The sequence below is a fragment of the Scomber japonicus genome, chromosome 20 (assembly GCF_027409825.1).
Source record: "Scomber japonicus isolate fScoJap1 chromosome 20, fScoJap1.pri, whole genome shotgun sequence".
Lineage (NCBI taxonomy): Eukaryota > Metazoa > Chordata > Actinopteri > Scombriformes > Scombridae > Scomber > Scomber japonicus.
The window spans coordinates 20,450,061-20,507,208 of NC_070597.1; the positions used below are offsets into that span (position 1 = coordinate 20,450,061).

General features: G+C 39.2%; 2 protein-coding genes across 3 annotated transcripts; one reads left to right on the forward strand and one right to left on the reverse strand.

The window, feature by feature from the left end:
* Positions 1–8,897: 8,897 nt before the first annotated feature.
* frmpd2 (FERM and PDZ domain containing 2) lies at positions 8,898–23,521 on the reverse strand. The gene is made up of 25 exons (XM_053341616.1): positions 23,401–23,521; positions 23,043–23,206; positions 22,832–22,897; positions 22,550–22,729; positions 22,345–22,420; positions 22,167–22,254; positions 21,767–21,923; positions 21,431–21,502; positions 19,772–19,946; positions 19,517–19,652; positions 19,269–19,407; positions 18,370–18,522; positions 18,107–18,292; positions 17,764–17,923; positions 16,344–16,424; positions 15,836–15,943; positions 14,985–15,101; positions 14,639–14,826; positions 14,237–14,335; positions 13,235–13,328; positions 12,385–12,470; positions 11,994–12,171; positions 9,895–10,109; positions 9,027–9,093; positions 8,898–8,944 (listed from the first exon to the last, which is right to left on the reverse strand). Exons 1-25 carry the CDS (start codon positions 23,519–23,521, stop codon positions 8,907–8,909), a joined length of 3,144 nt encoding a protein of 1,047 aa, XP_053197591.1. The 3' UTR covers positions 8,898–8,906.
* Positions 23,522–28,697: 5,176 nt separating this feature from the next.
* On the forward strand, positions 28,698–53,061 carry mapk8b (mitogen-activated protein kinase 8b). Of its 2 annotated transcripts, none has more exons than XM_053340771.1 (12): positions 28,698–28,969; positions 35,751–35,931; positions 38,369–38,498; positions 39,148–39,206; positions 40,747–40,885; positions 42,284–42,449; positions 44,655–44,726; positions 47,015–47,197; positions 48,726–48,850; positions 50,164–50,227; positions 50,812–50,889; positions 51,926–53,061. In XM_053340771.1, the coding sequence occupies exons 2-12, from the start codon at positions 35,810–35,812 to the stop codon at positions 51,940–51,942; spliced, it is 1,155 nt and encodes a 384-aa protein (XP_053196746.1). In that variant the 5' UTR covers positions 28,698–28,969; positions 35,751–35,809; the 3' UTR covers positions 51,943–53,061. The 2 variants fall into 2 exon arrangements, with proteins under 2 accessions (XP_053196746.1, XP_053196747.1); XM_053340772.1 differs by having other exon boundaries at positions 51,931–53,061.
* The last annotated feature ends 4,087 nt before the right edge of the window (positions 53,062–57,148 follow it).

Sequence of the window (57,148 nt, forward strand, 5' to 3'; positions counted from 1 at the left end):
ATGCTTGTGTTTCTCTGTGTGTTTTTATTTAATAAAATAAATGTTCAGGAAAAAGTTGACTGTAGATTTGTCTTACATCATCTGCATAAGATTCACATCTCATGTGTAGACTCATGACCATAAGATATTGAAAAAGGTTTCGTTTTGACATGAAAAAAAGTAGTATTGTATTAGCAGTAGTATTGAGAATCAAAAAGTCAACAAATACCTAACCCTAGATGGTTAAAGGAAAGTTTAACTGATTTTATTAACCACTTAAGGTCAGTGGAACAAGCTGTAAACACGAAACTGCATATTATTACCCAATAAAGTTGTTTTGCTAAGTGTGTCAGTAAACAGTTGCATCCGCTATGTTCACCAGCTGGTCACTATCTTTTCATTTGGAGCTGTTGATCAGCTTTCTTGTTGAAAACAGCTGCCTACTGCAGCTGGAAATGAATGTCGTGAGAGTTAACCAAAACAGTAAATTCGCTACCACAATGTACCATAGGGGTGAGGGGAACTGTAGGTTTGTGTAATAATATTCGGTGGGATTTTCACATTACAAATCATGTCATTCATTGTTATTATGATTACTGATTAGTGCAGCTTCAAGATAATTGTAGGTTTGTATTCAAATAAGAAGTCATCGCATTTACTATTTTTAGAAGCTTTAGTAAAAAAAATAGTGTTTTGAAATGAAACTATTCCAATGTAAGATAATAGCAGGATGCCTGTGAGATGCTAGTCTTTGGTAACATTAAGCTCCTTCCCCTTATGTAAGCCTCATTAAGGCTTTTAGAAGAATGAGTTAATTTGCTGCACAATACCTCATCTTTCTGGTCTTATCATCACTGTAAAAAGATTCTTGGAAATTGAAGTCCCATCACTCCTCTGTCCATGCCTGGTACAAGTACTGTTCCTCCCACATTAAGTCCATAACCAAAATTCTTGGCCTTGAACTATACAGAACATCGGGCCCTGGACTAACCTCTACTGCTGGGAGACTGAGCCTCTTTCCTTTTGGTTGTTTGATCCTTTGAACAGATGGTTTTCTTCAGGAAAAGGTGCTGAGTGAGAGCTGAAAAACCAGGTTTAAGGTATCAAAAGAACTCAAATACTGACCATTTGCGCAGCCCTGCCAAGAGCGACTCAAGCTAACGGTAGAATGAGCAAACCAAAAGGTGAGGATAATCGCTCTTTATTGAAAGATCTGAACCATATACGTGTATAACATGGGTTTTTTTGGAAGTCGGATGATGAATTCATAAATATTGAGCTATTACTTTACATCTTCATTATAAAAAGCTAAATGTTTATGAGTGAGTGGGATCAAATATCATAGTTAAAGCAATGGTATATCCTGGTCTAAATGAGGAGATTGGCATTCAAAGCTAAAAAAACAGTAATTCTCAAATACTATAAGACAGAGGGCCACACACACAGGCATATATTTCTGTATTGATGCATTTAATCCATGAAACTGAATATTGTTTAGAAATGTGTTGATGATGTGTTATGATTGTAATGTTTTTGGTAATGTCCATGAAATATTTTTGTAAGTGTGGTTGTATAATGTAGTTTTGATGTTGGTTTGATGATTTTTTCTCACTGTGCAGGATGCCTTTTGAGTATTTGGGGAGACTTGCCATCTTTAACATGACTTCTCATCATAATCAATTGCTACTCACCCACCTGCATTCACTCATGAATCAGGATTGGGAGACACCCACTACCAAGTTTATAAAATGTTTCCTTGAGGTTTGTTCGCCATTTGAACCCTGATGAAAATTTTTAAACCGGGTGTTTTTTAAAAGCTATGTTTTTGAATGAAGTCTTTTTGACCTTATCCAAAAGTTGTTGTTTTTATATGTTAAGACAGTCCTCGAGCACACCACTCAATCTTTTTCTTAAATAACATAGTTTGTTGGACTAAAATTTTGTTTAATTATTTTCTTTTATACATGAATGTGACATTTACCATACCGGCTGGTCAACAGGCACGCTAACTAGCTTAGAACATATTATTTATTGAAACTCCTTCACATAACTTTTCATAATTCTAATGTCCTAACCACTCTCAAATTTTCTCTTCCTCCCTCTGGATCACATCTGGACTGCCGGTATGCCTGGCAGGTTATTGCCTCTTGACAGACAGAATGACCTTTTGAAGCTCAATCGAGCCAAGAGGTGCTCTTTATCCCATCATTCAAAAGACTGTACCGTTGATGTTATGGTTTTATCCTCCAGGACTTCATGAAACATTGGTGTGGTCATTTAGGATCCCCTGATGATCTTAGCTTATATTTGGCCTTGTTATGCATGCAGTCCCCCTCCAACTCATCAAGAAAGCAGCAGCCTATGTTGTCTTAAATCTGTCCAAACATTGTCCTGTACACTGGCTCCCTGAGAGCATAAGATGCTGATGTTGGCCTATTAGATGTATCTCCAGTCTGTGCTGTAATAAAACCGCTTACTTACTTGGAGGCTCATTATCAAAGAACCACACAAACATGTGTCAAGGATTCTTGAACCACAGTGGTGGTATAAATTCCAAGTTCTTTTTTAATCTAGCAGATTTGCTCCTTAACACTGTGTCCTAACAGCGAGCATCTGACTTTAACATCAGATGCTTTTTGTCCACACTGAAACCATTAAATATCCTCTTCTGTTCACATATCTATGAGCTGTGCACACAAGAAACCACTCAAGTAAAAGATGGTGAGTACTTGCTAACTTCAAGCTCCCTGGTGATTTCCCTCCGGCCAGCTGTTGCCTTATTTAGGTTGTTGTAGGAAAGTGAGGAGAAATGGAGACAACTCCTCATTTCAACTCACTTAATCAGCTGTTCCTCATCCATGACGTGCTCTCAACGTGAGAAAGGAAGTAGATAGAAACAGTGCTTCTGACAAAAGTTCAGCTGAAAATATGCCACATTGCACTGCATCACGTTGCGTTGTGTCTTTTGCGCCAGTTGGGACATTCCAATAGCAAACAAAGCAATGAAACATATTTTGTCAACTCTTACTTGTGTCACATTCAATTAGGACACAGTGTAACTTGTCAAATAGTTCAATTGCTAAACAACCAATAACCTGCAAATTCACAACAGAAGTCAATGGAAACAGGCTACCACAGGAATGGTACACGTGATAATAAATACATTTGTGGCCAACATGTTCAGTTGAACAACTTTTAATGTTTGCTATCAAGATGAGAATTTTGTAGTTTGACAGAGAGAAGACTGCCTTGCATTCATGACATGTCCTCAGTCATGGCACTTTAGCTTTAATTTGGAGGTTACAACAGCTGAAGAGTGTTGCTGTAGTATGTGTCTCTCAGATTTAAATGGGTGTTAAGTGTGAAGAAGGGTCTTGATAAGAAAGACACATTACAGTCACCTTTCCCTAGACAAGTCAATACCTTAAAATTCCAACAGGTGGAGAATATTTTTCCCAAAGAAAGCAGTAAAGCTGTAAATGTCATCAATGGAAGTAATTACTGAACCTTTTGCATGAATCAGTAACCCTATCAGCCTTTAGCAGACACATTATGGTGATTTTGTGCCACTGAGAAGTAAACATACGCTTAACTAACCATATAATAATGTTTAAATACTAATCTCTTTTTTCTTAGTTTTGACACACGAAGTACTAGATTCCTGTCGTCAAAATGAGTAAATCTTTCACTCTCGTTTCCACCTCATGGACTGAGACAACCACAGCTCCATGGTCCTCTCGCCAGGTTGTTTTACTTTCCTAAAGCAGTGGAGATGTATGATGAGGATTTCCGCTGAAAGAGCTGTTGAATTTCTCCCTTGTGCGTTAGTCAGCGTCCCCTGGGGCGACCTCCCACACTGAACAATGTTGATATATGATGAGCAAGCTGTATAACTCTTCAATTTCCTTTGATTCTCTCACTTAATGTATGTATGTGTGTGTACTCTTATGAATGCCAACTCACTTACACCCTCATCCTCTATCCATCTATTTCGACGTATTGAATTTTTCTCTTTTGACTGCTTCCTTTTCATTGACGTCTCCTCAATTAACTTTTCAATCTCCTCTGCCTTTTTGACTCTTTCAGAAATGTGAAATTCTTTGGCCGACTGCTCCCTTAAAATGTGCAATTACCATTGTTTTCATTTTTAAATATCGACTCATTCTGGCCAGGATATAATTATAATTAGGATATCCTTTTCCACTCGCCAGTAATAAGTCACATTTGATGATTTCCCCTTCACGTTTCAAACAGAGCTGGAGGCCTTTTTCCAAGCCCAGAGTTGTGTCGCTGGATGCTTGGCGTTGCAGCCATGGTGATGGATTTGAGGCCCTTCTCAAGAACAACACGGCTTACCTTTAATCGTGGCACTCCACTTTACACATTAGCACAATCAGTTTAATTGGGGGAAATAGCTGAGTGAGAGGTGGCATCAACGCATGCAATCACCCAGCATCCATTGCTGCCTCTGGACAGGACTGTGCGTCACAGTGGCTGCAGTGGAAAATGTGAATCTTTGTGAATGCCTTGTAATGTAGAGAAATATCTTTGAGGCCTGCCAAACTGTATCACTGTGCCCATTTGTCTGGGTGGTGTTTTTATGTTACTTTGGGGGGGTCACAGAGCTCTAGCATTTGACTCCACCACAGAGATGTTTATCCATATCCATGTGTTGGAGACAGTCTATAATATCACCAACCTTTATGGTTTTAGGAGCCAGATTCTCATATGTCACGTCCTCCTTGAGTACGTCATGGTAGGGACAAAGCCAAACCAGACTGGTTTGAGTTCAAACAACTGTATAAATGCTGTTCTTTGTAAATGTGCACAATAAACAGGGCCATGTAACAGTCTGTGGGTGGGAAATTGTCACAATCTGTAGTACTTTGTGAGGGGGAGTACTCCCCCCCCCCCCCCCCCCAGTTTATTTATTTTAACAAAAAGTAAAGCTGATCTGGATTTAGAAATAAGTGGTTTGGTTTAACCATAAAACAGTATTAAGTACAGGTTTTTTAGCCACTTGGAGGCAGCAGAACCAGCTGTAAACACAACACTGGCATATCATCAGCTGCTTGAGTTGATATGACTAACATGCTAGCAAACACCTACCTATTTACACGCCCAGAAGGAACACATCAACGTTAGCATTTATTTGGAGTCATGTTCCTGAACTTGGGTTAATGCTTCCTCCATAATGGCATGTTACCTGACCACAACCCCAAACCTTAACCATACCCCTCCTCGTGCCTAAATCTAACCAAGTGGGTGTTACATGTAGTAAAATGGGTCTGTCGTGTAGATACTGCATATTTATGCTGTTGCTACAGCTGGATATACTTGCCTGACCTACCTACAAACAGGTTGTGATGACCCCAGATGGGTTTCATTATCAGTCAGCTAACTTCCAGTTTAGCCCTCCAGTAACTTGAATGGGATAAAATGTTTCAGCTCTTCTAGACAAATGCTTTCAGACCAAATGGATCAAATTGCGATGTGAAAATGTTTCGTAGAGCTGTGTGGAGCTGCTGAGTTGTGTAATTCCTGGCAGGTTTGTCAATAAGAGAGACATCTTTCACTTTCCATATTGTCCTTCTATTAATATTAATGCATAGAACAATTGTGCAAGTTGGATTACTGGCAAATACTAAGACGTATGATAAGAAATGATTTCAACAGGTACTATGCATTCATTAAATAAGCATGAGCCTGAAGGTGTCTGAAGACAGTGTATCATCTAAGCTAGCCAGAGCTCTGTTTTAGTACATTAATGGAAATGTTGAGATTTGTTGAGTGATTAGATTACTTTAAATCTTTAAGTAGACATCTGATTGGTTAGCAACTCTTCTTACTACAACAGTGAACCAGCAAACAGATGAGGACTGATAACTGGAGGTCACTGCTATGTCTTTGTTCTTTCCTCCACTTCAGTTGCTTGTTTAAAAAAAAAGAAATATCATGCTTTTTGTTGCTCTTCATTATAGCCTCACACAACACTTGGCACAGTCAACAGTGGCTTGAGTCCAGCATATTCATCTATGGTGAAGTACCAGAGAAAAAGTCTACCATAATTCTGTTGGCAGCTCATGAAATGTTCCCTGTTGTGTGCAGTCACGTACTTACAAAGTTTTAACAACACCGTCCAAGTGCAAACAATCACATTTGCAGTTTGTATGCTAAATCTACAGTGAACAGGGTCATCCACACCCTTCTATTCAAACCATTTACATATTAAACACAATGCTCAGCTTAAAATATGTAAATTACATTGACCCAAGTGTGATCAAGTATTAACAGATACTATCAGCTCTCACTGCAGACTCCCTATGTGGTTGTATCATTTTATATTTTTACATTTTTTGCACATTCTAAAACTCGTCTTGCAACCTCGGCCGCCTGTAATATCTCATCTGCCACCCTCCCAGGCTTGAAATCACTTGAGAACAGCATTGGAGACATCGGCGTCAGCAGGGAAGACGGGTGGAGAAAATCCATCTCCACCCCATCTTTCACTCATCAGTCAGCACCACGTGCAGTGACCTAAGCAGAGGCTGCAGAGGTCAAGACCACGCTGTCCATCTCTGTTACTCTGTGCATGAATAAACAGAGGCTAGTGTATGGGTGTGCGTGTCCGTCAGGGTGAACGCACGCACATGAAAACACACACACACACACACACACACACACACACACACACACACAGCCTCGTGCCGACTCCACTGGCATAATTAGAAACATTTGGGATCATTTGCAAAGGGAACACAAGCTCTGATGGGATCCAGATGCACTACTGGGTTTCAGCGAAATACAGGAACCCTTATTTACGAGGGGCCATTACTGGCTCCTCACCCAGGGAGGTGTGTATGTGAGTGTGTGTGTGTGTGAGTGAGTGTGTATACTGGCCAGTTTGTCCAGATACTAAATGAGTGTTTGGGGGTGGATCATCCATATTCAGGTCAGACTCAGTTTAATGACATTTATTTTGGTGAGAAACTGAGGGTTTGTTTTCACTGTATTTCTGAGACTCAAACAGAACACTTTAAATTGTATACACAGAAAAGTTTTGTACTGGTTCAATTCCTTTTTAATGATATAGAAATCCACATTTTCATCAATAAAAACAATAAGTTTTCATTACTGTCTTGGTGGCTTCTATGTAGTATTTTGTGTCCTTTCTGAACTTCACACCAAAAAACAAAAACAGTTCAGTTCAGTCTTCGTCTGTTGGTGCCAAAAAAAAAGCTTTTTTCCTATGGAGGAGAAAAAACCCCACATGATTAGTTTCCTTGTTGTTTTCATATGAAATACTGTTAGCTGAGGAGTGAGAAACAGCACTAATGATTACTGTTTATAGCACAGAGGGGGAGTGTTGTTACTTGTAGCACTGCTGACACCTTGTGGCTAATGGATGAACAGCTAATGCAGTAAAAGTTGTTTAGGGTTCCCTTTTGACCAGCAGGTAGTGTGAAATCATGAATCTCATAAAAGTTATGGGCAGAATCTTTCAAAGTAAAAGGTTATAAACCTCAAGATGCTCATGTTGAAAAGAAAAATCTGTGTCTGCTCATAAATACAGTAAGTCTGTGTGATCCATTTCCAAGAGCAAACAATACATGCTGTTCTTTTAACAAATGGAAGAGCCAATCTCATTGACTTGCATAATTTTATCTATAAAAAATGAAATAAAAATCAGCTGCAGCTTGGTTTTATTTACTGATAATAAAACATCTTTAAATAGAACTCTTCAAAAACTCAAGATAAGAAATCCTTCATTTCACTCAAGGCAGCAAATCAAAATCATTATACTTTATAATAAAACAGATAAAATCCATTTCTGTAAAGTAGAAAAAAGACATAAAAGGAAGAAATGGGAGAAAAATGCCTGCTGAGTATGAACTCTAAAGTCTGTATGATTTCAGTTTTATAATCAAACGCAATTCAAAGAAGACAAGAAATATCATGGATCCAGAATATAAAAACTGTGGGTATGACACATGTTTAACCAGGCTTCATTTTAACGTACATTTAATATTCTTTCATTATCCAGTCATTCACCTTTGCATCCTGTCATTCTCTTCACAAATCTTGAAGGTTTCACACACTGAAGCCCACATTCAGCCTCCAACCCGTCCGCTGTTATCTCTTTCTTCAGTATGCTACTGTAAGAAAACAGGTATAATTCCTGGTGAAAACCTCATATAACATGACTGATATTCAATCTTCAGCCTATAGAACATTTTCTGTTTGAGAAAAAAGAAGATATAACAAATAAAAAGCACATCTTCTCTTCTATAATTGTCCTTAAGAGTATATTCAAGATGATTGTGTGTCCTGTTAGTCACACTAGCACTAACATGACAGAGGATCTGATTCACTTAGTAATATTTATTATGTTTCGTATCATGTTGCATCATGTGTCATATCACACTTAGCTACATTACGTTGTGTCACAGCATGTTGTGTAATATTATATCACAATATGCTGCATGATGTGAAAGGGTGATATGTTATGTCATGGCTTGTTATGCAGCATGACTGACTCATTGCGTGTTTGATGTGACTGCAAAGATCATATTATCCCTCTGGACTGCTGAACTCTATTAAACAGACTCGCCTGTGTCATCTGTTTCAATGACAAAAGAAGGTGAAAATACAATCAGATATGACAACACACAATGAATAAAACTCCCACTGGCTGGTTATCAAGACATCTGGTGTCAAATCAAGTCACATCATGTCACACTGAGGAATGTCACTGACCTTTCAGCAGTGTTGGAGTCTGTTGATAAGATCAGCTTAGTGCTCCTGTTTGTTTATCGGAGGGCTTGAATCGCCCATGCTGCCCTCCGTCTCCATCACCAGCGCCTGATTGATCAGGAAGCATAGTGTTGCTTCTGAGTGTCCGCTGCTGTTGGCGCTGTGTAACTCACTCACGTGACAGTAAACTGATCAATGGAAGGAAGGATCCCTACAGAAAACACAAACAGGTGAGTTAATGAAATGTGTGTGAATATGTACACACGTGTATACGCAAACAAGTATGTGTGTACCTGGAGCAAGCCGACAGAGGGTCAGTCGAACATCTGGAGGAGAAGTCTTGAACAGCCTCAGCACCTTCTACAGAAAGATTACACAACTATGATCAAGGTTTATTCAGATAACATTATATTTTTGGGCTGATGAAGCTTCAAATGGCTGATATTTTGTGCCAGAGTTTTAAATATTTTGACTTTCTGTGGCAAGTAAAGGCAAAAAAGTAAAAAGATCAGCATTTTCTCAATAATCTGATGTTACTGTCAGAGAGTATAAACCTATGAAACTAAATTTAGAACATCACTTCAAAGAAAACCACTCCTAAAAAGTTAAAATGTGGGTAGAACTGGTACATTTTTATGCATAACTGATCAGTTATGCAATACTTATGCATACAACTACATCATATCCATAATATCAGGTACAGAGCTGTAACAATTAGTCAATAGCCATAGATTAATGTTCATGTCATCCTCTTAAATGTGATATTTTCTAGTTTCTTTGACAGTAAACTGAATGTCTTTGAGTCATGGACTGTTGGTGAGGACAAAACAAGACATCTTAGATTGCATCTTAGACGGCAATCAGTAACTGACATTTTTTGACATTTTATGAAATTTTATAGACCAAACAGTTATTCAACATATGAATCAATAATGGAAGTAATAGTTAGTTGCAGCCCTGATCAGATGTAACTCATTTTAATATATGGGTATATAAGTTCAACTCTTTTCGTGTACCAAACTGATACACCAACATGAAATAAAAAGAAAAAAATTCTCAAAGTGAATTAAGTTCACATGTTAACTAATTTGAAACAAATCAAGTATAAGTACATATGGATGAGTCAGAGATAAACTTTTAAAATTTAAATTGTGCACATACTGGATAAGACAGGTCCTTAAGTGACTGGCCATTGATGGCCAATAGTACGTCTCCCTCTTGGATCCTGCCACTCTGCTCGGCTGGTTGGCCAGGGAAAAGCTGCTTTATCCGTATCAGACTGCCAAAGTCCCGCGTGGGCGGATCCAGCTCACACATGAGGAAGCTGAAGCCTAGGCCGTTGGCACTCTTGGTCAAAGTCACTTCCTGGGTGTTGTCTGAAGGTTTCAGAAGTGGAAGGATGGAGGATGGAGGACGTAACAGGACAATGTAGGGAGGTCGGGATTTGAATAGAATGGAAAAAATGAGGTGGATGGGGACAAATGGAAGAAAGAGGAAGTTTTGTGAGGAAGCAAAGAGATGGCACAGCAGCAGTTTTATTTTTCTTAGCTTCAAACTTACGAGACTGAGAAAGTAAAACATAAAATACAAAACTAAAAGTGACAGTTTACGGCTCAGTCAGCCAAATCACATGCAATGTATTATTATGTGAATACAAAAATTACACAAACTTAGACTTGATCTCATCACTCCCCAAAAGGACAAAAACAAAATTAACACAACTGGAATTGAGGAGTGACAATAACTTTATCCCTGAGGAAATGAGACTCGTATTCTACAGGTGGATGCTAGAGTGGGGGCGGGGCTAATAAAACACAATATAAACAGAAGCATAAGAGGCAGCAAGTGACCACTCAGGTACACAGGTCAGTTTTCAGGTGTGCAATTGTTACAACCCAGAGTACTGGTAAACTCAGGCCTGTGAACAGACTAGTGATGGGTTTACACCAACATATAGAACATGGTGTGTTGGTTATATAGGTTGCAATGAGAAGAGTAGCAGAGTTACACAAGAGTAGCAGCAGACTTGAGTTATCTACCTGAACTACAGTAGCTTGCAGACTTTGCTTCATTTAGCTGTAATAGACCTAAATGCACTTATTCTTTTTTTTGTACATTTTTGTCACTATAGTCAACATTACAACAACAATTACAATATCTCTTCAGTCCGCCCCTAAGCCCCTAAAATCTAAATTTGTTTAAAAAAATTAAAAAAATAAAAAATTCTAACATTTGTGAAAAGATGAATAAGTTATTACACGTTAGGTAGTGAGCTTTAGAGATGCTGGTATGTAGGTTTTGTTTCCTTTGGACAGAGCCGGACTCACTGTTTCCCTGTTTCTGTTCTTTATGCAAAGTTAAGCTAATCAGTTTCTAGCTGTAGCTACCATAAACATGAAAGTGATGTCACTCTTCTCATCTAACTCACAGAAAGAAAGCAAATTTCACAAAATTTGAAAATATTCCTTATGTGCAGAAAACAATTGGCCTCATTTTACAGTGAGAGATTAGAGTCCAGTCGCTGCTGACTCCCCATAAGGAATGATTTGAAATGTTTTTCTTTTGATTATAGCATTTGCAGATCCAAAATATGAGCAAACCAGATTCTTTTATTCACAATATAGTCATTTTGTCATTACTGTAAAGTGTTTTTCATGTCAAGAGAAAAAAGAAATCATCATCTTAATTTTGAAATAAAGAAATCATTACTTGCATGTTCTCCTCAGCCTTTTGTAGACATAATGAAAGGTAAGATAAAAATCAATTATTACACCATTTTGAAAAAAATCTCATTGGTCGTCATGGATTGGAATAAGTGATCTTCAGAGAGAGGAGAGAGGGCATACAGTATGACAGATATAGACGAACCAACCAGAGGGATAAGGTAGGCCAGAGGGTTAAGAAGAAGAAGGAGGTCAGGTTAAGCAAAGGAAGATCAGGATGAAAAGGAAGAAGTGTGTGAAAGTTCACCTTCATGCAGTCAGACTAGCCTGACTGCATGCTTAAAACAGCTTAGACACGGCAGGTTCTTTCACGCAGGCTTTCCCTCAGCACTGTGGTGTTGTGTGTCTCTGAAGGAATTACAGACCAATCTACTGACAACATTTCAAGAATGCTTTCATACTTACAAAGCCACAAATACTTCTGAGATGTCCCCAGAAAGAGAACCTAGGCTTTGTGCTGTTGTTTTTTGTTGCGACAATCATATGCATCGTGTGTGCTTGATTCAAAAGGTCAAAATCTAAGCTGAGGTTTCCTACCGTAAGTAGAAAAGCTGTAGTCCGTGGGCCGGTCAGGGACTGTTTGTGGAGGAGTACTATTGGACGAGGACCTGTTAGACCTCAGTTGGCTGGTAGGTGGACTGATACTACCAGTGTCTGCACTTAGAGAAACCCTGGGCAGGTGCACCGCTTCTCTCTCAACCACCAAGGTTACAACCTGGAGGAGAGGAAAATGGGGAAAGAGAAGAAAGGGTAATAAAGCACAGAAAAGATGTGAGTCATGGTGAGTAGAGGACAAGAAAGGAATGAAGAAAAAACAGAAGGGGTATTGGAGGGGTGTGGTTGGCAAGTTAGGAGTTGCAAAGAAGGTCACCACTAGTAGAAACAGGTCATCTATTGTCTCTAATCATCAGTCAAAGTTGTTTTTTACCTCCCCGGTTTTCGACAGACACTCCACAGCCTGCTGGTAGGTGAAACCCTGAAAACTAATCCCATCCACCTCCAACACTCTGTCATCTGTAATGGGACAAACAGATAAAAGACATTTTACTTTCATATTTTCTTCCTCTACTTTTAGCATCTTTGTGCTGTGGTTGAGCTTCGGCTAAAATCCAAAACGTCAAATCAAATGTTCCAGTCTTGATAAGTGTTGAATTGTAGTGACAGAGTTTTAAATGCGTTGTTTGTTGACATTATTGGATATGTTTTGGCTTTGGGGAAGCTGTTGAAAACAATGAATTACCGCTTTGTTTCTGCTGATGCACTCTGACACGCATGAAATGTGTTTATGCTCTTTGGATGGATGCTATAATTCAATTCAATTGTTCTGTGTGCATGTATGTGAACTTTAGACGTAGGCCTCAATAGATTCAATGTTAAGGGTGATATGTGATGTGCCTACTGACCAACAGAATGTAATGTGTAATATTGTTGTCATAATTCATACTGAATGCTTGTCAGTTGGTTGTGTTTCTCAGGGTCTCTTCAGGGAATAACTGAGACTTTATGGTAATAGAGCTTCTCCACAAGGACACATAGAATAGAATAGTATAGAATAGAATAGAACAGAATACAATAGTCTTTATTGTCATTGTACATGTATAACGAAATTGAAAGCAATCTTTATGGTGTCGTAAGTAAAAAAGAAAGAAGATGCTTGTAAAAGAATAAAATTAATAAGTAATTAGTACTAAAACCAAGTACTAAACTAACTGAACACGCCCGCAAGACATTCCACTCGCTAATATTGTAATACTGTGTCTGATATTAAGCTGTGATACCTGTATGAAGTTGTCCATCTCTTTCGGCAGCACCTCCTGCAACAAGGCTCTTGATGTAGATTCCTCCGTTACGAAGGCTTGTGTTGACGCCTCCCTGAACATTTAATGACAAAGTATTTTTAATTAAACTTTACTTTAGAATGTATAAATGGAAGACTGAAAATGACGGGGGGAGGGGGGGGGGGGATTAATACATTTGGCTTAAGATGGTCAAGTTTAATACAGTATTTCCTGCTCTCAGAAGGTGGAAAGTAACCAAGTGCTTGGGTGTTTCCATTTCCTTCTACTTGACACTTCTATTCCACTACATTCCAGAGCCAAATATTGTACTTTTTACTCCATTACATTCACCTGACATCTAGAATTACTAGTTACTTTGCCCATTACAAAATATATATTAATATTGTAAAACATAATGCATTGTTATACATTAAACTACCGAACAGAATACAAAGTGGTTCCACCCGAACAAGCTTCAACATTAAAATGCTTGGAACCATTTCAAGCCAAGTTCTAAGTAATGACTTTAGATACTGTATTAAGTCTTTATAGATACAGAATCCAAAATTTGGGGCATGTTTTTACTTTTATTCAAGTAAATGAATACTGGTTGAATAGCAACTCATAATGCAGCAGTGACCAGTGAAAGAAAAAAACCTGGATCAACTTTTCTGTCTCTCTGTGTCTAATCTCATCAGACCACAGACATTAATGAGATGGGGTGAAACAGATGAGATGGGTGAAACAGACTTTCTGACTCACTGCTGGAGATGAGTTGCAGAACTAATTATCCTCCCTGACAGCTCATTCTAAAAGTTTTTAATCAAACTCTTACATGAAGGTTTGACTAACATATCAGTTAGACGGATACAGGGTTTTGCAAAGCTATTGTTTTTGGATTAAAACAATATGTTGTATGTCGATTTTTCATTGTTTTTAACTCCAGTTGAATATTTGACCTAGTAGTCAGACTGATAACATTCATTTGTGTGGGTTGCTCACCGAGATGCTGAGGCCCAGACTTCCTGATATCTTCCTGAGCGTCACAGTGATCTCGTCCGGCCTCACATTGTTTATAGGTGGATACTGTGAGTAACTATCCTGAAACCAATGAACAGTAATAACATTCAATTTCCAACTGCATACACACCCACACCCTAAGCCATCCATGTATCCAGATTATTGGCAGTACTAAAGAGGCAACAGATCAGATATTTGCTGTCCCAAAGTACAAAATGAACATAGTAGTGACTAAAATTGTAGCTTAATAATGTTTGACAGACTAAAGACAAAGACTGATAATACAATATAGCTGTTTGCATTGTTGATATACATGTGGCTACCTATATAGGGTCTTAAACATCCTTTAAATAATTAGAAATAAAGATTGTTTTATTAAACTACCTGCGCACTGACGCGTACTTCTGAGGGCACATGTAGCCTGTTCGGTGTAGTCTTCGGTGTCATCATGACCGAGACGATGTCATCCGGGTTGCTGTCTCCTGAACGTCCGTCTGACATCGATGTGGATGTGGTGTGTGACTCGTGATTCCTCAACACAGGAGACTGGACACTGGTGGGACTGAGGGAAACTGGGGAGGGGAGGGGGGGGGGGGGATGACAGAATTAAGTGTGTGATTTAGTTACTTTTTTAATTGTCTTACATGTTACTGATGTGTAACAGGTGTATCTGTAGAGAAGCAGGAGTTCTAGGGTCACAGCTGCATTATTCTTTTGGTTGTGAGAGCACCTTTTGGCTGTGAGATAATGAGCTGCACCTCCTCGGGGCTGTTCTGCATCACCTCTGCCGCCTCGCTGAAGGTGACGCCCTCCAGGCTGATGTGGTTCAGAGAGATCAGACGACCACCTGAAGGCAAAGGTCACAGTGAAATGGCGCTGGTGTCCAGTTACAGTGTAATGGTGAAGACCTACACCCCCACCTCTCAACCTCACACGTGACCTTAAAGACCTGGTGTTGAATACCTAAACGCCTGCCATACTCCCCTCTATCTTCCCAATGTCTAGTTTATACCTATCCTTTACATTCATGTTTTTAAATGGAAGAAGATGCTGGATGACAAAACTAAATTACTAATCTTCAGATAATTTAACATACATGATGATAGTAGTAAAAATGACTCAAGTCAACTTTACAAACCTTTCTAAATGTCAAAAATAGAAAAAAATGACCTAAACATTATCCTCCATCTTCACGCAAAGTAATCTCTCTCAGCTCACTACTACATTTACTAGATTAGTAGCTGACGAGGACAGTTTGATTTCTCTTTGGCCAAGGAAAATATAGAAAAAATGGAAGTTAAGTCAGGTTTCTAGACTTATGAGACTGTTACTGATATTTGAAAGTTTAAAAAAATCCAATAAAAGTGTATCAGTCAATAATATTTTTTTAAAACATAAATAATGTTGATATAGATACATATTAACACATTTCATAGCTGATCAAACTGTAATGGAGATACTGTCCTCAGTCCTAGTTGTGCATTTCCATACTACAACGTCTTACTTGTCAACCAGCATATACACAGCTACCTTTATATTCGTGAGCTAATAAATGCTGATTATAAAGTTGTGATTCATTACCTGGCCGTATTCGTCCATCCTTGTCAGCAGGTCCACCGGGCACAATGGAGGCCACAAAAATCCCTAAGTCATAACGTGCTACTGTGTCCTCTCCCACTATCACTATACCTGGATAGATACAAACCACAGAGAAGTCAGGTCAAAAACTTTTCAAATGGAGGAAGAACCTTCTTAAAGGCGCTGGTTTCCTTCCGTACCCCTTCCTGTTTGTTAATACCGTCTTTTTACTCAAAGGAAAGGAAGCCATTAACAACCATTTCCATTCTGTCAAACCATAAACATCCATCTAAAGTGATGAGATTTCCTTAAATATGTCATTATGGTTTTCCACCAGGAAATACCACTCAAATGCAAACAGTTGTATGAAAGTGCGCTTGACCGTGCTGCAGAACAAGTCATTAGAAACAACAGTCAGTGCAAACCAGTCAGTGAGAAAGTCTGAAAACTCATCAAACATCTGCATCACAACAGCTGTCTTAGTGTGTGTGATAAAGTGGCATCAGCTTACCCAGGCCAAATTTGGGGTCTTTCTTCAAAGAAACACATAAGACTTCTCTCTCTGGTGATGACCCCTGTTTAGGCGGAGTATCTGTGAGACAAAGGAGAACAATAACCCTTAATCATTAACTGACATGAAATGTAGTCTTGCCTTTTTTCTCAAATGATGCAGCCAAAATGTACTAAATATTAAATCTAATGACTGCTAAAATCATCTTTGCTATGCATCGCTACAGTGGAGCAAAGCACTAAAATACTTAAGGAAAGCCATTTGTTAAATAGTGGACAGGCAGTTTTACAGTCACATGCAGGGCTTCAGGCAAGGAATGTGTGCAGAATACTTGGTTATACCTCTGGCTGCTGGGGAGTAGGAGCGCGCTTCAGATCCACTCTTTTGAGAGCAGGCTGGGGAACGCATACCAGTGCTGCTACGCTGACTGCTGGAGCAGGTACTGTAGAAGAGACACATAAAGTCACACATGAAGTCAATAACAAAATAGTGATGTTACACAGTTTTGTCTACCATTACCGGTGCTTTTGTTTTGAAGAAAGTTTTTTTGAATAACCAGAGGAAATACTGGGCGAGATTAGCACGAGCTAGCCTTGGAAGTTCAACTTTAACTCATGAAAAGCCACATTATTAGAGAAGCTGATGCTTTTTGAATGAGAGTCAATCATCAAGTGACCATCAGTTTGACGCATTGCACTTTAAAGCTACCCTTACCTTTGTTACATTTTTACATTTTTTTGTTTAGGTTAAAATGCTATTAATAAAGCAATGGCACTCTGACATGGGGGTAGGACAGGGAGTGCGGGGGTGGGAGAGGGAGTTGCTGTTTAAGTTTTTTCAAAGTGCTGTGTGAAATTCGGTAAGAGTCGCTTTAAGGTACTTCTGCTCTGGTTTTAGCCTTAAGCCATGGTAGCTACCACATGCAATGAAGTAAAATAAGACTAGATGCTCATTCACCTTTACTGTACTTTAATTGTGCTGAAAAACAACAGATTTTATGTGAATATGAGAACTGGGGACTAATGCACCTTTGTTCATTGAGGCTTTGGCGTTGCTGTTTGATGCGGCCCTCAATCCTGGCTGTGACATCGTCACACAGCTTGTTCAAAGGCTCATCCTGAGGTGTGGTCAGTCCACTGTCATCCTGTGGCGTCTCAGAACATGACACGGACTTGAGCCGGCTCCTCTGAGCGCGGCAGACTGCTGCATACTGCACAATGTTCTCCTCTGGAAGCAGAAGAAAAGTCTCGTCAGTGAATGGAAATTGTGAGGCCACTAAAATGTAGAACAATACATTTCGATTTTGTTGTTTCTTCTCAAAGGCATGAAGAGATAAAAAGGCAGCAGAAAGCTGTAACTTCCTGTAAAGTTAAACATCTCAAAGATAGCTTTTTATAGTGGTAATGGTGCAATAACTGACCTGAGACCAGGCTGTGGCTGAGCTGACGAGAGCTCATCTCATTGTTAAACTTGTGCTGGGATGAACAGAAGTTACACAGGTATTTTGCTATCTTCGACCTCTCTGTGATAAAGGTGTACTTCTTCTTGCTGCCCCGGGTTTCTATTACAAATTTACGCCTCTGTAAGAACATCAAAGATAGAATTTTAGGGGATAAGAAGGAACACATAGAAATATCCAATGTCATTGCAAATCAGTAGTTTCAGATTTTAGCTTTGGCATCAATTTGATTTGAATTTCTTGGTATGTATTTCATCCAGCACTACCTGTGAAACGACAAAGCCTGTCCTATTGTTCCACTTACATTGGAGGAAATGGTGGCTGTGTCCCTCCAGTAGAAAACCTGATTGGTGGATCTGCAGCCTCCTTTCACCTCATAGACAGTAACTCCTTTGGCACAAACCCCGAGGATAAACTCCCCTTCTAAAGGCTTTTTCTCACGTGTCACACGGTGGAACAACACACCATATTCGGGCAACTGCTGACACACCTACAGAGAGAGAACCATCAAGTCTGTGGCATATCACTAGATATTGATTTTTAAATCAAATCGGACTATATTGCTACCTTGAGGAATTCAAGCTCCGATTCATCGATGAGCATCTGAGCATTGTTGGTGTGGAGCCGTAGCAGCTCCCCCTGAATGTAAGGTAAGGCACGTTTTTCCATCACACTCTTGGAGACATACTGGTCAGGGCGGTAGTAGTTCCTACCGTACACCTAAAAACAATAAAGTAGATTTAAGAGAATAGATCAATTTCATAGAACGCAACAGCAAGTTTTTACACATGCAATATTTTAACAGAGAATCTTAATTTTGCTTTAAGAGAAAAAAGCAAATGCTAAAGGAGGAGGTGGTAACATCTTTTTTGTGGCAAAAAGCAACAGGACTTATGGGAAATGTAGTCTTAATAATACAGTAGCATTTAAATTGGCAATAATAAGATATAGTGGCTGCAGTTAAAGCTACAATATGGACACATTTGTTTCCAGTGATGATACAACTACATTCTACTCAACAACAACAACAGTTGTTTGTGTTGTTGCCTTTAAAAGGGAACTAATAATGATAATGACATTTGTGGCTGTCAAATGTGAGAAAATAAAACTGATGATATTACAGTGATGTCATCAGGGTTAAATTGGGATTGGAGAGTACACATTCATAACAGACAGACTTACTAAAAGACTGTGGATAAGAACTTTGAAAGATGTCAGGCAGGGGCGGTCCAATGAAATGTGCTAGTTGGATGCGTTATGGGAAATGTAGGATTCAGTGTTTGACCCATACATTGTACAAAACGTCTCTGTTTCTGTTACATTGTTTTAGACTATCCTTTTTGAAGATCTTTCTCTTGTGAGTCACCCAACTTCATTGAAGTGCAATGTTAAATTACCCTCTCAACTCATGTAGTGACTAATCTTTAAAATTGTACATTTAGTTAAATTAGCTTCAGGTACACCACCTCAGGCATGCAGTCTCCATACTCCGTCTGCAGGGCCAGAGCTCCCAGGTAGAGAGCAGTCTCTTCATGGCAGGATAGCCTGTCCTCCAAAAGGTCCCTCCTGAGCTGGAGGTAATACTGGTGACGGGTCTGTTTGTGCCTGATAGAGAGAGAAGCAAACATTCAAAGGTTTCCAGATGAATTCTGCTGAATGATTTTGTAACCGAGGACTTGTTTTTTGGTAATCAAAAAAGAATGCAGAAACTTACAAAAGAAGAGAAATGTCATTGACAAAGAATTTAACCCTGAAGTAAAGGACGAAGGAGGTTGTAGGCACTTTCTTCCAGCTGTCAGGAGCAACTTTGGAAATCTTGGTATCGTTGTCCACAAAGAAAAACTCATTATCTAACCAGAGAAGAGAGAAGATGTGAGTTGACACATTACATTTTGTATGAATTATTAACCACACAACATCCACTGGCCTGCTCACTGGCACGCCATTTGCAACCTCTCTGCTTCTTTACCATCAGTATAAGCCAGGCCGAAGTAGAAATGTTCCATGAGGTTGGAGTGAGCCACTATCATGTCAAAGACGTCTCCTCCTCTGGATTTCACCTCACATTTCACCAGGATGTTCTGACCGTTTGGCATCACCACACTCAGCTCTCTCTGGATATTAGGAGATTTCACTTTCTTTGACTGAAACACAGAGAACAATAGAAGACAGAATGACAATACTGTGGTAAATTAATAAAAAATGAGAGGGAAATGTGGGGATTAATAAGCATAGTAAGGTTGGGAACCTTGTAAGGTGGGTCATAATGATGTAAACGACCATTTTTATTTGTGTTCTATTTGTAGTATGGCACAACTCGACAAACAGGACAGGTGTTACTTCAAGGTTCAAGGTTCAGGTTGTACAAAAGATGAATGGAAACTGCTATCCTTCAATGAAACATCAAGATTAGAAGCAATGATGACTGTGAGCAGAGGGATGTCACAGTGTACTGACACACCTTTACATCATTGTGGTACAGTGAAAAGTTAAACCACAAGACATCAGTAAAAACTAGATGTTATCTGTATGTCCAGTCACTGTTTGATTACATTTGTGTAGCTGGAAAAATATGACCACTGTTCTTAAAATGTCAGATTTTCCCATAATTGTCAATGGAAAATGGTTTATAATCACAGTATATATGTTGCATTGTGAGGACCTCTGAGGTCTAACAAAGCATATTAAATGTGGGGCTGCAATGATTAGTTGATTAATCAATCAGTCATTTTTGTTGTACAGATGGCTTTATTTAATTTACTTAGGTATTTTAAATCTAATTTTATTGTTTATCTGTTTTTACCATAGACTGTATATAAGAAAGGTTTTTACATTTACTTATTTATTTTTATTAACGTCATCCACCCTGTTTTTGTCTCGTGTACTTGTATCATTTCTATTTTTACTTCCAGGTGAGAGAAGGCACAGTATGTGTATAGAGTGACTAATGTGACAGTTGGGGGTGGCAGTGGGACTCCTCTTCTTTTTTTTTTTTTTTTTTGCTGCCCTTTTCACTTTTTGGGGTGAGGATAGTCGTGAACTACCTGAAGTCATTTTGGTTTGGATGGTGGTTTATTTTCCTTCCTGTTGTGACATCTTTGTGACACAGAGAACTCTTGTATGTTGTTTATGTTTTGTTTTGATAAAAAAATCTATAAAATCTATTTGAATCATTATCATTTGAGTCATTATTCAAGCAAAACATGCTCTGGTTATTGCTGCTTTTCTTTTTTTCATATCTGAGTAAATCTTTATCATTTGGACAAAACAAGCACATGGAGGACATAATCATGGACTCTGAGAATTTTTGAATTCTTTAAAAAAAATGTGATAAAACTTACAAGACTAAATGATTAATAAAGAAAATAATTTGCAAATGAATCAATAATGAAAATAATGATTTGTAAACCTATTTTAATGGATTAACCTCCCAATAAAACACTTACAGAGCTATGTTACTGTCGCCAACTTTCATATTACATGTCTGTCCACCTGTATGTGTGTGATACAAACAAATCCGGGAACCCTTTATAAATACATTGCTCTATAAAAATCCCACAGCGTAACTTAAAGCCTCAAAGACAAGACTTAGACCGTCCCTTTCAACTACTGCAAAGCAACAACTCACCACAATGGATCCAGGCAGCTCCAAGACCACTAGTGGTTCATCTGCCATTCTGATGAACTCAGGACCCATGTCCTGTAACAGAAGACAAGGTAAATGAAAATATATCATCAACTGCATCCATCACAAGATTTTGATGAAAACTGCGATGAGGAATTTGCTTTGAAACTTGCTTTAAAATACACCAATTTGCCACTAGTATAGCATGCTCATAGAGGAACTGTACAACTGGAGACAATGGCTACCGCTCAAGGAAATATCAAATTTCATCTAACCACTAGCATATAATCTGACATACCACAACAACATACCATGCTTTATAACATTTATCTGCCTCACCTTGATTTTCTTCTCATTCAGACTCATATTGGAGTCAAACTGTGTGATGGATCTAGAGTTGCCATGTCGATTGCCATCCATGTACGGACTACAGGGGTTGCGGTTCAGATGCTGCCAGCTGCTGTAACTCTCCCTGTGTCGACCTCCTGGGGACATTCTGGGGGAAAAAAAGAGTTTGCAGTACTCAGTATTGATGGGAAGAGTGATCTGTCACTTATGAGATGATGGCTTTCCAATCAGACAGGAAGCGTTTGATGGCTCTTTTCGTGGTTTTGTCTTCCCTGCACAAGTGCTGTCTCTTTTCTTGCCCCCCCTCCAACTTCTTTGATCATTTAACCAAATATATGTACTTAACTATGATTTGAATTTCATTGATTGTAAAGTAAACAACATTTCATACCCCATGGGCTCAGGTGGATAGGATGCTCCTGAGAAGGTCCTGGAAATCTTCTTCTTCAGTGCCCATGTTGAGTTGCTAAAAGAGCCTCCTGAAAAACATGTAACACATTCATATTTGTTTTGATATGGTGTCTAAATGTTTCTGTCTGTTTTTTGAACCTGACCAAAAGGAATCTTACTGTGTAATCTGTCTCTGACCATCTGACTGCGATCTGTCAAATGGGATCCATTTTCCGCCATGGACACATGATCGACCTGTAAAGAGATCACTGTCCAGCTCAAGGAAACAAGCAGGAAGTCATCAGTTGAAGCAAAAAAAAAAATCACTAAACCTAACCAGCTGAAACCACGCCCCCACACACTACCTATCCAGTGCCCACTCACTGAGTTTCTATAGACGTCCTCCACCAGCTGCCTGATGAGCCGCTCCGCCGGAGGCAGCACCATAGTCTTGTGGTGCAGTTCACAGGTGTCCAGGATTGTCAGCAGGTCGGTCCGCCTCACCACCAGTTCCTCACACATGCTTAGTAGCAAACCCTCCAGCTCTGTGCTTAGCTGGACTGGCTGTCAAGAACAAGAAGATGGCAAAACAAATGAAGAGCAAGCACTGAGAATGAGTTTGAGAGATTTGAACGTAAGGTAGCAGACAGAGAGGGAGCAAAATACCTGATTTTGAGGTAGCTGATAATCAACACACCAGTAAAGAGTCATCCCCAAGGAGTACACAAGCATCTGATGGACAGTGGACACAGAAAATGATTCAGATATTAGCATTGTAGGTGAAGCTAGATTGCCTTTGGGAAGGTGATATCGGGGCACATACACACATAATCTCCATATTCTGTTGATGATATACAGATGTTTATGTTTTAACAACCTTTTCAGCTGCAGCCCTGGTGGAGTTTGCATGGCCCTGCTGGACCTCAGGAGCCGTGAAGGAGGCCACATCTTCATATCGGGCACAGTTCTTAAAGGCCAGACCCCCATTGGCTGACAGTAGCACCGAGCACGGGCTCAGCACACTGTACATGTTACCTGAACCTAAACAGAGAGCAGAACGGAAACCGGTGACATTTACCAACCAAGGATTTGATAACTTTGCCATTTAGAAACAGCATCTTTTGGTGAAAGGCATTAGAGATATCAGGCAGGCAGCATGTTTTCTTGAATTAAGTTCTCCTAAGAGCAAAGGGGAGGCGGAAAAGGGAGGCAGGAGTGGCTGAGTGGTCGGTTACCTTTTTTGGAAATGCCCAGTAAGGCCTCAGTGGTGGCGAGCAGCAGACACCAGACCTCATCCTCATCCAGTGGTGAACCCCGGGCCTCCAGCACCTCCGCCAGGGTCACAAACGTACCCATCCTGCTGGGAAACACACACATGTAACACAAACACACACACACAGAAACCTGTAGATCTTTCTAATAAAGGGACACCAATAACCGGATAAATGTAACCTAATGCTCTATAATTTGTCCTGTCAGATGATGGGTAATATGGTAAAAATTTTAAATATAATAATAAACTACAAAGTAAAGAAATTGAGGATGTTGTCTGATCCAGAAAAACAACTTTATTCTTTGATTGTCATTTGATTCGTTTGACACCAACACTTTATTTAACTTAAACAATAGAGTTTTCTTATGACAAGAACATTTGTTAAGGGACATAATAGGTTTGGTGGCTGCTGGGCAGATGCCTTTATTGTTCTTTGTCATTTGACATTGTCTGAGAAGTCACAGTGTTCAAAGGGTCAGAGGTCAGAGTTTCAGACAGACAAGCTTAGAGTTTAGTGGCATTAGACCTAATTGGAAACAAATCCAACACATAGGTTAATTGCCTCTCATACGCCAGCTATCCAGATGATGTAATTGTCGTGCCCTGTTGTATAGAGAGTTTCTAGGTAAGGACTGTCCAGGTTTTCGTTTTCAATTGATTAACCGGATTAATGAAAGATGCCAAGATGGCACAGTTTTAGTTTTCAAAGACTGCTGAAAGGGAAACCATGAGACACTTCTGAATTATACTGTGAATATAGGCACACTTATACACTTTTGCTTGATGAGTAGTTTTTGAGGGTTTGCTGAATCTTTAGAGTCTATTTGGTTTGGCCTGGTGTTGAGTAGTATTAAAGCACTTATGTGCTTACGTTGAGGGATTTCTGAAATGGTAAATTAGCTTGAGAGGTTTCCGGTAATTGATAGTATCCGGTATACTGGTGACAATACATCAGTAGCTCAGGTGAAACAAAGGACTGCAGTTCATGTGCATTGGATACTAAAATATATGATTAGTATTAGATACTCTCAAATTAGTTGGATCTTCAATAAACCCTTATTTCTGTCTATTTCTAGTAGAGAGCATTGTAAAGAGCATTAGACATATTGAAGTATGACTTGTTAAATAAAGAGAATGGATTTGATATGATAGGATATTTGATATACCACATACATACATATGTGGCATATGTGGTATGTGGTAATACACCCTTGATGCATTACCCAACTATTTCCCCCCCAAAATTTTTGGTTGAGTTGGGGACTTTCTAGCTTTTGTATAAAGCCAAATATATTTTTTAAGCACGGCAAGACTGCACACTTTCTACATTTAGTCTTCAGTCAGTTGCTTTAGCCATTGCTGCTTCTCACTGATCCTTTTCTGTGTAATCATCTGACAGAAGATGAAAAATAGCAGGCATTATAAACTATTAGGAGGTAAAGAGATGTATGTCAGTAGTCTCAGTAAGCTGTACTGACACAGCTACAAGCAAACGTTTAGTATGCTTTTTTAATGGTTCGTGCAAGAATTAGCATAAATCAGTAGACATAAACACTGCCACTGAGAAAACACTGCACCATGTCCACACACCTACATATCCCTCCACTACATTTTGAAACTGGGTCAAATTTGAAAAAAACCATAGGGTTGCTTTATGGCACAAAGCAGAAGGAAATTGCTGTACTTCTAGAGCAAATTGATGATGTTGGACAAATGCTAACTTCCATGTAGCTGACTACAGATATTTTTGTAACATCAGGACACTGCAGCTAGCAATGCCACTGGTATTATATGAAGGCTACTGAGAACAAGCAGATTAACATGAAGTGTTTACATTGCTCTCATTAATCTGAGTTTTCATTATTTGTTGATAATGAGATTAACGTCTGAATGCTGATGCGGTCGCCTCTAGGAAGCATCTCATCAACTGTCTTATTGCTTCTCTTATGAAAGAATAAATGGAAGTGTTTAGAAGAAAACATTTTTTGCACAGATGATTACATTTCTTGAAATTAACTATTTTAATTACGACTTTCTGCTCTAATGTTTAGACTCAATATAGACACGCTGCTTTGCATCCAGTTCATTATGAAACATGAACTGAGTTGAAGCACTGACATGAAGAAATTAGACATGACGCAGTTGTTGGCTAGATTGCCAGGTAACCCAGCTCTGGTAATCAGGTTATGTGTACCATAGGCTGACCTATTGACATAGTACTTACTCTAGTCACATACAATCATATTAGTGATCATATCCATATAAATGATTACACCAAAATTGTAACAGCTCATTTAACAAAGATTGTCCACTGATATCCATATCTAGTTCTGGCTTTAACACCCTGAATCATAGCAGAAAAAATAGCAAAACTGATAAAGAAACATGATTTAAAAGGCGTTTGTTGGCTTATGAATTTCCCTGAAACCCCAACCCACGCACACATGCACACACACACACACACACACTATATAATAACATAAGTCATTCCACACACCATGTTTCTATGTTTGTATTACAATGACAAATGCCACTGCCACTCCCTTCACACAGGACATCTAATAATTCATTTCAGTTGGGAGCTGAGCAACCAAACACATGATTGACTTGATAAAAATGTTAATTTATCAAGATAAAGATAGAAAAAACCCACATCTCTTTTTTCTTGTCATTCAGTGTGTGTGTGTGTGTTTGTGTGAGAGAGAGAAAGATGGCTTCGAAGCCTTGCACAATGGCTCCCTCTAAGAGATGTCAGATCAATCCCTATATTGTAAATATATAGTACCCAGTTGATATATATATATATGTATGTATATAGGAGAAATAATACAGGAGAAAAAGCCATACTTACTCTTGTCTGACTAGGTAAGTTCTAATAGCTCATTCTGTCCCTGCATGGAGTCATACGACAGCCAGCACTGTGTCTGTATGCAACTACCTCAAGGCCTACAGGTGGTTTGATGACTAATGGTCACACAAAAAACATCATAACTTATTTTTTTGTTCTTGTTTTTTTTTAACATGAAATGTGGCCTACCTTATTTCATCCGGTGCCTGAAGAGATTCCTCCTAAGTTCCTTCAGACATCCGCCTCTCTCAATCTAATCCTTTCTCTTATGCATCCCTTGCTGCTGCCATTCCACCCACCTCTCCCTCGTCCGGGTGTTTCTGTCTGTCATGGCAGCCTGTCACACATCGTCATTTCCTCATGACAGATCAATCATCTCCACAGAAAAGACACATCAGCTCCATAACATAATTTCCTCTGGTCTCGCAACTAATGACGTGCTCTTTCTGTGTTTTCCGTCATTTTCAACTATATTTAGACTAGGGACATAAGAACATAATTGGATTTGCAGGGCAAGCTAGCGGCAGATGGGGCGGCAAAGGACCAATCCATTGTAGGCAGCACTGTGTTAATCTGATGTTTCAACCACAAGTGACACATTCACTGTCCCACTTTCTATTAGTACCTTACATAGATAACCACACAGGTGATTTTTTAATACATGTGTCTGTGGAAATTAACAGATATTATAGAACTTGCAACAGGCTTATAGCGCTCTGTCATGAAGATTTTGACTTGAGTAAAGGTTTAAAAAAGTGTCATATTTAATGTCAATGTAATTAAAACTCATAGATAGATCATCTCAAGAATTGATATCAATATTATGCAATATTTAACATTAATGGTGTATGTTTCCACAAACAAAAACATGCAAAGTAAAAAGTGCAATAATGAAGGGGAGTAAAAAGTGACATTTGATCTCTGAAATGTTAAAGAATGAAGAAGAATGTATAAAATGTAAAATCTCCAAATTACACTTTTACACACTATTTTGTTCATAAAAAGGTTTCAAACTACTGTATATTCCAATTATCTGTTATTTACTAGGTTTTCTGGTCCACATTCCCACACACCAGGGTCTTAGCTTAATTAACTTAGTCCAGATTTACGCCTTTGACCTGTCTAGTCAAATACCAAGGATCCCCCCTGTAGAAGAACAGTTTAAAGCTGGCCTGTCTAGCTTTTTCTCAAACAAGCTCAAACGTTCTTCACACAGTCTATGGTTCTTCATGGTCAAATTTGACACCTATAATTATCGAAACAAACACAACTACATATGGTCTAAAACCTCAAAAACCAGTGCAAAAATATCTGTGGGAGTGAAGTCACTCTTAATGAAACATTAGTGGCAGAAGAAGTAGTGAAATTCTTTACTTAACTAAAAGTACCAGTTACATAACAGTAACTAGATTAGCAGTTCTAGATTAGAATTAAAAATCCCTCAGTTTTACTTAAGTATAAGTCCAGAAGTATTATCAATAAAATGTGCTTAAAGCATCAAAAGTAAAGGTGCTTACTCAGGTAAAAATGTGGCGCCATGTGACTGATATAGTATTATATTGTTGTGGCTGGTAAAGGTGGAGCTAGTTTTACTTTATAGAGTTGTAAAATGCTCTCAGCCTAAGGGTTGGGCCCCCACCAGAGGGTCATAAGATAAATGTGGGTAGGAAACACACAAATAAAAACAAAGTTCTGCTTCATGAATTTCTATTTATTTATTAGAATTATATTAAACTCTTTGCTATTTTTTAGTGAACATATCTGAGCCTGGAACGGTTATTGAAATCATCATCTGAGAAGTTTACGGGGTAAATATCTCTTGGTAGAAATGTGGAGAACTCATAGGCTTATTAAAAAGGCATAAGGGCATGTATAAAATGTTTTAAGGGGCCACAAGCCACTGGTTTAATATTTAATAATACATAGCCTATTGTTTAATAAGCATATGTTTTTGGTTAACATTAATCTGCAACCAGTACAGCTGCCAATCAAATGCAGTGTTTGTGCTAATTATTGTGTTTTAAATATGCTAACCCAGGTTTATTAATGTAGCTGGCACTGTAGTGGGACAATATTTTATATCATATGTTAGCAAAGCAGCCAATTTGGGCACTAAAAATCTGCTATAGACTACACTCATTTGAATCATTTACAGGCTAAATGTGTTTAAAACGTTCATATCATGATTGTATTCATTTATGTTTTTCGTTGTGAATGTATTTTAAGTAAATTGGGAAGGAATATACGTCAAATATATATGAAATATGCCGTTTTCTCCCACTGTGTACGGCGTCATTGCAAAACGTTGCGAAACCGTCGCTTCCGCTTTCCCGGCTCAGCTTCCGGGAACGCGCAGGCGGTCTTGAACGCCCCCCTGGTCCTCATTGTGCAGCCGAGGAAACATCGCAAGGTTGGTTTCGACGACGTCGGTATGAAATGGCAGAAACTGCGTGTGTCACGGAAGCACAAAGATTAGGTTACGAAGGAGCTACACATGTATTTTGCGGCGACCCCGGTCTGCTAGTGTGAGAGAAACGGGAGTGTATCCGGAGGAGAAAAAAAGGGATTAAAGTGCTGTTTTTTCTCCAGAAAAAAAATCCCCCAAACGTCCAGGTTGTGTTGTGTTGTCCGAGCAGCGAGCGGCGACTGCGGGGTCGACACTGCTGGAATTAACCGGAGAGGGGTGAGCTCCACATACGGGTTTTCTTTCCTCTCTTTAAGACGTGTTTGTTGTCAGTCGTTGGGGGATGGTAACAGCCAAATTTGTGTCACACACGTTACTGTAAATAGGTGTTACTATAATGTACATGGTGGCAGGACAGGTCTGGCCTAACTGGTGGAAGGCAACCAGACTGAGTGACTACACTACTGTAACCTACACAGTCAGAGCTACACACACACACACACACACACACACACACACATTAGCGCTGCTTACACTGTAAACTGTGAACCGGTTGGTGTTGCCGGTCTTAAAACTAGTGAAAATGCTCCACTAAAACACCGTGACCTCCAGCGTGTGTTCGCCGAAGAACAATAACATCCTCCGTGTGAGCAGAAATCACATATTGATGCCTTTGAATACACCCTGTTTCCATGCGGCTCACATCAGCTCGCTGATATTTACTGCCGCGAAATGATCTCATAAATATTTCTGTCCGCTTTGAAAGGTCTTCCTATGGCTTTACCCTGATATATCCACGGTTATTATACTGTAGCAACATCTCTGTGCATTCAAAAACCAATACCAAGCAGTTAGGACATGAATATTTAGGCTTACTGTCTTTTTTTTCTGTCATTCTTCTGGTGCCCACTGACCTGCACATTGTAAGGTGAGTATGAATATGCAAGTCCTTGGCAAATTGCATAATGTTGCAGTTTGGTTTATCTTTGTTGCAGCAATGAAATGGCGTACAATGCCAACAGTAATGTAAGATAGCTTATCATGCCACGGGATCAAATGTTAAGTTTCACAATCCATCAAATCATCTGCAGTGTCCATAACTTCAATGGGAATCAGTTCGATCAAAGGTGGGTTGTCACAGGTCGTAGCTATTCTTTGTGTGTGTGTGTATCTGTGGTCTGCAGCTCCCACACTGCACTGCACATTGCTATCGAGGGTTTTTTTTTTTTTTTAAACAAGCTGCCAAGAGAACCCTGACGGTCAGCCAAAAAAGCACCAAGAAATCTGATTCCTGCACCAAATGCAAAAGGTAGCCTGCAGAGAAGGGATTATGAGGCCTGGCTAACACACGAGAAGCCCACTGTCATACCTGGAGGTCCTATTGGTTGAGCTGACAGTCATTTTGGGGCCTGTTGACTTGTGAATATTTAGATGATTTGTATTTATTTTTCGATGGTTGAAATACAGTGCCAACGAATGTCACGGTTGGGTGTCGATTTTTCCGTGCTTAAAATCATAGGACCGTTTGGCTCTAATGTCCAAAAGTGTATACTGAAATTTGCCAGGGTAGGTGAAGTCAATATTACCCGTATAAAGAAAAGGTGACATGCTATTCTAGCTTGGCAGGCAAGAACATCCCTGACACAAATAAAACAAAACAAACAGCACGGGACATTGCAAACAGTCATGGATGAGGACAAAGTCAGTTTCCGTGAGAAAGAAACACCAGCCTCTCTCATGTCTGTCCACACCTTTTGGGACGAGTTCAAATTCCCTCCAGCAAGATGTGATGTTGCTGTTCTGTCTGTGAAATGAGCAATGTTGTACAAATTTACAAGCACGTTGGTAGGCCTGTCACAATAATTACATTATTGACTCATCGTACACTAACGTTATTATCACCGTCATCATGTCTATATATGGACTTATCATATGACACATGGACATGACCTTGATCATTTGTTTTGACCTCACTATTGCCACACTTTACATTAGCAGCTAAGAGGCTAAAAGGCACAGCTTATACAGAATTAAAGGTAAATAACTCTGTCCTGGCCCATATTGGAAGTCTGTGTTTTTACAGAAGTGTAGCACTCATTCTCCAATCCCACCCCCCACCCCTCCTTTGCATTATTATGCTTAATTATATTATCATTATATCAGTGGTATAAAATGATCTTCAAATGACAATAATATCATTTATCGCGATTATTTCTGAGACAATATATCGTCCAACAAAAGTAGTTATGGTGACAGGCCTATACAGTAGAATGTCTGTGGTTGGTATGAATGACTTGGTTGTGAATTCAGAACTGGAAAAATGACAAAGTTGGCAGAGGGTAGGACAAAAAATATGCAGTCACTTGAGGAAACTTTTTTTCGATCGCAATAGTTGTAGTTGTAGAAATCTTATGAATATCTGAGAAAATTTGCGATTTCACTAAATAACCAGATTAATATATTGTTTTGTGATTTGGACCAATTGTCGCATTTCGAGTTGGAGTGAGTTGCGTGATCGTAGCATACAGCTGGTTTTTATTTAGTTAGTCATAAGTTGGAAAAGGTAGACATAATGTACCTGAAATGTCAAAATGGGCACTATATTTTTATGACACTATATTTATGTCATTTCAGTGGCATTATTGACTGTTTTGTTTGGTGCTAATGTTGAGGTGAAAGTTGATCTTAGAAAGTCTTATAAATGGAACTCAAGTATTTTTTTCTTTTTTTATAGCTTTGAGACAAAAATGAACAAGTCTTCTCGTGAGTATAAGTCTGTGTAAATCGCACTGTGTGAAATGTTTAAAGCCTGTACATGTGCTTGTTGTGGGATGGAAAGCACATAGAAATGCTACCATTTGTTACTGGAGGGTTTTTCTAAGGGATATGTCTATTTGCTGGTATTTGAGATGGTGTAAAAAAGCAACATCTTCTTGATTCTAAGGATTTCTTAGGACTGCTATGGTATAGCTTTCTGAAAAAGTTTTTCATTGCGATTGCTTGGTTTATTCTATGATTAGCACGATTATAGCCGACCAGCTAATGCTGTGTTCAAATCTCACATAGTTGGGACCAAAAATACCACAGATTTATCCCTCCAGACAATCAGGCGAGAAATCAGGTTTTAGGGGTTCAGCTAGTACCAACATTTGGCACAGAGCGCACCTTTCATATCGGCCTTTTATCAGCGGCTGAAAGCAAGCAGCTTCACTGATAGCATCTAACTCCTCACAAATTGCTGGCTGGCTCAATCAAGGTCGCCCAGATAATAGAGACCTGTTGGAGAATGTGGCTGGGTACGCTCGCTGCAGGCTGAGTGGACTAGGACCAGACTTGTAGCCGCTCAAAGACAAGATGAGCTGCCAGAAGAGAAGGGAGTGATGGACAGCTGTCTGGAAGAGAGGCCAGTGTAGATACGGACAGGATCACCCGGGTTAATGTACGCCCACCTGTGAGAAATCCATATCTGACACTTTTTTTGACACAGTTATCTGTTCTTTTCTGTCTGCTTGTCAGAGGCAGACATTTTCTCTGTGGATTTAAAGTGACGCTGGCTTTGACGCCTTAATATTCACACTTTTGAAGAATGATCAATCGATAGGAGCCTCCTTTGTATGTTCAGATAGAGATGTAAGCCTTGTCTTTTGTCTTTTACACACACATGATTACACACATGAGTCTACAGCCTTCGTTCATTCATTCATTCATTTCATTGCGTGCAACCTCGGCTGTATGATAGCGATATAAGGCCACACAAACAGTTGAATTGGGGTTGACAGCCTGACACACTCCGTCATATCACTCGGTCCCAGTTTCACATGCAGCCAGCGATCCTCCAGTCCCACAGTAACTATGATATGTGCTGGAGGGAGAGAATCATGTCACGCCGAGCGCCAAAGCCCAACATCAGCTTAGACATGTTCTGCAGTGTTGACTTAAGCTTACATGTACCTCAGAGGTAGGAGAGGACTTACTCTGCAGTGATGCGCATGTTTGATGTTTCCTTAAAAACATGTTACAGCTGGATTATATGTTCATGTCAAGTAAACAGCAGTCTTTTTTTTTTTTGCTGTTTTCTTCCGCCTAAAAAAGTAGAGCTGCAAAATGAATCCATAAATCACCAGAAAATGAATCGATCGATTGATGATATTGATTAATTGAGTTCATTTTTAAAGGCAAAAAAAGCTATTTTAGGTTGCGTATTATACTTTGGAAAACAGTGATTAACTTTTTTCTTGACATTTTATAGCCTAAAAACCACTCATTCCTAGAGAAAATAATCAGCAGATGAATTGATAATTAAAATGGTTGGTTGCATTAAGGTCCTCCTCTGTCAGTCAGTATCGAGCTGAAACACTTAGTTGATTAAATAAGGAGTCAATTGATGGAAAATAAAAATGACAATTTTCATAATCTATTAAGTGCGTTTTGGATCTGAATAGGCATTCTCCACTCATTTCTGATGTTTCATCCACCAATTACAGCAATTATTAACAACCGAGGCTAAGAGAAAGCAGTGAATTCTCACATTTGAGAAGCTAGAACAAGCTGATGTTTGACAGATGATTTCAGAATTAGAGGCGATTCATTTTTGTGAATTGTTTCTTCTTATCTAAGAACATCCAGTCAGGATGTCACTAATGACAATCAGCAGGATTTATCTTGAACTTAATAGAAACTAGACAAACAAAACAAGGGAAAACAAATTTTGTCCGAATGTTTCCAAAAATCACACATTATGATAGACTGTAAATAATGATGATTTCCATTTTTGATTGATCAGATCTATTTCAGCTATACACTTCATAAAATGTTACAATATATTTCTCAAAGTAATGTTTTTAAATGACTTGTTTTGTCTGCCCAAAAACCCAATACACACCAATCAGCCACAACAGTAAAACTACTAACAGGCTAAGTGAATAACATTGATTATCTTGTTAAAGTGGCACCTGTCAAGGGGGGGGGGCACATATTAGGCAGCAAGTTGTAGAAATTGACATGTTGGACGCAGGAAAAATGGGCAAGCGTAAGAAACTGAGCAACTTGTGACCATATTGTGATGGTTAGATGACTTGGTCAGAGCATCTCTAAAACTGCAGGTCTTGTGGGGTCTTCTCAGTATGCAGTGGTCAGGACCAAAGGTACTCCAACGATGGACTACTGATAAACGGACACCCGAGGCCCGTTGATATGAGCAGTGACAGTTCTTGCATTCACGATGCAATTTGCAATATTAGGGGAATGATAATTACACTATTCCCGTTTTTAGAAAATGATTGTGGTTTGATTATTGTGGAGATGTCTTTAGAATATGATGTGTAGTCCAGGATATCTCTGCAGCAAATTTCAATTAGTTTTACAACCCTACTGTTCACCATCGAAAGCTTCTACAGTGGGCATGTGAGCCTCAGAACTGAACTATGGGCCAATGGAAGGAGGAAGAAGGTGGCCTGATCTGATGACTTATGTTTTCTTTATTACATCATGTGAAGGGTTAGATGTGTGTCCATTGGTTGCCTCAGGAAGAGATGGCACCAGGATGCATTATGGGAAAAAGGCAAGCTGCTGGAGGCAGTGTGATGCTCAGAGTGATGTTCTGCTGGGAAACATTGGCTCCTAACATTCATGTGGATGTTACTTTGACATGTATCACCTACCTAAAAGTTGCAGACCAAGTTCACCCCTTCATGTCTTCTAGGTTGAAGATCATGGTGTTGTCAATGGAGCATCTATTGTATGTGCTGGAGACCCCACCTCACAGCTTACAAGACTTTAAGGTTTCTGCTGCTATTGTCTTGGTGCCAGATAACAGAGGACACCTTCAGAGATCTTGTACTGATGGATCCGAGCTGTTTTAGTGACATGATTGTGACCTAAACAGTGTTGGGCAGGTGGTTTTAATCTTGTGTCGTGGGATGTATTTTAATGATGTGTAACAGGGAAGACACCGCACTATGACAAACGAGCGTATCTTTTCGGCAAACATTTTGTCAGCACACCTCTTTCTGTTAGATAAAAGGAGTTGGGGCTCTTTTATGCTCTATTCATTCATCTCTGTACCTCTGCGTCGTGCGGCTCAGCTGCACTCTGACAACGAGGTTCTCCAGCAGGAGAGTAGAGGATGATGATGATGATGATATGATCAGAGTCAAAGAGAAGAAGGCATCAGAGAGAAGAAGAGACAAAGATGAGAGGATGAAACACGAGTATAAGAGGGATGGTTTGAAGAAGGGGCTGCACCTAAGAATAAAGTGCAGCGGAGAAGAGGAGAGAAGGAAAAGGCTTGAAGGCTAAATGATACTGAAAGGAGGAGGAGGGTGGAGGGTGGAGAGCTCAGCTGTAGTCAGAGAAATCCAGAGGTCAGGTAGTGGTCTGCCGAACGTACAGCTATCATCACAACGCAGACCTCCTCAGCTCAATGTTCCAAATTCCACTAATGATTCGTCGTGTTCGGTCCCAGCATGAAACCCAGCTTCCTGCTTCTTCCCCTCTCTCTCTCTCCGCCCGGCTCATCGCTCCATCTCTCTGACCTTTGAGGTTTCTATGTACTTATATGCACGGCTCCTCCGGGTTATGCGATGTATTTCAGAGGCTTAGTAGTCATCACATGGAGAGTTTGAGTTTCTGACACCCTTGAATCGAGGATTTAATTGGGTTAAAGGGGCAGTAGTCTCGCATTGTAGGATGGAGTAATGGCCATCAGTGATTCAGCACTTCTTTTTAAGGGGGAAAAACGACTAAAAGACAGGAAATATCACTTTTCTTACTGGCTGTGATCCACATGCTTTGCTTTGATGCTGGAACAAGACAGATAGGACCTGTTTTTTAGGCGTTTGCTCCAAAATTTAAGAAGATCATTAAGAAAACTACCTGATTCAAAAATCCAAAACGATAAAAAATGTTATTCCACATTGACAAAAGTTGCAGTTCACTTAAATCTTCACAAAATCACATTTGTTTTTGCCTTGTGTAAAAACTTGAGATGTTTTTAGAAATTCCTTGTTTCAGTCCCTGGAAATTAAAGATCCAATGTCTCTTTCTCTTGACTCTCTTGCAGGTATCGAGAGGAAAGCTCCACGTGGATGCACAGTCACAGTGTTTGTGTCAGGCTTCACCATGAACCGGAACAAGCGGGAAAAAGAGTACTACAGTATAGATGTGGGCGATTCGACTTTTATGGTTTTAAAGCGCTACCAGAACCTTAGACCCATCGGATCCGGAGCACAGGGAATCGTCTGGTGAGTGGAAGGCGGGGGTGTCATTATTGTTTCTTTTTGCTCTTCTATCAAAAAGTTGTGAACAAACAAACTTTATCATTCTGGTTCTATGATAGATTATCTACTATCTTCTATTTTGCAGATGTTGTAATATCACAAACACTGAAAAATCAATTTGTTTCCCTTTTCACAGCTAGTATAACGACAGCAACATTTTTCAGAAGCACCTTGTTTATTGATTGTGAAAGCTAGAATCTTGTCAGCTGTTGGCCCTGAAAGTTGATGAAATCAGATATTTGGGAAAGCGGGGGGGGGGGGGGGGGGCAGCAGCATACTGAACAGAAAGTGATGCATAATGTAGTAGTTGTTGACAGTGCAGTGTTGTGTGTGTGTGTGTGTGTGTGTGTGTGTTCCCTGTGGAGTTTAGTAGGTGTGAAAGGATTAGAGGGAGGGGTGGGGTGTTGAGGTGACTTTGAATCTGAAACCCTCGATCACTCTGTGGTTCATGTCAGGATTGGTTCCTGTCTGTAATGATATTCTGCCATATCAAAAAGTTGTACAACTGTTGCATTGTTTGTATAATCCTATATCCCTGTCACAGTAATTACATTATTGAGTTATCGTACAATAACATAATTATCAACATCATCATGTCTATATATGGACTTATCATATGATACATCCATATTTCACCTGGCCCATAATGGCAGTCTGTATTTTTACAGAAGCATAGCACCCACTCTACAATCCCCACCCCCCCTCCCCTCCATGGATTATTATACTTTTATATTATCATTATATCCGTGGTATAAAATGATCTTCAAATGACAATGTGGTTTAACACAATTATTTGGGAGACAATATATCGTCCAACAAAAGTAGTTATGGTGACAGGCCTACAATCATCATTACAGTGGTAGATAGATTTTTATTTATTAGCCCAAGGGTTCAGTCAGAAGAAATCCAGATCCAGGTTTCATAACATAAGCTAAACATAATGAAGTCATCTCTGTCTTCTCTGGTCTTCATAGCAGACAGGAACAGAAGGAAATGCACATGAGCGTCACTCAAAGCTTCATTGTGTTATGTGAGGAAAAAGGTGCTTATTAAATTACAACATCTGCTATGATGCTCTTCTACTGGCAGCATGCAGGACACTCAATATAATCGTTATAAAACTTTGAAGATTTCTTCTCCTAAAGTTGTTGGAGTTGCTTCACATTGTGCACATCTTTAGTAACTCTTTTAAACAGGGACACAACAACCCAACAATGAATGCTTTCTAAGGTACTATTTTAAACAGTTAAATGGCAGGTGTAATATAGTTTTTTCCTCCTTGCAGGACTGAATAATATGAATGAAGTTGTATCACTTTATGTGTATTTTCTTTTTAAAAAAAATTCTAAAGGCTCATTTTTTAGATATAAGAACCTGGCAAGAATTTCTTTTTTTGGCTTATGCAGTAAATTGGCTGCAAAACTCTTGTAAAGTTTGGCATATGGTCCATCAGGAATCAAAAGCTGTTCTGGGCTGACTGAAATAAAGTCTAAAGCAGCTCTGAGCGGCTGCACTGGAAGTTGGAGTGAAAAGCCCACAGAAAGTTAGACGTGTGTGAGGGGTCCCAAAGGTTTATGACCATCCAACAAGTATGTCTGATGGAGTATACTAGACCCCCTATATCCAGAATTACCTTAAAGCTGTCCAGCTCATTGATTTGCCCACATCTGTCTAATATGGCCAGGCATACTAAACAGACAGATATATACGACATTTCTATAGACTCACTGTATTTAATGTTATAATCACTCACCAATTCATTTCAATACAAAGCAGTCCAATACACTAACATAATGAAATAGAGCCTCAAAACAACCTGTAGAAATGAGTCAACACAAAAGCATCTTAGTAGAATCAATCAGTATTTGACCTCTGTATCGTTGGATTCACTCTTTCCACTCTCATAACTGTCATTTCCATTCTTTATTCATTGCAATAATAAAAAAAGATTAGTCAATTTAAAAAAGCACTCTGACATGATTTTGAGTACAAAAAGAGGCGCCCAGGTGTGAATTGAGTTGGATTATCTGTGTTATCATCTATACATTTCTATTAAAGCCTCCCACATGAAGTAGTTAAACAATGTTTGACTTTGACAAATTCTAGTGGGGAAACAATGCAGTGCCACCTGTTCTCTCCTTGCCAAAATAATCAGGCTCAGGGAGGGAAGTTTGACTAAATTGTTCCACAGCATGAATGGAGAAGGGTACACCCTGTGATTTTTATTGTCTTTGAACATGACAAACAAGCAGTGAGGAAGAGAGCAAACGGTTAAAAGTTCAGCGTTGAAAGAAATGTGTTTTTTTAAAAGTGCAACAAAATCAAACAGCACATTTGTTTTTGTTTTCTACAATGAAACTTTCTGACATCAATTATTTCTCTCTCCTCTCCCCTTCTCTAGTTCGGCGTACGACCACAACTTGGAGAGGAACGTCGCCATCAAGAAGCTGAGCCGGCCCTTTCAGAACCAAACTCACGCCAAACGAGCCTACAGGGAACTAGTGCTCATGAAATGTGTCAACCACAAGAACGTAAGCAAAGAAGTCTCTCCTTCCTTTTAATGTTTAGATTTTATACCTAGTCAACATACTAAAACATTGGCCTGTTTCAGAGTTTTAATCAGTTGAAAAGTAATGTGAAGAACAAGCATCCAATAGAAATAACTTGGATGGAGCAACGCTTGGCTTAAGAAACGTTCTGGAAATCAAATTGAGCATAATTTTTATCCCTGTGCGTCCATTTTGATTGGCTGCATCGGAAATAGTCAAATACTGATGTGCAGTCACACCTCATCCAACCAAATATAACCTAACTGTCTGTGACATTTCCATAAAAATTGATTTCCCTATTGCAACTCTGTGCTGAGTCAGTAGTGATCCGGAAAAACCGCCCGCCGTATTTGATTGGCGGGTGAATTGTGAATACAGTAAGTGCTGATAACATGGCATCTTTTAAACTACCGCAGTGCTTCTCTGTTTGTTACTTAGTGTTTGAATTAGCCCACGTCCTGTTGTTCTTCCTTATTGACGCTCATGCCAGAGCAGTCGGGGCCTTTTTAGCTGAAACGGTCGGCCCCGCTGGTTCAGAGATGTTAGATGTGCCGATGTTGTCGCTCATTACAACTCTTCATCTTCCCCTCCAGGACCCTCCAAGTAATAACTGCGCTTCTTGTCTCGACAGATAATCGGCCTATTAAATGTATTCACGCCACAGAAGACACTGGAAGAGTTCCAAGACGTGTGAGTATAAGCGAGCGAAATAACATCTGTATGTTTGTCAGATCAGAACGAGATGTAGCACGCCGGGGGCTCAGATCATCTTTTCACAATTTTAGGGGCTTGTGCAGCTTAGCTGGATCTTTATTTAGTGTGTTAGTCTGCTTTACTACAAGTGCTTAAACAGGGGGATGCACACCCATAGTTGTAATAGCTGTAATCAGAGTGAGTGGACATGTCTTAAAATAGCCATTCAGTTCAAAGTTTATTAAGGACACAGATTATGAGGGGTCCATTTCACAATAAAATACAAAAGAGTACAATATATTCAGTTGCTATTTTTACATACAGTATATACTACATTGATTAGAAGCTCATTGAAGTGGAATATAATATAAGTAACATATAAGAATATATAAGAAAAAGAAAAAGAATTACAAATTCCCCAATATGTCCACACTCTTAATTCCTGTTCCTGTTTACACCCTGGCTTTTTTGTTAATGTTTCATTTTAGTGGACTTGTGGGTATATTTAGCAGTGTCCTGGATGTGTTTCGAAGTCGACAAGATGTCCATACAAGTGGAAACTGGCTGCAGAATCACAGAAAGGGGAATACTAGACTAGAGATGAGGGGGAAGTGATGGTTTGGTACGTTGCAGAGTATGACGGGAACAAACATGATTAATGCCATCCTCTGGAAGCTGTGTGTGTGTGTGTGTGTGTGTGTGTGTGTGTGTGTAGTGCTGTGTCTGCCTGATTGGAGCTAAAAAGGAAACTGGACAAATCATAGCCAGAGGGCTGTGGGGCAAACACACAGTTACAGGATGAAGGAAAACACTCTATTTGTGTGTAAGTGTGCCAGCCTATGTGTTCAGGCACATTCATGCATACTCATATTAGCAACGTGCATGACAGTGAATTAGTATGTTTGCAGAATGTCTAAAAATATAGATTTCATCATGAAGTTACACAAAAATAAACTGAAAGTGTTATTCATCCATGTTCAGTCTGTTCCAGCTTATGAAACAAAAAAATGGTAAAAATCTGTCACAAGTTCCTGACTCCATGCAGGAGGCACCGATGATGTAACAGCTGCCAGATAATGTCACATCATCACTTTGTGAAAAGAAGAATCATTACTGTCAGTTCCTAAATGCCATGAGAAACAAGTGCTGTGTGAGCGAGGAAAAAACAGACCCAAATGTAGATCGGCATTCATTTATGTTCTTTATTGTGGATTTTTAATAAAAGATATCCCAAAATATGCCGTTGATTTGACTAATAAGTCATCTAAATGTAGCTTGTTTAAGTAATTGTACACAAAATGATAATAATAGTTGATTCTATTTATGTTATCTGGCTGATATTACATGATCAGTTACTCTGTATCTTAGCCAAATTATGAAACGTGTGTGTGTGTGTGTGTGTGTGTGTGTGTGTGTGTGTGTGTGTGTGTGTGTGTGTGTGTGTGTGTGTGTGTGTGTGTGTGTGTGTGTGTGTGTGTGTGTGTGTGTGTGTGTGTGTGTGTGTGTGTGTGTTCTAACCTCTGGTTCCTCTCTGCAGGTATCTAGTGATGGAGCTGATGGATGCCAACCTCTGCCAGGTGATTCAGATGGAACTGGACCACGAGAGGCTGTCCTACCTGCTCTACCAGATGCTGTGTGGAATCAAACACCTGCACGCTGCCGGCATCATACACAGGGTCAGCAACACACACACACACACACACACACACCCACCCCAAAATGTTACACTGTAAACACACATATGCAGTTTATTCTCAAGTGCAAAAACGGAGAGGAATCAGGAGGCTGCCAACGTGGATATGTTAATAAGATATATCAAAATTTGCTGATTCAAGGCCAAGACAGAAGAAGAAATTGATCATGTATAATATATCCTCATTATTTCAAATAAGTTGTAGTTGTAAAGCTGAGAGTTAGTTGTCTTAGTTGTCATTTCATTTGCATTTACTGACACTTTTAATAATACATGAAATTACCAGAAGACACAGCTGAACAGGTGGTTACGCTGCTGACATCATGAATAGGTTGCAGCAACACACACACACACACACACACACACACATACACACATACACACAGGTGCTCGTGTTCACCTTGAAACCACAGAAACAGCATGAGCACATAAACCCTGCAGCATCAAAAGCAATATAAAACATATCTCTCTTTTTCTTTTTTGTATGTACGCACGCAGTCACTAACACACACACACACACACACACACACACACACACTTAACGGCACTCTTGTCAATCACCCGCAGTGGAGGAAGCAGCAGTAGATTAGCAGAGCTCCTCTTGCTCTGCCAGCCAGAACTAATTGAGCCACAGGCGGCGCTAACCAGCCCTCGCTCGTGTCGGCGCGGCTCGCACGCAAAGCTTTCATGAGGTGAACAGATGCAGTATGAGTCATGTATCTCCAAACATTCAGCTCCACGTGCATTTTTTGGGGCGCATTGTCTCTATGATGAAAGCTTCCTAGTCCTCTTTAGATGCTGCGCATCCCTCCCTTTAGAATATGTTTTCCTGTCTAACAAGCCTCCAGTCATTATTTACCCAAGTGTGTGTCAAGTTTACATTTCCCCCAAATAATTTCTTGCAATACAAGTCATATATGTTGAATTATTGTCTTGCATTGTATTCCTGTAGGTGTCAGGTGATTAAGATGAAACAGGGTGGGGCATGATGCAGCTCAGGCAGCAGTTAAATAAGAGCAGAATGAGTGATTGCTTCTTTTTGGAGGAAAACGAGCAGTGATATTAAATTTCCACTACACCAACAGCAGTGAACTACATAGCTTTTATTTGGATGTTCATTCCCACCCATAAAATAATGATGTTTCCGTGCCTGTTTGAAGTCTGTGTTCCATTCAGAAGACTTGGAAAAATGAGTTCTCTTAATGAAAGTGAGCTCTTGAATGTAATGCTGCTTTCCAGATTATGATGTCTGAGATTTGAACACCCAATTCAACACTTCACCCAACACAGTTTTCGACATTATTACGTACCTGCACCATAATTGCATCACTTCAGTCTAAACCAGCTTGGTAACTGTTGTATTTTATTGTATTCCTAACAGGATTTGAAGCCCAGTAACATTGTGGTGAAGTCTGACTGCACACTGAAGATCCTGGACTTTGGTCTGGCCAGGACGGCCGCAACCGGCCTCCTCATGACACCCTACGTGGTTACTCGCTATTACCGCGCCCCCGAAGTCATCCTGGGCATGGGTTACCAGGCCAACGGTGAGTGGAGGAAGCTGCTTCTTGACAGCGACTGGCCAATGTGGAGCTCCTAAGCTGCTGCCTGGCCTGCTGCATGGCCCCCCCTGCCACCACCCCCCTGTTTCGACAGCACCTCCCAAACACATACACACACACAAGCACACACTCCCACACACACACACTCACTCTCCCTGTTCCTCTTATAAAGGTCACACTCAGGGGGGAAGTTGGCATGTCGGGCATCGCTGCTTTGTAGGAAACTTCCTGTCTGGGGACCCCAGAGCCCAGCAGTGCTTTAGCATGTGTTTGATGTTTTATTAAGAGGTTGGCTGTCCTGAGCTCAGTACAGCCCGGCTAAAAAAAAAAAAAAACACCAGTGTGAATACAGGCACTCCTGCATGCTTCAGCAGTTTCACTTGGTGCTCCTGCTTGGAACATACAGTTTCTGCAAGACAGTCTAAAAGGAATAGGTCTACATTTTGGGACATACACTTATTTTAAGAGGTAGTTGAGAAGGTTGATACCACTCTCATATATGCCCATTTTAGATATTAAACTACAGCCAGCAAAAGGTTAGCTTAGCTTAGCATAACATCTTGAAACAAGTGGCTAGAGCTAGCTTGGATCTTTTTAAAGGTTCAAAATCTGCCTATGAAACCCTTTAAAACTGTCAGTTTCTACCTTTGGATGGAGCCAAACTACCAGTTTGCCCCTGCTTCTTCTTTGTATGTTAAGATAAGCTAACATCCAAGTCTCCTGGCTCTGGTTTTATATTTAATGTATAGAATTGTATCACCCATTGTTTCTCACCTAGAAAGTGTAACACCCATAATGTTGAACTATTCCTCTAATTTTGAGACATGAGTTTAGCTCCAATAACCTAGCAGATACTTGCAGCTATAGAGTCAGATGCATAATAGCCAGTTAAGCTAATTGTTTTGGATTTTAAAACTCCCCTTTAGCACAGGCATCATGAGTTAAATGGATAGAAACAATGCTCCTATTCCAAAACTCTGTAATGCTCTCTCACCCAAAAACATTGACCCTAATTTTTTCCTGCTGACTTTTTTGCATTTTATTTTTGCTTATTCTCTTCTCCCTCCTTTTTATGCTGCACATATGTAGTGGATATTTGGGCTGTGGGCTGCATTATGGCAGAAATGGTTCGCCACAAAATCCTTTTTCCAGGAAGGGATTGTATCCTTGAGCTGCTTGCAGCAGTGTCTGGCATTTCTTGTGAAACAAACATAAGCACAAAAGAACTTTTTTTCGTCTCTTCAACCCATTCTTTTCCATCAAACGGATCGCACTTCAACCCATTACTTTTCATCAACGGACGGTGATCATGACGTGTGAGCAACTATAGAAATTCTATTTCTCAGGATTTGTCTGACACCTCAACTTGCAACCACTCACTTCCTCTTCCTACAGATACACAAACACTCACCTCCTCACTCACCTAAGCAGCAGCACTTCAGGCACCATGACAGTCACATGAAAAACCTGAAATAGAATTTAATAGCTTGCTCCTCCGTAGCTGAGAACTGAATTGCAAAAAAATACCCTCACCTGCTCCTCATACATATTTGTAGATTCCATAGCAGCAGTCACATAAAAAGATGAATAGCTGGGGGGTTTTCTCCAGAATATATTAAATTGCTGCTTGGTTACAGAAATATTTGTGAAACACCTAATCTACCATGTCACAAATGTGGCTGTGACAAAACGGCTCAAAAACAGCTAATAACTGGCCTTTTAGACCAGAATATTCCATATTTACACATAATACTGTGAGGAAGGGTGTTGAAATGCATTTCTGCTCCCAAAACAATATTTCAAAAGACCTTGTAAGTCAGTGTCTCACTTGTCAAAGCTTGAAATTCATTATTCACTGTACCTGAAGCAGAAACAATCTGAAATGTCTCTCCTTTGGATCGTTATTGCGGTTCCTACAAAAGTATGCACTGTATTTGTTTGAAGCGAGCCAAAAAGCACAATCATTTTCCTCAGCGCTGTGGGACGCTGACCCAGGTTTGAGAGTGCACTCAACTGCATGCAATTCATATTTATTTGTTATTTATTTTGTCATGCATCACACACATCACCTGGCACGCACATCCTGTTATTTTAAGTTACCCTTTTGTTCTTTTTGAATTTTGTTTGTTGTTTTTTTTTTGTTTTTTCAGTCCTGCATGCTAATTCAGTGGTTGTCATTTCATTTTTCAGTTGATGTCTGGTCTGTTGGCTGCATCATGGCTGAAATGGTCCGGGGTAGTGTGTTGTTTCCAGGCACTGATCGTATCCTTAAGTTGAACCTCCATCCAAACCCCCCCAAAATGCAGTCTTATCTCATCATTTGTCGGATGCCTTGTTCATATCTTTGCACACAATAGGAGGACAGAAGTAATTAATGCCAGTGGAAGCATAGTGGCTTCACTGCCACTTTGCTGTCCTTGTCTATAAAAAAAAATGAAACATTATTACATTTATGAGTATTCTTACTGCTGCTCCTCTATTCTCATAAATTGAGAGAATACTTGCCAAGTATGAGTTCAATTACGTCATCATCATCTTTAGTGTCTGCAATCATCTCTCTCAGTGACTGAGCAGAGGAGATATAGACCTTTTTAATGGAATACTTTATGAATGCTCATAGTAGGTGTAATTAATAACACTAACAATAAACAACATTTAAATATTCCAGTGACCTTGCATTTATGGACATGGTAAACCTGACTGTAGTACAACAGCAACCGCACCCTTTTCCTCTCTACGCCTTCTTTCTATCTGTTTTTGTCCCTGAATGAATACACTTTAAGTTGTGTTTTATTATCTGGTTGATTTATTCAGCATGTAAAGTTGGTTTGCATGTTTTTCCTGAAACTGAAGGGTTTATTACCTTTTTTTGGTCTTACTTAGTTTAGCATTAATGTGCTAATAAGCGTAGAGGACAGAATAACCACACAGAAGCAACATTTGTGTTTTTTAACACAGTCACTGCTTTGTAACGGTTAGCGTTAGACCCATCTGATATGTACTGATATTTGGGTAGTTTTTGCGTCTTACTAATGATTTATCCTGTGACATTAGCTATCTTGGAGCTCATATGTGCTTAGCACTGTACTACGCTAAGGGGTGACTTTGGTTAGCTAAGGTTAATGTAGCATTAGCTTGTTCGTTAAAGTTTTTTATTGGGGGTACATTTTTTGAAAGTGACATTGCCATTTACACACTTTAATTTAACTTATAATAGATAACATATTATAATTAGATAACACTGTCTTTTTTTTTTTTTTTACATTTTTATAAAGCTTAATTTGAAAATATGACAGAAGCTAATTACACAGAGGCTAGCATGTAATGGTGGCAGAACTCTATAAAAGGTCTGCATTAACCTGCTGATTTGGCTAATAGATACTGTTATAGTCTAATTCTATTTGACCACCATCTTTTTAATGACTTTTCATGTCAACTGGATGAATTTCCTTTTTGTTTCTCTTCACTTTCCATTCTTGACATCATGTTCATGTTAGCTGGTCTCAGGGGGTGGGGGGGGGTTATTTTAGACAAGATAGTGGTTGCTACTTGTTACTCAGACAGTAGCAAGGATGTATCTGTCCTGGGAATTGTTAAGTCGACATGGAAACTGTGGTTGCAGCTGTTAGGAGCAGTTCACATTGATGGTAATGCACACTTCTTTTCATGTGGCTATTTTTGCCATACGCTGTTGCTGTTTTTCTCCACAGGAAAATAATCCCATTTAGGAAGCTCTAATTGGCTCGGTTGCATTTCCTACACCTATTCGATATGCTGAAGAAAAAAACAAAACAAAACCAGAGATGTAGCTGATTCTAGGTCTAAAACCAGATTAGGCTTCTCCTCCTCATTGTTCATTCATTATTAAGGATGAACAAAGGTGTGAACAAGGCATTTGACGTGTCCTGCAGGTAGACCTGTACATGTTACATCTGTATGTATATGTGTGTTTTTGTCCTTGAGGGGAAAAAAAAGTTGCATACAATTTTTCAAGGATCCGAACCACTTCAGGTGAGCATCACCTGCCTCACCTTACATGCAAACTTACAGATGTTTGAAATCATTTGTGCAACTTCATCGTTTATGTGTCCCACCCAGTTTATCCTAACTGATTTCCACAGGTTTGATGTATGACTAGGATATGGTCATTGCTTCATATGTAATCACTGTCTGGACAACTTTTCACCAAACCTTCTGGAAATGTTCATGTATATGTCTTTTTACAGTTTGCCCAATAATTTGTTTCTTAACCCCCCAAAAAGTTGTATATATATATTGTTTTAGTATATAGTATATAATCCTGAGTAATCATTTTCCACTGCAGATAACAATCTGTTGTTTTTCCACATTCCCTTTTCCAGTAGTGGCATTTGACATTTTCTTTTAAGGAAGCCAGAACAATGCAGTGTAAGACATAACCACTCTGGATGGCTCCCTTTTAATATTCATCAATTTGAAATCTAACTCAAAATGACCCACCCCAACTCCGGACTGCCTGCTCCTTTTGTCCAAATCCAGCCCAGTGCTTTTCTTAATATTGTAACCTTAAGATATCGACCAGTGGAATAAGGTCATCGAGCAGCTGGGGACACCGTCTCAGGAGTTCCTGATGAAGCTCAACCAGTCAGTGAGGACCTACGTGGAAAACCGACCACGATATGCAGGCTACAGCTTCGAGAAGCTTTTCCCTGACGTTCTGTTTCCTGCTGACTCCGAACACAACAAACTGAAAGGTAATTGTGCTCTTGTGCTGTTGTCTGTCTGAATGTCATAAAAATAATCTTGTAAAGGCTTAGTGTTAGTGTAAGAGTAGAGGGGGACATTAGAGGTAAAACCATCCTCCATGTAACATCAGTTTGTGTTGCACTTAGGGTTTTCAACCTTACACATATTTCCTGACAGGAAAGCCCAAGTGACATTTCAGTGGCTGCCTTAGATTAAGCACTTATTACAGAAGGTGACACTTGAGCACAAAGTTGTTTACTGTGAAGAGGAATTTACCTCGAGCGTGTCTTCATCAGTAAATGTTGAGAAGGTGACAGGAACACTCACAGTGAGTGTAACGGAGCTGTTGCGAGATGTCACTGGAGAAAAAAAAGTAGCTCATTCTTTTCTGTCCTCATTAATTTACACAGGCATGTATATGTGACAGCAGTGTATTCTCCAGGAATACTTCTGTTAATCTTCTTATATTGGATGTTCACGTCTGGGTGTGAAAGCCTATGCTGGCAAGACTCCAAACAGGTGGACATCCTTGAAAATGCGGACGCAAAAAACTGATACTCCTTATATTTTACATCTGACTTTACTGTTTAAAAGGCCAAACTTAAAGGTACTCTGTGGAGTTTTTGACCACTAACAGGTAGGCCTGTCATGATAACTAATAATAATGAAATCGCGATAAATAATATACTAGCTTAGACAATGTGACATGAATAGCCTCTTAGCTGCTAATGTGAAGTGTGGCAATATTGAGGTCAAATAAATGATCAAGGTCATGTCCATGTGTCATACGTTAAGTCCATATATAGACATGATGATGTTGATAACTATGTTATGATAAGTTGATATTGTATTTATTGTGACAGGCCTATTAACAGAACTATGGAGCAGTGTTTTTTGGAGTGGGTCCACATTTTGTATGTATCATGTGCACAAGCTTGTGGTGAGGCAATACACATTCTTGGTGTTCCATTGTGACTTACAGCTAGTGGTGCTAACATGCTAACGAAATTAGCAATGTGCCAGCAAAGGCAAGGAAAAAGACTGCAAGCTAGCAAATATGGATGTAAACAATTAAAGAAATGCATTCAATACGTTTTGCTTGATTTATATCAATTAATAAAACACTGAATGTAAACATAACTTTGTTTACATGGACATTTTACAGTATACCTTCAAATAAGACCCCATTACTTATTATTTACTTATTTTAGTGGGATCATCCCGTACCAGCTCCAATGAAACATTCTATTTTTTTAAATGACCACTCCTTCCTCATTCCATCTAATGAATCTGTCTTTTCTTTTCTTCCCTCACTGATACTCCATTAATTTACCCTTCTGAATAGTCCCACCCTGTATCATGTCCTGCTCAAACATCCTGCTTCAACAGGAAATACATCACATCAAAGGAAACAAGACACTCTCAGATGGAAGAAATTACAGAATGGAAGCATTGATGGAGGGGTGTAGCGACAGTGGGTTGAAAGCTTAGCACTCACCCTTTATTTCCCTTTTTCTTCCACAATATCTCCTTCAGCGAGCCAAGCCAGGGACCTGCTATCCAAGATGCTGGTAATAGATGCGTCAAAACGGATCTCAGTGGACGAGGCTCTCCAGCACCCTTATATCAACGTGTGGTACGACCCGACTGAAGTGGAGGCAGTAAGTACTCACCTTTAAAGCTTAATCTATTTATTTTATGTTTGTTTTACATTTAAAAGCCCTTTAAAATTTTATTTCTCGAGAACATTAAATATTGAAGATTAAATAACAGGTTATGTAATCATACATATTTAAGTACTTGTAGAGCTTTCTAGAGAAATTTGGGTAAATTGGGTTAAAAAAAAGCTCTAATATTTACATGTTTTATTCATCACAATGTATTTTTAATGATTACACTCACACTACACATTCTTCTAGGTATCAGACTCTATTGCCTCTTATCTCTGCATGCAAAATGCTTCTGTGTTGGTGCTCGGATTTCCACGGTCCTCACAAAGCCTTGAAAAGTACCGTTTCCTAAAGTTGGGACACTTTGTTTGGCGACAATCCTCTGTGCTCTCCCTGGAAACACAATGACTCAGCCAGTGCAAATTGATTTTTTTTTTTGCCTGCCATCAGGAGATTCGGGAGATGAGACGAATTGTCGCTTTTCTTCCGTCTCCTCTCTTCTCCGGCATGAAAGGACTCCTCAGAACTGACAGTTCAGCCTTGAAAGGGGGGGCAGATTTGTTCACAGATTTTCGTTCCGACACAGCACAAACACATCAACTCCTCCATTTGACTCTCAGGGCAGACGGATAACTCTATCTCACTGGCTGGCTTTGAGGTAGTTTATTCCAGCCCGGTCTGCGCTATAAATTAGAATTTAGTAGTTTGTGGTATTTTCCTGGAACAGATTGTGCACACCAAAGCAGAAAAATGTTCAGCATTAAGTGGGCTTACTGTGAGGAAGTTTTAATGCGGCAGATTTCTATCTTGTGGCATCATTAGCTGAGTCTGGAGCTTTTCAATCCAAGCTGCAGGAGCTGAATTGACTTCCTTTCTAGTTTGAAGCGTCTCATCCTTGAATTCACCTGCTGTAATATTTGACTGGAACAAAACCATGCCGATTTAACTCAAAGAGGCAGAGCATTGATGACATAACCACAGGTATGATAGGTAAAGACTGTCAAACTGTTTCATAACTGAAAGGTTACAAGTTCAGTAAATTCCAATATCAGTATTCATGTGACCTACCGCAAGATATAAAACTCATATCCAGCCAGCGATTGAAAAGAGCATCAGATAACAGCTGAAATGTCAACAGTTTTACATGACAGCAGGGCAGCCTTATGGGTAGAGTGTCCAATAACACCATTATAACCAGCGTGATGCCAGTGTCACTGTGATGTGTGTGGACTCGTTGCTACACGACCATCTGTTAAGAAGACCGAAATATAGAAAACATGTGTCTGTCCTTTTTTTTTCTCCAGCCACCACCCGTGATCACAGACAAGCAGCTGGATGAAAGAGAGCACACAGTGGAGGAGTGGAAAGGTAGGAAAAGATCCTGTGTTCCTCCTCTCTTCTCTTATTCTTTCCGCCTTTGATAAGCTGTCATAAGGAATTAGCTTTTTGTAGCGTGTTGCATAAGGTCGGTCTATCTTTGTGCTCTGCAGCCTGTGGGGCGTTTTTAATCTTCATTCTCAAACCGAAGGGCATCTTTTTACTTGCATAAGTCTGTCTAAATTCATAAATGCACTAATGTCTGATGCATAATGCTAATGTTACGCACATTCATGTCCTGGTGTTTTTTACTTTCACTGCCTGAAATATGTCCAAATTTGTTCGTTTTGCTCTGCTGGATGAGCGTGAGTTTTATAAAGCTGTGTGAGTTCCACAGCTGCTCGCTCGTTTACCAACCTGTGATGCTTCATACCAAAAGAAAGACACCATAGGAAAAGGTGCTGTGAGTCCAGCTTGACATTTGGATATGTCTTTTACTGCCTGACCACACACTGGTATTTCCATTTGCTTTTCTTCCAGCTGGACGTTGTGATGGAGGTCGATAAGATGGAGTATGTGTCTGCTTTTTTCTCACCATCTCGACTAAACCAAATTGCATCTTGTGTTTCTTGCAGAGTTGATATACAAAGAAGTGTTGGACTGGGAGGAAAGGACAAAGAATGGAGTCATCAGGGGACAGCCAGCGTCCATAGGTTAGTGGAGTTTTGTGTGTGTGTGTGAGAGAGAGAGAGTGAGCGCATGTTTAAATGAGCTTTTACCTCTTAGAAATGGGGAAATGATCAAGACTGTTGTACTACACACAGGCTGCTCTGTTAAAGTGCAACACTTTAGTTATAATGGTGCCATTAACGTCTCTGTTGAGGAAACAATGACTGAGCAGTAGCTAGTGTAGTTAGATACCTTCATCTACCACTTTATCAGGTATACATACAGCTCTATCATGAGGTCTACTTTCACAAAGCTTATATACATTTTCTTGAGGTGGGGTTGTAGTGGTGCTCTACTAAAGTATATCTTATTGAAGATGTTTTTAAAAGAATTATGATTATTTTCATTATCAATTGTTTTCTCAATTAATCAATTATTTATTCTATAAAATTTCAGATAATAGTGAAATTCTTTCCCACAGTTGACCTCTTATGTTTTTTTTGTTCAACTAACTGCTATTGTCAGACAATATATAGTCTCTGAAATAATCGTGACAAACAATGTTATTGTCATTTGAAGATCATTTTATACCACTGATATGGAGGACATTACTCGCCTAGCCAATGTGACATGAATAGCCTCTTAGTTGCTAATGTGAAGGTCATTTCCATGTATCATACGATAAGTCCATATATTGGAGAATATACTTCATTTCTGCTTAGAAAATGTATAAAGCGATTAGTTGATAATCAAAGTAGTTGCCAGGGTATTAGTTGCTAGGTTTATAATAGGCTTATGATTTTACTGCTGAGGTCTCAATAAACATTTGCAGAGTCATTTTATTTAGAAAAAAATGTAAACCATCATTATTTATATCCATGTTTACTGGCTACCTGATTTTAGTTTTGGAAAGATGCAAACAAAGCAGGAAGCTACTCATCTGAACATTGCTCCACAGCGCTCCTAGTGGTTGAACACTCCACAGGGATCCTTTAAGCACAGCATTGGAGGTAATGTGTAAGGTAGGACAGACTGATGGCACTCAATGGCTGAGCACAGGCTTTCTCCTGTCTCCCATAGCACAGGTGCAACAGTGAGCAGTAACCCCCAGCAGCACCTCCCCTCCACATCCTCCTCCGCCTCCGCCAGCGACGTCTCCTCCTTGTCAACTGACCCCACCCTGACTGACACCAACAGCAGCCTGGAGACGGCCAGAACCGCTGCTGCCGCTACCGCCGCCGCTGCTGCTGCTGCTGCTACAGCAACCGGCCCCCTGGGCTGCTGCAGATGACTATCATCTACACCTCCTATTGATCCTGGTCCTGGTTCTGGTTCTGGTCCTAGGCCAGGCCTCACCCCCCTGGTCACATCCAAGACCACAAGCCCAACACTGGCTCCTGGCCCCACCCTTCTGCATTAGCCCCCTCCCACCTCCTGTCTGTGCTTGTCTTCAGTAGTGTAGCGTTTAGCCAGCTAGCTGTTAGAGAACTATTTTGATTTCTGAAAGGACAGATTTTCTTTTTTTATTACAGTTCTAGTCTTTTCTTTTTTTTTTAAATTGGATTTCTTTTTTTTTGAGTCCTAGCTGTAATTTATTGTGGCATTTCTTAATTTTTCAGAAACCTAAGATGATGATAAGAGAATTTTTATGATTTCACTATGTTCCGGTTTGTATTAACCGACAGTGAGAATTTAAAGAAATATCTGTAAAATGTTTTAATGTGATCTATTTTTCTGTTGAAAGTCATTTGTTTCACTTGTAAGCTACTGCTTTTACAACTTGCCATATAAATGTAGATTGAGTTTGTACAGATTTTATGGTAGATGTAGTTTTATCTTCAATACAAGTTTGCAGTGAGCCATTGAAACATAATTTAATTGACAAATGTATGGTCTTAGTACTCCCCTATCTGTTTTTATCTCACATCATATGGATAATGTTTTAAATGCATACGACATATCCATTTATTTGAACTGAGATCATCTAGATTTATTTGTAAAAAAAAAAAAAAAAAAGATTTTTCTTTTTTTTGAGTCACTACTACTTCATGCATTGTAAAATTTCAGTTTAATGAAAGCTTTATAATTTGCTCATTCTTTACTTTCCTGTTCGGTCATTGTGTGAATTTTCAAAGTACTGCGATTTTCACTCACCAATGATTCAATTTACCTTCTACATTTAAGCTACGGGATTGGTAATGGCAGAGTAAGGTCCCACAAGATATTTTCTGTATTTTTAAGTGCTTTAAAGTACCTCTTCCTCTTGTCTGCAACAGGCTGTGTGACTTTATGGAAACTGGACTTGGGTGGAATTGCTTTGGTAAAACCAGAGGACGCTCGTTCTCTGCTGTGACAGTGAGGTATTGTGAAAAGTTCAGGATTTAGAAATGTCTTTTTTTTTTTGTTGTTGTCGTGTTTTGGGAGGTTTTTTTGAGACGTAGAGCTGTGTGAGGTTGTAAAATCGGTGACGGTGTAAGTAGAATGTGCTCCAGTCAAGTAGGGAATCGTGATATTAAGAACGCATGTGAACGTGTTGATATTCGGTGTCTTTGAGGGAGGGCTAGAGATTCTGCAGCCGGATGGAACAGTGTGAAAAGATGTCTACTTCCTACTATCAGATCCAGTTATTAGTAATGTAATGTACTTTTTGTGAATTTGGACATTTGAAAGTGAATTTCTTAAAAGTTGGCCAAACACTTTGCATACCACACTTGCCTGCGATTGTGAATAAAACTGAAAGAACCTAAAACTTGGCATGTTAAACAGCAGCACATATGGGGGAAAAAAACAAAAAGAAAGAGAGTCAAAGAAAACAAATTCTTACTGTATGCAATAATAGTGCCCTCTTTGAGTGTTTTTGATTTTGTTTTAAAAGGAAAAGTGCCTGTTGTCTGCCATTCATTCCTGAGTACGTGGGAGGAAGTGTGTTCATTATATGTAGGTTTCTATGGCGTCTGGGTAACAACAGTAGTTTCCATATCAAACCGACACTCTTATGATGGGGTTGTAGTTCTCACAAATGTATTGTATATTTTTCTACTTGTTTTGATTTTGACCCTTGAGGGAGCCTGTAGTGTCTTGCAGGGTATGAAAGGTGATGATGTATACGCTGGGATGCTTAAGCATGTGTTTGAGTCATTTCAGAAGAAGAGGCAGTTTTATCAAGGTCTTTCATCAAAGTAAAAAGAAGCGTTTCTTTGCAGTGACAGCAACCGAAATATAGGTTAATAACAGTTTTTCGGCTTTTCTTTGAGTACTAATTTAATGTGATTATTGTAAGAGAGGAATGAACCCTACAGTTCAACTACTGGATCAAACTAACAAATGAAATCTGCTACTGCATTGTAGCCAGTATTTTGTGGGTGGTTATAGAGAATATTGTACTGTGGGAAAAGGTAGATTGATGCTTTAGTTATGAATACATTTCTAAGAGGCAAAGCCAAACAACCACAGTGTTCCTGGCTAATTAATGTAGAGCTGGTCCAGCAACAGTGGACGTAGCTAACATTATGTAAGACTTAAAAAAAAAAGAAAAGACAACCATAAGTTTTCCAGTTTAATGTAGACATGCTGGCATATATTTATCTTGGCAAAATGATTGAGACCGTCTGAATTCATGGGTAGCATGGTCTTGAAGAATAAATCACAGTAGTCAATGCCATTTATATTTTCTATTCTATTTTTCTGCTCTGCTAGACATGTTTGCATAACTAAACCTATCTGTAAAAGCAGAGTCTGGATGTATTGTACTCATCACGGATCATAAGCAGGTATTGTGGATGTTGACAGTAAAGGCATAAACATCACAGTGCTAGGATTGTCTAAATGTGTTAATACAGCACTGTTTAGAACCTGGCTCCGTTTCTGATGTGAATGTTCTAGGAAGCTCAAAGCAAAGTTGCTTGGAAAGGTTGTCTTCAGACTGTAGCATACGTTGTAGCTCTTTGCCTTGCTCTGATTAGCCCACTGCTATACTATGTCAAGAACTGCTGCACTCTTTTTAAAGATCTGGATTGGGTTGCACCAGCTATTCGTCAATCTTTTACTATGTTTATGTATTAAAATAACTATAGGTTAGTTTCAAACTAGTGAAATCGTTGCACCATTAAAACTAAGATGTTTAACCTGGCGCTGTCAAGTCACTACTGTAGTAAGAAAGTCATTGTAACATCACAAGTTGTAAAGTAACTTTAAGAACATATCAAACTTAACTACATTTACAGCAGAATTGGTAGTTGTTTTGTTTTTATTCACATATGCACAGAAATATGACTTAGTAGGAATCCGTAAAGTAAGAATTATCTCATCATGCTAACGTGATCTATGTCATTTTGTTATCAGGTAGGCTAACGTTACTAGCATGAAACTTTGTAATTTCAATTTTTGAAGAATGTAATTTAAGTTTACATTAGTGTTAAACAGCATTTTATTAAAGGTCCTGTCGACCATATCAGTTGCTTTTCACTAGTAACTGTTAATATATTGGCTAGCTCGCGTTTATATATATATATATATATAATCAGCAAGCTAACATTACCTTTGTTGGTTAGCAACGGAACAGTGAACAGTTGTTAATTAGCAAGCTAACATTACATTTTGTCAGTTTGGTTTTGCAGAACAGTTAACCCGGCAGTTAGTGAGTGTAAATATTTAGTACAACTGCTCTACTAAAACTAGTTTGTGTGGTGCAACCTTTTTTTATTTTAAACTTTTTAGAACTCGCGAACAGCTGGTGCCCCCTGCTGCTGCTGTCTTTTCAGCCACCAGAATTTAAAAGGAATGGTTTGGTAATTGTTGAGAGTGCCCTTGTAAGGTACAGTGGTAGCAACTACAGAGCCAGCTCAGTGTAGTACAAAATAAAATTTCAACCTACCAGTCATGGTAGAGTCCAATGGAAAAAAAACCGTAGATAATCCAGTAGTAAATGTGCATTTTGACAAAGGATTAAAAACTTAGATTTAAGCAGTGCCACATGTTTAAGAAGGCAGCAATAACAGGGAGAAAATCCGTGATATGTATCCATTTGTACTATTAACCCATTTATCATATTAGCAAAAAAAAGAGAAAAAAATCAATCAGAAAAAACACTTTGTTGTTTTAAAGTGCTCTTAATTTTTTTAGCCTAACAATCGGGGCTTTAATTGGAGTATTTTGTTGTGTTTTTTCTTCTTAGGTTGTTGTTGCTTTTTTTATTATTATTTCTACATCTCTCCAAACAATGTCATTCAATGTCATGTCATGATATCAGTCGGCTTTGATGAACTACCTCACGCTGAATTTCTGCCAGTTCTTGCATATACTTGGTCGCCTGCAGAATTAGCTATCGAAGACGTGTGAATAACAGATTCCATTATTTATTTATTTGAAAGTGTACTATTTGTCGGTTTCAACAGACTTCTAGTTTTGTACATTATGTATACTTCACCTAGAAGTAAGAGAATTGTTATATGTATTTTTTTTTTTCTTTTGATTTCTTTTGTTTTTGTTTTCTTTTTGTTTTTAAACTAAATGTGCAATACCTTCAGCAAACTGTGCTAGTAGTATGTGATGGGCCTAGCCTTTGTTAGCTGTCTCCTGAAGGTAAAGAAAATGTTTGGTACTGTCAATCCATGTTTTCCTTTTTTATGAATAAGATCAATTTTTATTTCTGTGACTTGTTTATAGTCATAATGTTGCGTAATCAGTCTTACCCACCAAACAAATCTGTCAGCTGAGGTTTGATGTAGAAGCAGGAGGTTCTTTCAGTCACCCAAGGCTGACAGATTTTGCTTTGGGTTGTGGTAAGGACAATAATGTTAATAAACACAAAAAAAAAAAAGATGAGTAAATACCTACAAGAAATCATTATATGTATGGTGCTGGTTTGTAATGTTTGCTAGTGAATCCAGCCATGCAAGTAGTTTTAAGAATTCCTGGATCTGCGCGTCCCGAAAACCGCAACCAACGAAGAAGTGCACTACTAGAATACATGCACTGGGATCTGAGGATGCCACCTCTTAAAAAATACAAAAACAAAAAAACATGTACTGCAAATAAAAGAAATACACTTTGACTTATGGTTGTATGTCTTTTCCTTTCCTGAGTTACCTTTTTTAACAATCCTATGTCACTGATATGTGCAAAAAGGCTTGAAAGGATACTCCAAGAACTCAGGTTCATTAACATCTTACAGATGATCTTTGTCACCTTTATTCCCATACATGTCCATTCATTACAATAGTGTAAATCCATAATAAATAAGCACCATAGATGATCAGCAGAGCAGTAAGAAACATTTAGCCTGTCATGAGACATACACACAAG

Excerpts from the sequence above, each read along its gene's own strand:
- frmpd2 (XM_053341616.1), bottom strand. The coding sequence starts at position 23,521 with ATGGGTACGTTTGTGACCCTGGCGGAGGTGCTGGAGGCCCGGGGTTCA. Across the intron at positions 12,471-13,234 it reads AGATGGACAACTTCATACAG|ATGACAGAGTGTTGGAGGTG; the intron begins GTATCACAGCTT and ends GTCCCATTACAG. Across the intron at positions 10,110-11,993 it reads CTACAGCTTTTCTACTTACG|ACAACACCCAGGAAGTGACT; the intron begins GTAGGAAACCTC and ends TGAAACCTTCAG.
- mapk8b (XM_053340772.1), top strand. The coding sequence starts at position 35,810 with ATGAACCGGAACAAGCGGGAAAAAGAGTACTACAGTATAGATGTGGGC. Across the intron at positions 38,499-39,147 it reads AATGTGTCAACCACAAGAAC|ATAATCGGCCTATTAAATGT; the intron begins GTAAGCAAAGAA and ends TTGTCTCGACAG. Across the intron at positions 50,228-50,811 it reads CACAGTGGAGGAGTGGAAAG|AGTTGATATACAAAGAAGTG; the intron begins GTAGGAAAAGAT and ends TGTTTCTTGCAG.